The sequence below is a fragment of the Phocoena sinus genome, chromosome 15 (genome assembly GCF_008692025.1).
Source record: "Phocoena sinus isolate mPhoSin1 chromosome 15, mPhoSin1.pri, whole genome shotgun sequence".
Lineage (NCBI taxonomy): Eukaryota > Metazoa > Chordata > Mammalia > Artiodactyla > Phocoenidae > Phocoena > Phocoena sinus.
The window spans coordinates 1,363,995-1,431,652 of NC_045777.1; the positions used below are offsets into that span (position 1 = coordinate 1,363,995).

A 67,658-nucleotide genomic window follows, 5' to 3' on the forward strand; every position below is an offset into this window, starting at 1 on the left:
GGGTAACCCAGCCTCTGCGGGGATGCTCACCCCTGTGGTGGCCAGGCAGGACTTCGGGTCAGGGTGATGGCCGTGAGGGGACAAGCCCGGGGGCAGGCAGGGCTGCACATGCACCGCTCGTGCCGGGGCTCCAGGAGAAGCCCCCTCAGGTTCAAGGGGAGCAGCAGAGACCCCCTCCTCACGGGAGGAGGACCCCTGCCCCTGGGCCCGGGGAACGAATTCTGAGTTCCTGCTTCCTCTCTGGGCCCCTTCACAGGGTAGCCCAGGCACAAGCGATGACCCTCCATTTCCCACGAGAGGCCAGAGCCTGTGTGCCGGGTGCAGGTGCAAAAGGTGGACGGGCAGGCACAGCAGGGGGCCACCCATCTCCCTACCACTCGGAGCGGTGGCCCCGTCAGCTCACAGCCGCCCCTCCTCCAGAAAACGGCCCTGGGCGGGGGAGCCAGGACCTGCCTCACGACGTGTGCCTGGAGACGGACGATGCCCACCATGCAGGGGCAGCCACGGCCAGGGACAGATGGACAGGGGGCGGGGGGACCACCCCTTATCGGTGGTGGGACTGCCTCTGGGCTTTTCCTGCTCCGGAGGGCCCCCGACCCCCATGGGATCAGGCTGACGCTGGTCTCCGAGACCGGCCGAGACCACCTCCTTGCTTGGCGTCCCCTGTCCCATCCTGCGTCCCGCTGGCCCTTCTCCTGAGAGCCCTCCCAGGGGATCACCACACAGGGGTCTCATCTCAGGCTCTGCTTCCAGGAAACCTGACCTAACGGGTCCCAGGAGTTGGAATAAAGCCTGTGGGAACCAGGGCTGCATTCAGGACCAGGTGTCCCAGCACAGACTCCTCCTGACCTTGGGGCTCCAGCACCCCCGTTCTCTGCCAACTTCACGCACAAGTCATATTCGAGGCCCCCTGCACACAGGGTCCAGAGCTGAGGGCTGCTGAGCCCTCCCACCGGCCCAGGTCATGAGTCGAACTGTCGCCCCGAAATTTACTTTGAAATCCTAAGCCCCGTATTTCAGCATGTGACCTTATTTGGAAATTGGGTTTGGCCAGGTGGTCAGACGGCATCGTCCCCATCCCACAGTGAGGAGGCTGAGGCCCAGAGCCTGGAAGGCTCCCTCCCCCAGGCCCGGGTGGGTCGGCCACAGTTCCCAGGGCTCCGCCCACTCTGGTCAAGGGGGCCCAGGCTCTGCTCTGCGTCTGAGGGAATCAGCAGCAGCTCCCTGACCCTGGCTCCCAGGACTCACCCTGTTCGTTTCCGTCAGGCCGGTGATGCGAGCTGAGACGTCCCCGCCTCAAGTCCACTTGCCGCGTGTCTGCCTGCCGTCCAGGCTGGCGCTGTCCAGTACGACTGCTGCTAGAGTCACATGTATGGTTTCAGCGTGCTAGTGGCCACGTAAGAAAGGAAAGAGAAGGGGCACGATTCATCTCCGTAACACGCTGTAGCCCCGTGACCCAGTGCTTGGCACACGGTCACACGGAAAGCGCAAATACCATCTTCCACATCCTTGGGCTCCAGCTGGGCCTTTGTGATCCGTGTGTATTTCACACCGACCATGCAGCGCCACATGCGACTCTGGGCCACCGTGCTGGGCCGTGAGGTAGAGGCAGCTCCAGGGGGCTGGGCCCCTCACTCCTGTTTCCTGGCTCCACCCCCAAACCCAGGACAGAGTGAGCGCACAGCATGGACGCTTGGGCGTATTAGCTGAACAAATGAGTGACCCGTGGCTGAATGTACAGCCGCCCAAGTTGGCCTCGAGGCCGGGGTCTGCGCCTGCGTGGGAGGGGGGGCAGCCTGGCAGGGTGTGGCTTGGGGAGGGGGGCCTCACCTGGCTCCAAGGTGCAGACGGGACCCGACCTGGGCACAAGGAGCCAGGTGCGGGGGAGGGAGCTGGCCCTGCCCCCCTTTGCTGGAGGTGTGGGAGAGGAGGAGCAGAGGGGGAGCTGGGGCCCCTGGGTCCCCTCCATGACACTGGGGCGGGGAGGCAGGACCTGGTGGCGTGGCTCCATCCCAAACCCCGGCCAGCCAGGCTGCGTGGTTAGTTTCCTCCCCAAAGAGGAAGGCTGAGACAGGGTTTGCAGACAAGACCTCTGAGGACAGAAACCCCCGGTGCAGCCCCGCCAAAGTGCCCTTGTCAGTGACAGACGGGGTGGGTTTTCCACGCAGCCTCCTGGTGGACACCCCAGAGTGGTCCAGCCACCTGCGTGGGGTGGGGGTCGTGCCAGTCCTGCTGCCAGGCCGAGGTGTCTGCTGAGGCCCCCAGGGAAGGAAGGGCCTGACGGGGAGCCAGAGGCCAGGCGAGGGGAGACTCACATTTTCCGATGAGAGCTCTACAAGCAGGGCTGCCGGAGGCCCGGCTGATAAGAGGAAGGGGCCCCTTAATCCCCGCCTGCTCTGCCTCTTTGCACTGTGGTCAGTCACAGCCACGGGATGGGGACGCAGGGCCTGCCCAGGGAGGTCCGGGCCAGGAGCCAGTGTCGCATGTGCCCCCCCAGGGCCCTGGTCAGCTCCAGGCTCCGGAAACAGGCCATGGGTTCCTCACCCATTTCTCACCACCCACACGGGGCTGAGCAAGCCGGGTTGCAGAGAGGATGGGATGAGGGCTGCTTGAAGGGAGGAATGAACGGATGGAGGCGCTCGGGGCCCCAGGGGAGCACCTGCTCTGTCCAATGGAGCCAACAGGTCCTGCCATCCAGGCCCAGCGTGTGCCTCACCAGCGGGGCCAGCAACTGGACAGTGGTGAGCCCAGGCCACCAGCCCTGGTCCCACACATCCTGCAAACAGCCAGCAGCAAGCCTGGATGCACGACCCCCACCCCTACACGCGACACGTCATCAGGGAGGGCCCTGGATGCACGACCCCCACCCGTACACGCGACACGTCATCAGGGAGGGGCAGGCGCAGGCTGGTAAGGAGCAAGGACCCTGGCCACAGCACACGGGTCCTTCCCAGCTCTGCACACCCTGGCTGTGCGGCCTTGGGCGAGTCACTTAACCCCTCTGTGCCCCCGAGCAGCCCTGCTTGTTACTGCAGGCTTTCAGTGGGGGCTGGACAGAGCACAGGCAGGGGCTGGCCACGTGGGGACACCTCCTGGACAGTCCGCTTTGTGCAGAACACGAAGCTTCCAAATGAGGTGCTCGTCCAGCCGCCACCTCTCGGGTCCGTGTTCCCGGGGCTGACGCGTGGGCAACGTGCCGGAGGGGTAAGGTGGGAGAGGGTTGGTGGCGAGGGCCGATGAGTCCACGTGGCGGCCATGTCACCCACGCTGCCCGTTCACCTTCCCAGCAGCCCCATTCCATGCACGAGGGCACGGAGGCCCAAGGCTCGGGCTGACATGCCCGAGGCCGCCAGCACCGGGTGTGCCCCCGCCTCTCTGTCCCCTGGGCTCCAGGTAATGTGTGTGCACACGGCAGGCACATCTGGGAGGCCTGTGGGCGGTCTCACCCATGGCAGACTCTGGGGCACCGTGAAAAGGAGGGGAGCCTTGGGGAGGCCGGGCCCCTCTTAGCAGCCCAGCGCCGCCCCTCTGGCCCCTTCCAGCCAGGCTCTCGGACACATGGGGCCACCAGCCAGCCAGCAGAACTGGACACAGGGGCCAGTGATGAGCAGCAAGGGTCCTCCCCACAGCCACAGGAACAGCGGCCGCCGGAAGGCTGAAGAAAGGTCTGTTGACTGGAACATTCTCTCTGAAACTCCTGGGCCAGGCCGGGGTGTGTCACTGTCCTGAGGAATCACGAACCCCAGGTGTGAGGGTCCTGGACCCTGGAAATGGGCTGTGCTGGCTCCTCCCCTCCACCCTCACCCCGCCTGCCCCTTGGTTCACATGCCTCAAGGTCAAGGGGAGCAGCAGAGACCCCCGGGGGAGGAGGTCTCAGGTGCTAGGCCGTGTGTCTCGGGAAGGCCTGGCTGCCCCGGGCTAGGGTGGCCCGAGGATTCTGGGGCCCGAGGGAGGCAGTGGGGGTGAGACCTGGCCAGGCCGATAGGGGCATACGGTCTGTGCCCGAGGGAGCAAGACTCGGGGAGCCCCGGGCCGGGAAGTCAGCTTGGACCCTTGCTGGCAGAGGCTGACGTTTCCTCAGTTACTAGTTCAGTCAGAAATATTTACAAGTGCCCGTCATGTGCTGTGTTAGTGTCCTAGCAGCTGGAGCAAAGGACCAGCAACTGGGCAGCTGACAGCAACAAAAATTCACTCTCTCACAGCCTGCAGACCAGAAGCATGAAATCAGGGCCTCGGCAGGGCTACGCCCCCCTCCAGGGACTGCAGGGGAGGGTCATTCCCCACTCCCAGCTCCTGGTGCTGCGGGCAGTCCCTGCGTCCCCGGGCTTGTGGCCACATCACTCCAACCTCCACCTCGGTTGGCCCATGGCTTCTCCCTGTGTCTCTCGTGGACGTCTTCTTTTAAGGACACCAGTCATTGGATCAGGGCCACCCTTGTGACCTCACCTTGACGCCATCACATCTGCAAAGACCCTATTTCCAAAGGAGGTCACATGCACAGGTTCTGGGGGTCAGGACCCCAACATACGTCCTGGGGACACAGTTCACCCTCAACAGCTGCCAGTCCTGCTGGGTTCTGAGGGGGAGGCTGTGAGGGAGGCGGAACCCCTCCCCTCCTGGAGCCAATACTTGAGTGGGGGCAAGACCGACAAGGTGAGGAACAGCCGCTTGGCAGGTGCAAAGGCCCTGAGGCAGGCGCCCGGCTGGTGGGAGGAGAGAGGGGGGAGGGGGCAGGAGAGGAAAACAGAGGGTGAAAGGCCAGTGCCAGCCTCCCGGCTTCTCCTCCGAGTGAAGTGGGGGCTGAGGGGGTGGAGGCGGGGGTCTCAACCTTCCGTTACGGGGCCTCTGCTGTGGGGCTGGGCAAAGGCTGCAGCGAGGTGATCTGTGCACAGAGCAGGAGGCGGGGCGGCCCGTGAACCCCGCCCCCTGACCACGGGAACCGGACAGAGAAGGGATTTAAGCGCCACCCGTGGGAGGACCCAGCACAGTTCTCGCCACACACACAGCCGTGGGCTAGCGAAGCATGTCAAGGGCCACTGCAGGTGTGACTGGGACGCCCCACAGACCCACAAGTCACTGGGCCTTGGAGAGAGGGGTCCCCAAAGCTGAGGAGTGGTCAGGGCAGTGGCCTCCCTCATTTGTGGGTTCACCGCAGCCCTGGGCTACTTGGGCCTGGGGGGTGAGAGGGGTCCGTCCACGTCTCCCCAGGGCTCACGGGAAAGCAGGTGATACATCTGCCTCTGTTGTGTTGCCCAGTAAGGATGGGGGACCCCCCATGCACCTGTTCCCCCACAGCCCACACAGCCCAGCAGACTCCTGGGCTCTGAGCAGCTAGATGCGGCCGCCTCTGCAGGGGCCTCACTCTGGCCCAGGTCGTCTGGACCGCACTGACAGCCCCCCTCCAGCTCCCACCCCAGTGTGGTGCCAGTGGCAAATGACACCCAGGTGCCATGTAGGAAGACCCAGAGCAGGGTCCGGACGTCCGGAGCCCCACACAGACACAGCACGTCTTCCGAAGGACGTGGTGTACATGCTGGGGCAGCGGGCTGGCCTCCGCCAGTCAGCTCCCTGGCGCCAGCCACGGACCCCGAGGCCGGGCAGCTGGCGAGGCGCCCAGCAGCTCGCTGGCACTCACTGACCAGCACAGACTCCACCCCGACGGCCCTCCCTAGAAGGCACGGATGGCAGCAGTGGGTCCTAAGAAGCATCTCCAAGCCAAGAACCTGAGGGGGCCTGCGCAGCAGGAAGGGGCCCCGGACCCGCGACCACCCGGATCCCGCGCTCACTCGGAAGGCTCTGCCTTCAGAAGGACCAGGATGGGTTTCTCCAAGTCCTCTTGTCCTCTAAAGAGGAGGTCTTTTCTCCCGCCTTTGATCTTCCATAAAGCCCTGCGGCTTCTGCTTCGTGTCGGCCGTGACATTGACAATTGTTTATTAGTTCTAAAATAGCTGAAATTCATGTCAAACATTCCACATGTTAGAAAAATGTTTATGAAGTGTTATCATGGTTTATGTAACTGTGCGTGTTTGGGAAAGCAACATAGGATGTAAGGACCACACAGGCCTCGGGCCTCAGTCCCAGGCCATGTCTGCCTGGGCAAGGAAGGGTCCCACTCCGCTCCGGAGGCTCTCACTGCCTCTCAGGGTCAGGGAACCGTCCCCCGGTCCCCCGGCCACCCACCAGTGTTGGGGTCAAGGGAGGGCGGTGTCCACCACCTCCACCTCTAGGGCATTACTTAAGCCTCCAGGGGTCTCTCCCAACTGACTGGCCCCCAGCCCCAGTCTAGGGGTGAGGACACTGTCCTGTTTGTCTCCCCAGATTTTGAAGTGTCCACTTCTTTGCCACTGGGTGGACCTTTCTTTGGTGGCCGCTCCTGTCTGTGCTGGAACACAGGTGCCAGCACAGCCCACCTGGTTTGGGACTAGAAGTCTGGGCTTAGTCACGGGCAAGCTCTGAGTCTGCCGACCACTCAGCCCACAACCCTGGACAGCTCACTTCACATCTCTGAGCTTCAGTTGTCTTACCTTCAAATTGGGATCAATACCCACAAGAATGGCTAAAATTAAAAGGACTGACAGGGACTTCCCTGGTGTTCCAGTGGTTGAGACTCCATGCTCCCAACCCAGGGTGCACGGGCTCGATCCCTTGTCAGGGAACTAAGATCCCGCAGGCCGCACCGAGTGGCCAAAAAAAAAAGGACTGACTGACAACACTGTATGAGAAAGATTGGAGCAGCTGGACTCTCATACCTGCTGGCAGGAACGCAAACCGGGACGACCGCTGCTGACACAGGGTGGCTGTTTCTTACAGTTAACCGCGTGCCATACGACCCGATGTGTCACCCATCCACTCCGGGGTGTTTGTCCATAGAAAGGAGAACCTACGCTCACGCAAAGCCTGCACAAACAGAAGCTCCGTCACCAAACGTGCATCCACGGGGGGCAGACAAACAAGTGTGGCCCATCCACTCGAGGGAAGTCTGCTCAGCAAGAGGGGTGACCGCTGCGAAGGGGACGCGTCGGGTACGTCTCAAACGCGAGACTCCAACCGGAAGAGACTACCCGCGGTGTGGCTGCATTCGCCTCCGGTGGCAGAGTGCGGCCTGGCAACTTCGTCGGGAGGCAGGAGGGGGTGAGATTCCCCAGAAAGAGACCAGAGGCAGCCTGGCAGGCTGGGGAAAGCCCTGAACTGCGATCTGGGGGTCACGTGTTCATCAAAACTCATCAAACTGAACGTTTCGGGCTGTGTGATGCCTTCAAAAAACGCCTGCCAGGAGTTAACGCCCAAGAAGAGTAATTACTGTTCAACAAGACGTCCTTCGACTGGGAAGAAAATGTGTCTCCATCCCGAGCAAAATACCCGAAAGACGGATGACAGGAACCCAGATGCACACGCACGAGCGGCCACGGCAGCTCTCTTCACGGGGAGCAGCCCGTGTCCATCAAGGGTTGATGGACAAACTAGATGTGGTCCATCCATACAGTGGATTATCAGCCAGTCGTAAAAAGGAACGAAGCACCAACACCCGCTACCTCGTGGACAAACCTCAAACACGGGATGCTGAGTGAGCACGTCCAGACATGAGCCACGACGCACGGCAGGACCCCATTTACGTGAAACACCCAGAGCAGGCAGATCCATCAAGACAGAAAGCGGGCTTCCCTGGTGGCGCGGAGGTTCGGGGTCCGCCTGCCGATGCAGGGGACGCCGGTTCGTGCCCCGGTCCGGGAGGATCCCACATGCCGCGGAGCGGCTGGGCCCGTGAGCCATGGCCGCTGAGCCTGCGCGTCCGGAGCCTGTGCTCCGCAACGGGAGAGGCCACAGCAGTGAGGGGCCCGCGTACCGCAAAAACAAACAAACAAACAAACAAAGACAGAAAGCAGATAGGTAGTCACCAGGGGCTGACGAAGGAGAACGGGGGTGACTGCTTAATGGACACAGGGTCTCCTTTTGGAGAGATGAACACGTCTGGGGACTGGATAGAGGTGAAGGTTGCACAACGCTGTGAGTGTACTAAACGCCCTGAATTGTTTGCTTTAAAATGGTTAATTTGAGGTCACGGGAATTTCACCTTAATTTTAAGAATTCAGATAAAACCTGATTGGGACTTCCGTGGTGGCACAGTGGTTAAGAATCCGCTGGCCGATGCAGGGGACACGGGTTCAAGCCTTGGTCTGGGAAGATCCCACGTGCCACAGAGCAACTAAGCCCGTGCGCCACAACTACTGAGCCTGCGCTCTAGAACCGCGAGCCGCAACAACTGAGCCCACGTGCCACAACCACTGAAGCCCGCACACCTAGAGCCCGTGCTCCACAACAAGAGAAGCCACCGCAATGAGAAGCCCGCGCACCACAACGAAGAGTAGCCCCCAGCTCTCCACACCTAGAGAAAGCCTGTGCACAGCAATGAAGACCCAACACAGCCAAAAATAAATAAATTTATTAAAAAATAAACATAAAACGTGATCAAAGTTTAGAAGAGTCTAACCGCGGGTGTGCAGTGTTCCGGGTACACACGGCCACCGGAGCTCACACACCCCATCGACCAGCAAACCGCGGGGGGTGGAGGGGAGCAAAGGCACAGCCGGACAAGAGAAGCAATTCACCCGACAACCCATCACTTGACCTCGTGCACTCTCAGTGCCCACCTTGGGCAGCTCCCAGTGAACGAGAGCCCGTGCGAGGGCTGGGGAACGGCCACCCTGACTCCCCACCACCACGGTACCTTCAGGGGCCCCCTAATTTGCTCTTTTGTACAAGGTCATTCAAGCTGTTCAATCAATAAAATAAAGACTTAAATTCTGCACCCCAGAGAGTTTACCATCTGACAAGGAGCACGAGGTAGCCGCAAAAATCCCCTCCGGAAAGAGCTGGGGTCCAAGCAAGTCCTCAGAGCATCCCGGCCACACCAGAGCCGGGACCCGGGCTTGTCGGAGGCCCAGTTGCTGCTGCTGGGCCCCAGCCCTGAACATGCAGTGGCCCCCCCACCGCCGGGCCTGTGAATGTTTGGAAAACCCCTACACCCCTCGTCCTGTCACTGTGCCCTCCAGACCTCCAGAGGATGAGGCTCCTAGCCGCCCCAGAGGGGCTGCCGGGGGCTAGTGGCATGCATCGAAGGCACCTCGCCCCCAGGACCCTGAGACCAGCAGGGACAGAGACCTTGATCTCCGTTCCCATGTCCTCATTATTTAACATTTTTTTAAGGCCCTAACATTCTGACTTTTAATATTTTCAACTCTCGTTTCTCGTAAAACAACAATATTAGTATTTCTGTAAAGACACATGGCCCATTAATGTATCTTTATGATGTGTGCGGGATCCGTGGTGTGTGGGCCATGGCTTTCCAACCTCACACTCCAGCCCACGAGGCCTCATTACAGCATCTTTGTCGACACAGGCTCCCTCGCACGCTGCAGGAAGATGCAGTTTTATTACCCGCGAGGTGCCGGTGGACAGCCCAGCTCAGGGCTGCGATCACTCCCGTCACAGACACCTCCTCGTCCCCGCTCCTCTCCTGAAACCTCGGATCAAGTCATCCCGCCCTACAGCGACTTACAGTCCCCATTACGCGCTCCTATAAATTCCCGCAGCTCAAGGAAGCCAGGGCCGCTGTGCGCAGACACACAGTGTCCGGGAGCACTGCCATCGTGGTCCGGGCTGTTTATATCTGGGGACAAGTAAGCAGAAAAACAAGTTTTCAGCTTCCTGGAGGCCCAGAACTGCTGGCCTGGTTCCTCACGGGCGTCACAGCCCCGGTGACCAGGACACCATGTCCAGGGGCAGAACCGCCTTTGCTGCCAACCTTGTTCCCTAAGCCCGTGGCCACAAGGCTGAGGGGTCAGCGCCCTCCTCAGCTGCTGACCCCCAAAATGGCAACAAGCAAAGCAATCTCATGCACGTTTGGGAGGCCTCAGCGGGCCAGGCAGCGCCCAGGCTCCCCAACATGGGCGGTTCTCCCATCGAATGCCCACACCCGCCAGGAGGCAGACGCCCCAGAAGCCACAATTGTCCCCAAAAGGAAGCTGAGGTGGGTAACAGTCCAGGGCACCAGGTTTGGCCCCAGGCCCCTCTGCCCCCCTCCCCAGAGCCTCCACCCTGTGGCCAGCGAAGGCTGTTTCAGGAGGATGTGGGAGAGTCAGTGAAAATCCCAACCAAAATTCCAGAAAGTTATTTTGTGGATATTGACAAACTGATTCTAAAGTTCACACGGAGAAGAGGCAAGAGACCCAGAACGGTCAACACAATATTGAAGGAGAAGAACGAGGTCGGAGGACTGACTACCCGACTTCAAGACTTCCTGAAAAGCTACAGTAATGAAGACAGTGTGCTACTGGGGAAAGAAGAGACACATAGATCAATGGAACAGAACAGACAGCCCAGAAATAGACCCACACAAATGTCGTCAACTGATCTTGGACAAACGGCCAAAAGCAATACAATGGAGCGAAGACAGTCTCTTCAACAAATGGTGCTGGAACCACTGGACACCCATCCACAAGCAAAAGATGAATCTAGACACAGACTTACACCCTTCATGGGAATTAACTCGAAATGCATCATGGACCTAAATGTAAAGTGCAAAGTGTAAAACTCCAAGAAGATAACAGAGGAGAAAACCTAGATAACTTGGGTCTGGTGATGCTTTTTCACCTGAACTTCATTAACTTCATTAAAACTAAAAACATCTGTACTACAAAAGACGACTTCAAGAGAATGAGAAGACAAGCCACAGACTGGGAGAAAATATTTGCAAAAGACACATCTGATAAAGGACTGTTAATCAAAATATACAAAGAACTCTTAAAACTCAGTGAGGGGCTTCCCTGGTGGCGCAGTGGTTGAGAGTCCGCCTGCCGATGCAGGGGACGCGGGTTCGTGCCCCGGTCCGGGAAGATCCCACATGCCGCAGAGCGGCTGGGCCCGTGAGCCATGGCCGCTGAGCCTGCGCGTCCAGAGCCTGTGTTCTGCAACGGGAGAGGCCACAACAGTGAGAGGCCCGCGTACCGCAAAAAAAAAAAAAACTCAGTAAGAAAACAAACAACCCAACTGGAACTGGGCCAAAGACCTAAACAGGTATCTCAGCAAAGAAGATATACAGATGGCAAATAAGCACGTGAAAAGATGCTTCCCGTCATACGTCACCAGGGAAGTGCAAATTCAAACAATGAGATACCACTACGTCACTCTCAGAATGGCCAAAATCCAGAACACCGACAACACCAGATGCTGGTGAGCATGTGGAGCCACGGGAATGCTCATTCACGGCTGGTGGGGATGTGAAACGCTGCAGCCACTTTGGAAGACAGTTTGACAGTTTCTTACGAAACTAAACATACTCTTACCATATGATGCAGCAACTCTGCTCCTTGGTATTTATCCAAAGGAGCTGAAAACTCATGTCCACACAGAAACTTGCACACAGATGTTTAAAGCAGCTTTATTCACAACTGTCAAAACTTGGAAGCAACCAAGATGTCCTTCAGCAGGTGATGGATGAAAAAACTATGGTGCATCCAGACAGTGGAATATTATTCAGCACTAAAAAGAAATGAGTTATTAAGCCATGAAAAGACATGGAGGAACCTTAAATGCATTTAACGAAGTGAAAGAAGCCAATCTGAAAAGGCTACATACTGTGTGATTTCAATTCTATGACATTCTGGAAAAAAAATTATGTAGACAGTGAAAAGATCAGTGGTCGCCAGGGCTTGAGGAAAAGGGATGAAGAGATAAAGCACGGAGGATTTGGGGGGCAGTAAAAATACTCTGTATGATACTGTAGTGGTGGATGCAAATGTCCAAACCCATAGAATGTACGTCACCAAGAGTGATCCCTAATGTAAACTGTGGACCCTGGGTGGTGATGAGGTGTCAATGTAGGTTCATCGGTTGTAACAAATGCACCATCTGGTGGGGGGTGTGGATAATGGGGGAGGCTGTGAACGTGGGGGGCAGGGGGTATATTATGGGAAATCTCTATACCTCGCTCTCAATTTTTTTGTAAATTTAAATTTAAAAAAATAAAAGAAAATCTTTATATTAAAACAAACAAACAAAACACTATTCAGAGGTGAGCTATATAAGATACTGAGATTTTTTTTTCCCTTTTTGCACAATTTTTGAGCACTCTGGGGTTAATGGTTGTCTTTTTTTGTTTTTTTCTTTTCATTCTATATTCTTATCAGTACATAATTCCCAAACGGATCAGCCATTGTCTACATCTCATCTCAATCCAGCCGAAGCCTCTAGGAGACCTCCCGCCGGGCCACCCGGCTGCACCCCTGTCCCTGGCGACCCCGTGGGGACCCCTCTCGAAAGCCCAGCCCCGCACTCCCTTGGCTGACGCCCTGTTTGCTGCAACACAGACCCTGCAGCCTGCCTAGGGAGCCCGCCTCACCCATAAGAACTCGAGTCCACCTTAATGCCTGGCAACAAGCACCTAGGTAGATGCTTCCAGGCTTGAAGTCATGGTCTTGGGAACACAGACTTTGTTCCACCGCCCTCCAGCCTCCAGAGTCACTGAGGAGAATTCTGAAGGCCTGCTGCGTCCCGATCCCTGCCTAGGACCTCTCCTTCTTTTCTGGAAGCTTCCAGGATTGCCTCTTCACGCCAGGTGCGTGGGCCCCAAGATGCCCAGATGCGGGGCTTACCCATCGCACAGTTCTGGCCCCTCAAGGTCCTTTCCTTGTGGACACGTGCATCCTTCCGTTTGGGGAAATTTTCTTATATTATTCCTTCAACTGTGGACAAAATCTGCCAGGGTTGGAATCACTTTGGGATTGCCCTGTTCATACATCCGTTTAAGAAATGTGTGTGTATGATCCAGCAATCCCACTCCTGGGTATATATCTGGAGAACATTCTAATTTGAAAAGATACACACACCCCAGTGTTCACTGCAGCGCTATTTACAATAGCCAAGACATGGAAGCAACCTAATGTCCATCAACAGATGAATGGATAAAGAAGATGGGGCACATATATACAATGGAATATCGCTCAGACTTAAAAAAGAACGAAATAATGCCATTTGCAGCAACATGGATGGACCTGGAGACGATCATGCTAGGTGAAGTCAGTCAAAGACAAACATCACACGATATCACTTATATGTGGAATCTAAAAAAATGATACAAATGAACTTATTTACGAAACAGAAGCAGACTCACAGACATAGAAAACAAACTTATGGTTACCAAGGAGAAAAGAGGGGGAGAGATAAATTAGGAGTTTGGGATTAGCAGATATACACTACTATATATAAAATAGATAAACAACAAGTTCCTACTGTACAGCACAGGGAACTACATTCAATATCTCATAATAAACTATAATGGAAAAGAATCTTAAAAAAAAAAAAGAAATGTGTGTGGAGCACACACCACGTGCCCAGTGGTGGGACAAGGAGACGGCATTCTGAAGTTACCCGGACCATCAATAGGCCACTGAGACCTGCACCGTGTGAGCCTGTGAGAGAAGGGCCTGACCCAATCTGCAGTCCAGGAGGGCTGCCCTGAGGAGGTGGTGCTTGGGCCAAGACCTCAAGGATGCCCAGGCGTTGGCTAGACGGAGGGGGAGAGCTGGCCACAGAGGATTCCCATCAGGTGGGCATCAGTGGGCCCGTCCAGGAGGGATCAGACCTCAAGGCTCTGAGGGGGCTGCTGGCCGGCTGGGCTGAAGAAGCAGGAGTTTGACCCAGGGAGCCATTAGCAGCAGGCGGAGAAGAGGAAGGGTCCCACGGAGGGGACAGCCCATACCGCCGGCCCTGGGCTGTGTGCCTAAGCTACCCCATCCTTAGAACAATCTGGCGAGGCGAGTGGGGCCAGCCCCTCTGCAGACTAGCAAAGGGCTCCCTGCCCCGAGGGGCCTGCAGCAGATTCCACCCTGAGTCAGTACAACCCTGAGAGCAGGCACCTCCCTCCCCTCACACTTGTCCTGTCTTTATTTCAAATGTTTTTTGTTTTTTGTTTTTGTTTTAATTTTATTTATTTATTTATTTATGGCTGTGTTGGGTCTTCGTTTCTGTGCGAGGGCTTTCTCCGGTTGTGGCAAGTGGGGGCCACTCTTCATCGTGGTGCGCGGGCCTCTCACTATCGCGGCCTCTCCTGTTGCAGAGCACAGGCTCCAGACGCACAGGCTCAGTAACTGTGGCTCACGGGCCCAGTCGCTCCGCGGCATGTGGGATCCTCCCAGACCAGGGCTCGAACCCGTGTCCCCTGCACTGGCAGGCAGACTCTCAACCACTGTGCCACCAGGGAAGCCCCTCAAATGTTGATAATTTGTCCATCATGGGATTTCTTTCCTATGAATTTTGATCTTTTAAAATAGTGTATCAAAATATTATTGGCCATTTCTTTAAAACCTAAACATGTGACTGCTATACGAACCAGCCATTGCATCTTGGGCTTATATCCCAGAGCAATGAAAACTTGTGTTCAGGACTTCCCTGGTGGCACAGTGGTTAAGAATCCGCCTGCCGATGCAGGGGACACGGGTTTGATCCCTGGCCCCGGAAGATCCCACATGCCGTGGAGCAACTAAGCCCAGGCACCACAACTACTGAGCCTGCGCTCTAGAGCCCGCGAGCCACAACTACTGAGCCCGCGTGCCACAACTACTGAAGACTGCGCACCTAGAGCCCGTGCTCCACAACAAGAGAAGCCACCGCAGTGAGAAGCCCACGCACCTCAACAAAGAGTAGCCCCCGCTCGCTGCAACTAGAGAAAGCCCACGTGCAACAATGAAGACCCACTGCAGCCAAAAATAAATAAAGAAAGAAAAGAAAACTTGTGTTCACAGATACTTATGTGTGGTCACCCACACACGGCCCAGACGTCCTTCAAGGGGTAATAAATGGACACGTGCGGCCCGTCCACACTGCAGAGCTCCATCACGCAGTGGTAAAGAGGAAGAAGCCACTGCACAAGTGCCAGTGACTCGGGAGCACCTCAGGGCGTTATGCTGGGTGCAAAAGCTAGTCCCGGAAGGTCGCACATGGTATGATCCCATTTGTAGAGTATTTTTGGAATAACAGATTCTAGAAATGGAGAACACATTAGTGGCTGCCAGGGTTTAGGGACAGGGGCCGGAGGGAGGGGGTGTGTTTATAAAAGGACAAGCGTAAGGTCACAAAGGGTGCTGGGAATGTTCTCTGTCTCAGCTTTGGTGGTGGGTCCAGGAAACTACAGAGGAGATAAAACCATGTAGAATTTAAGACACACAGCAGTGCAGGTAACGTATCACCAATGAAGGCAGCCATGTCTTCCATGTAAAGGCACACAGGACCTCTCTGCATGTGACTCCACAAGCATCTTGATAAAAATTTCTTTAAAGCAAAACCCAGAAGTGTATGTTACGTCTCTTGTTTGCTGAGCTTCTGGTGTGCCTTAAGTTTTGCACCCTCTCCTCACCCAGATCCAGCCCTGGTGGGACCCTGTGACCACACAGACACCCCTCCTCTCCTCCCGACCCAGACCTATGCAGGCCCAGCCGGATCCTTCGCCAGGTCTCCTGCGCAGCCCGGCTCAGAGCCGGGGTGCAGCCCTTCAGCCTGGAGCATGTGGGAGTGGAGCCCACTCCACAAGCCCACTTCTCATCTTCCTGCAAGAATCAGTTGCACCCAGACTCGGGGAAGGTGGCCCTCCAGCCCTTTGCCGCAATTGAAAAATAAAACCAGTCTCAGAAATGGAAGCAACGTGAAAGTCTCTGAGCAGAAACGGCTAAATTCAGTGAGGTCACACAGGGAGGGACGCCCTGGAGCTGTTAGGATGGAATGAGGGGCATCGGGCTTCTAAGACTACTAGCCTGATCCTACAAACTGCCCGAGAGCTTTTGCTAAAACTAGATTCCCCGGTTTCACCTCTGACCTGCTGGCTCCGAGTCTCCATACCAGCCTGGACATCGATCCATCCGTCCATCCGTCTATCCATCCATCTAACTGTCCATCTACCTCTCTATCCGCCTGTCCATCCATCCGTCTATCCATCCATCTCTGTATCCATCTACCTCTCAATCCATCTATCCACAGATGCATCTATGTCTCCGTCATTCTGTCTACCTGTCTCCATCTGTCTGTCTACCATCTATCATCACTTGACCTTCCTTCCATGCACTACAATAGATACAGAAAAATTTGTTTTCAAAAAGGAGCCCAGATGACTCCGACATCAGGGTGTGCAAAACATGCTGCGCTAAAGACTGTGTGTGCTTCTCATTAGCTGTGCCAGAATGCACAGGCAAGTGGTTACACAGAGAAAGACCTGGCGAGAAACAGTCAGCCCAAGCAGAGGTTACCCTGGGAAGGGGACGAGAGGTGACAGTAAAAAGAGACTTTGGCCTTGTTTGGAGTGTTTTACTGCTTTGCAAGGTGGGTCATCCTTACAGTTCTTGTGTTATCAAAAGGAATTTTAAAAATAGGGTGCCAAGTGTTGAGGCCAAGCGGAGGGAGGGCTGGGGGTGCCTCACCCTCTCCCTCCCCCAAGAAATCCCAGGCCCCCTTCACCCTCCCAACTGCCCAGGCCAGGCCTACCGCCGGCCGCCCCTCCCCCAGCCAGGTCATCCAGAGCCTGTCTGCAGTGAGGGTGGGGACCGCAGCCCCAGACATCACAGAAGCCCCCCCACCACAGGGCCATACTAATAGGTGACCCATTTATCTGGGGGCCAGTGCCCCCCACCCGGCTCCCCACACCACCCTCCCACCCCATCCATCAATCCAGTAACCCAAACAGCAGGCAGAACAGGCCCGGCTTTTGAAGGTACATTTGCAAAAGCCTTTGAAGCCTTATCTCCGACCCCTCCCAGCACAGGGATAAAAGCGCAGGAGAACGCCTCACCTCTGGGCCAGCATTTTGCCTCCAGCTGTCTGCTGGGGAAGCTGGGCCAGGGGCCCGGGAGCCCTGGTTCGCAGCTCCAGCCCCCAGGTGTGAGAGGAGAGCTGTCTGGTGCAGAGTACCCCTGGGCTGGGTTCTGGGAGCTGCTCCTGACTTCCTGCTCCCCTGGCAGGGATGGCCCTACCTGCTCCAGCCTCGATCTGAAGCTGAAGACTGGGGTGCCACGGAGCAGCCCCCGAGCTCTGACACCTGAGCTCCGACACGGCGGCAGTCTCCTGGACAACATGCCCTCCGAGGGGCGGGTGACGCTGGTTAGAGCATCCCATTCCCCAGCTCTTAGCTCCCTAGGGCTTCAACTTTGAATGACTGCATGCACGATGTCAGGATACAATCCCACCTAATCCTCACATCCACCCTGCAAAGTGGGCATCTTTGTCTCTGGGTTACAGATGAGTAAACTGAGGCTCAGAGAGCACTTCCGGGCGCCCGATTCTGACAGCCAAAAGTCTCCTAAGCAGGAGGGAAGTGTCAGCATCAGGGTCACGACCATGTGTGCCCAGAGCCCAGGACAGAGCTCTGCAGATGGTGAGATGAAGAAAGGAGTGAATGAGTGAACAAACGACTGGGCAGTAGCTGGGTACCTGCCCCCACCCCCCAACCCTCTCCCCAAACCCTCCGCCCAGTCCGCCACTCCAGACCCTCCCCCAGACCCGCCCCCCCAGACCCTCCCCCAGACCCTCCCCCGAGACCGTCCCCCAGACCTCACCCCCGAGACTTCCCCCCAGACCCTCCCCCCAGATCTCCCCCCAGACCCTCCCCCTGACCTCACCCCCAGACCCGCCCCCAGTCCCCCACTCCAGACCCTCCCCCAGACCCTCCCCCTGACCTCACCCCCAGACCCGCCCCCCAGACCTCCCCCCAGACCCTCCCCCTGACCTCACCCCCAGACCCGCCCCCAGTCCCCCACTCCAGACCCTCCCCCAGACCCTCCCCCAAGACCTCACCCCCAGACCCTCCCCGCAGACGCCCCTCCTCAGGCTGGGCGGTGCCCCCAGCTGCCCTTGCTCTTCCTTCCCCCTTCTGCCGCCCGCGGCCCCAGAGGCAGAGAGGCTTTGCCTGTTGCTCCTGGAAGCTGCTGGCCTACCCAGTGGTGCCCGTGCCTGAGCCCTGGCCAGCTGCGGCTCTCCCGATGGCCCCTCAGACGCGGCACAGCGGGAGGGGTGCCCCAGACCTCACAGGGCGTTTTCCTGGACTTTCATGTCCAAAGAGCTGATCCAGCCTTCCCGGGCAGGGTCTTGGCGGCGGCCGGTCAAGTGAACAGGGAAACCGAGGCCTGAACCAGGGTCCCCCAAGCTGCCGGCCTTGGGAAGGGACCACATGACCCCTCCCTGACCTCATGGACCCCGCCACCCAACGGGCACTCTCCAGCCACTCAGCTTCGCCCGCCTGTTCCCACCCTACGTCTCCTTTCAGCCCTCTCCTCCCTCGGGTCTCAGCGGAAGCCTCCTGCACTGCATCAGATCTCGGGGCACCCTCACCCTGTCACAAACAGGTCTTTGCTTCCTTTTCCCCGCGGCACCGGCACCAGCTCCAGCTCACGTGACCAGGGCGATCATGTATCACCAGGGCCCACACTCAGTGGGGCTCTGGAAAGAGGCGCCTCCCTCCTGTCACAGCCTGCAGACAGCGGTGCTCTGTGAACAGCCAGACGGGACCTAAGGCTGCTGTGTCTTCCCAGCTCACCTGCCCCAGGCCGGCCCCACCGCTCCCCCCCACCCCCCGTGTGGCCTGTATTAACACAGGAACGAATGTCACGTGTTCAGTGCCCGCACACGTCTGGGGCGGAGGGGGTAAGCCTGAATGAAGCTGTGCCCCCTCCATCTCCCCTGCCCCCGGGGATCCCTGGTCCCTGCACATTGGCGGCAGCAAGGGCAGGAGGTGTCACCTGGGAGTGTAAGGCTGATGTGGCCGTTGGCCTGGCTGGACGGTGAAGCCTTATTATCTTCGGGGCTGGGTGTGGGGCAGGTGTAGGGCTGGGAGAACAGCCAGCCCACCTGCCCCGGCAGGGCTTCTCAGGGGGCACGCACTGGGGCCCTGTGTGTTCTCCCCCACGCCCGCAGACTCTGGGCCCTGACAGGTCCTCAGGTCAAGGCCGCTTCCCCAGAACCGCAAGGCCCGTGGCTGCAGTGCATGAGCTCCTGGTCTCCCAGGGGCAGCGGGGACCGTCGCAGACTCCTGGTTCAGCCCCATGCCCGCTGCCGCCTTCCCGGGCTCACAGGCTGCCGGGGCCTCTGCGGCTCCCTGTGGGCTACCCCCCGTCCGTGGTGGACACTGTCATCATCTCCATCTTCAAGGCTGGGGTGGGCCGCACGGGAAGGGGTGGGAGTGGATCCTGACTGCGCAGCCCAACCCTCCCCTGAGATTGAGGCTCCCCGAGCCCCCCACTATGTGGCCAGAAGAAGACAGACATGCTTCTTCCCCTCAGGGCTGCAGCATCCTGGGGGAGCAGGGCCTGTCACCTCTGACCTGCGGACAGGGTGCCTGGTGGTGGGTGCCAGTGTTGCCTTGGAGGCATGGGGGGCTCGTCCTGGCAAGGCATCCAGGAGGGGCTCACCTGGGCATCTGAGCCAGGCTGTAGCACTAGGAACCTTATCAACAAAAGAGCAACGTTTATGGCGCACCAACTGCATACCTGACCCGTGTGAGTGCTGGCTCTGACCAGGTCTCCATCTGGGGGTTCAGGCTAGGAGGGACTGAGCCCTGAAGGGGGGTATGGATACCCAGAGGGGACAGGTGGTCTGATGGGACCAGCAGAGCTTCCCAATGTCACAGCCAGACGCCTCCCAGACTCTCTTAGAAACAAGCACACCCACTGTCTCACCCACTTCAGAGGGTCTCAGACCCTCCACCCCTACCTTGCAGCCCATCATGGGCCCCAGGCCAGGAGCCCCCAGGCCAGACATGAACACACAGAGGCAGGGGGAGAGTTTGAGAAGGAAGCTTGTGGGGGGCTGTACGAGGCAGGGGGGTGCAGCCTGGGACCCCACCCAGGGGAGGCCCACCCTCCAGGGCCTGACTCCCCACGTGCACAGAGGGGCTGCATCGTGGTGGGAAGGCTGAGGTGCCGCTCTCAGACAAACCTGGGTTCAAGTCCTTCAGCAGGTGATGTCCTGGGCTGGGCACCTCACCTCCCTGGCCTCAGTTTCCCCCCGAGAAGAGAGAGCAAAGGTGCTGCTACAGGAAAGCCCTTGGCCTCTGGCCCACACTCAAGGACAGCTGTTGTGATTCCAGCTGGACGGGGGGAATAGGGGGCCCCGGCTGCAAAGCAGGAAGTGCAAACAGGTCGGCCAGAGGGAGGGGACAGGACCCCCTCAGGGATGTCAGGTCCAGCTGCTCGCTTCCCCAGGACAGGGTGGGAGCAGTGGCCTCTCCGCAGCCCAGCGGCCGCGCCAGAACCCAGACAAGGCCCGAAAGAAATCAGGGCACACAGCAAATGAGGCCAGAGCCCAAGGCCGGTGTCCTGCCCCAAGGCCAGGCTGGGGCTGGGGCTGACCAGCAGGCACAGCGTGGGCAATGGATGGTCACACCCGGCCCCCGGCCCTAGAGAGCATTTCAGCTTTTTAAAAACCAACTTTATTCTTACAAAACTAAACATGCTCTTACCGTACCATCTAGCAATCATGCTCCTTCACGCTTACCCAAAGGATTTGAAAATGATGTCCACACCAAAACCTGCACGTGGATGTTTATAACTGCTTTATTCATAACTGCCACAACCTGGCTGCAATCAAGATGTCCTTCAGCAGGTGAACGGATAAGTAAACTGTGATACGCCCAGACAGCGGAGTATTGAGTAATATTCAACTGAATAACACTGGAAAGAAATGAGCTATCAAGCCACGGAAAGACGTAGAGGAAATGTAAATGCATTTTACTAAGTGAAAGGAGCCGATGTGAAAAGGCTACAGGCTGCGTGATTCCACTCTATGTGGTTCTGGAAAAGGCAGAACTGTGGAGGCAGTAAAAAGAGCAGGGGTTGCCAGGGGTGAATGGGGAGGGAGGGATGAACGGGTGAAGCACAGAGGACCTTTAGGACAGTGAAACTACTCCGTAGGATACCGTAAAGCCGGATACATGCCATTATACATTTGTCCAAACCCGTAGAATGTACGTCACCAAGAGTGAGCCCTGATGTAAACTGTGGACCCTGAGCGGTGATGAGGTGTCCGTGTAGGTTCACCGGTTGTAACAAATGCACCATCTGGTGGGGGCTGTGGATAATGGGGGAGGCTGTGTATGTGTGTGTGTAGGGGGCATACGGAAAATCACTGTGTCTCCTTCTCATTTTGCTGTGAACCTAAACCTACTCTAAAAAATAAAGTGTATTCATTCTAAAAAAACTTTATTGGGGTATCATTTGCATAAAACATAAAACACACTTTTTAAGTGCAAGTTGATGAGTTTTGCCAAACAGGCACTCCCTTGTGATAAGCTCCACCACAATAAGGTAGAGAACTAGCCGTCAGAACTGGGAAGTTTCTGCTGCCCTCTGTGCACTCCGACCCTGGACCCTGGCAGCCTCCCACCGCCCCTGGCTGTTCCCTCCTGGGCTCTTGTCAGCGGAGTCAGGCGGCGTCCCCCTGCTGAGCAGCGCCCTGCCCCGGCGGCGGGATGCCTGACATTCACCGCATCGCTGGTGTGTCAGAGGTGTTCTCCTCCCAAGCCACGGTGCGGATGGCCCGAGGATCGCTCATCCACGCGCCCGTTGAGGCACAGTTATGGACACGGCGCTGTGAGCACCTCAGGTCCCTGGGTTGTGGGGTAGCTGTGAGCTTGTCTTTAGGAGACCAGAGCTTTTGCTCAACTACTAACATGGTCCGGGCGGAGCCCCTGCCCCAGCCACTGACCAACACGGTGAGCACCTCCTGGGGGGGTCCCTGGCCCAGGCGCCATCATGAAGCCGATGGCTTCATTTTCATGAGGCCGTGGCTCAGGGAGTTTGGGTAACTGGCCCAAGGTGGCCCAGCTCTCAAGGGGCAGAGTCAGGATTCAAACCTGGCTGAGGTGGGGGCAGGGGAACAGGGCTCAGTTAGGCTGACCCTGGCTGGCCTGAGGGTTGGCCCTGCCCCTGCCTCTGCCCTCCCCATGGGGACACCCAGACACACACACACGCAAAGCGACGCAGCCCACACTCACGTCCACAGCCCCTACCTTGCCCGTGGTGTAGCAGCCACATGACAGGAGCACACCAAACACATGAACGCACAAGCCAAGGGGTAAGCACACACATGCACACGGGCCCCACGGGCGCAAACACCCCTCAGCATGCGGACACCTCTCCCGAGGGCCCAGCCAGGAGGCATCGGCAAAGCTCCAGGGCCCAGCTGGAGCCTGCGGGGTGCCCGGCTGACCGCTGCTCCCCTGAGAGCCCGGGGCCGGCCAGCAGTGACCGGCAGAGGACTCACCAGGGAGCAGGAAGTACCTCTGGGACCTCACCAGGGCACTGGCCTGGAGCCTGGGTCCTCCCCCACTGAGCCCTGAGCACTCCCTGGGGTTCCCTCGGGCACCCTTGGGGGAGGGCTTCTGCGCAGAGCTGGAGTTGGGGGGGAGGGGAGCACAGGCTGGGGGCTGGCGGAGGGAGCAGGGGAGTGGGGGAGGGCTGTGGGCGAGCCGGGGAGGGGCGGTCAGCGGCTGCAGCCTTCGGAGCACCGGCTCCTGCTGCGCTCACCGCCCCACAGGGCACCCCAGGCTGCCCTGAGACCCAGAGGTGCCCGCCCGCCTGGGCCACCTGCCTGCTCTCCTCTGGGGTGGGAGTGTGGAGCGGGCAGTGCCCAGCAGGGGCCTCCAACCCGGCAGGGCCACTGCCAACCCCACTCCTGGATGTCCATCTACAGAGCTCTGATAGGGACAGGCCTGCCGTCATTATCCCCAGTTTACAGACAAGGAAACTGAGGCCAGAAAGGTCAGCCTGCGGGAGCCAGGGGGAGAGGCAGGAGGCACCGCTGCCGCCCGCCTCTGCCCCAAGGTGACGACTGCTCCCTCCTGCCCACCCTGCCTGCCCCCGCTGCCCTGCCCCTCGCGTCCGTGTCCAGGCCCTGGATTCTCCTTGCTGCCCGGCCCACTCCGGCCAGAGGCACGGGCCAGGCGGTAATTATGGGGGAACAATCCCATCTCTATGAGGGTTCAGACCCAACCCGTTTTGCCACTTTCTGTGTGACGGCAGAACCCGTTGGGCGGCTTTGGGCAGTCTCTGCCTCTTTTCTGCTCCGGGCTGGGGGAATCGAAAACCTGTCAGGCGGGTTTGGCCAAAATTATGTCTTGTTCTCAAGCAAGTTCACAGCGCTGGCTTCTATCTCTCGGCAGGACATTCCGGATCGGAGCAGAGGTCCATGGAGGTTGATGCGGACGGGGGGCCCTGTGAGTACCTTCAGCAGTCGGGGGCAAGGGAAGGGGGTGCATGAGCTGGGGTCACTGTCGGGGTGCCTGCCACGAAGGCGGAGGCCCAGCCCCTGCTTGCCGGGCAGGAGGTGGGCCCGGCAGCGGAGCTGGCCTAGGGGACACAGCCACCTACTCCGGGGCACCTGGTCCAGGGGACCGAGTGGGGGCAGGGACCTCAGTGGGCTTCCTGGGCAGAGGGGCTGGGTGAGCCAAGGCAGGGCCTGGCACTGCCCGTCGCCGGGTGAGGGTCTGGGGGCACCAGCAAGGGGCCGGTGGCCTGCCACTTCATCCGGGACCTGCCCCACTGCCTAGACCCTCCCGGGTCAGAAAGGGTGCAGCCGAGGAGTGAGGGGTGGTGCGTGGTGCAGCCAGCCCCAGCTCAGAGCCGGGCACGGTGGGACACTGGCTGCCCTCAGCCTGCTGTCCCCTGGGGGCCTCGGGTCCGGCTCAGCTGCCCCAGCCAGGCCTCTGGGAGGCAGCCCACGAAGGCACCGCAGCCGTGGGGCCGGCCCATCCTTTTTTTTTTTAAATATTTATTTACTTACTTACTTGGCTGCACCAGGACTTAGCTGTGGCATGAGAACTCTTCGTTGCAGCACGTGGGATCTAGTTCCCCGACCAGGGGTCAGACTTGGGCGTCCCACACTGGGAGCGCAGAGTCTTAACCACTGGACCGCCAGGGAAGTCCCCCGGCCCATCCTCGAGGAGTCGGGTTGCAGGGCCCGCTGTTACCTGAGCCACCCAGCCTGCCTTGCGCCTCTGCGTGTGTGCGCACACGTGCAGGCAGCAGTGCTGTGTGTGCAGCGGGGGAGGCGGCTGAGGGCGGCGCCCACGTGCTTGGCGTTTCTCGGGTGCGCGCACGCGTGTTGGGATACTGTGTCTCTATGTGTGGGTGTGGGCGTCACACGCGTGTGCACGTGCGTCATGGGTCTACGCGTCTGGCAGCGTCAGAAACCATCCCGGCAGTGGCACCTCTGTGGACTCAACCTGCCATCTGAACTTGCCCAGGAGGTCGCCAGGGGGATGCACTGGCCATGTCCCTTGCAAGCTGGTGACTGTGGACAGGTGACATCGCTCCGAGCTGCCGATTCCTCGTGTGGAAAGTGGGGACTGCCGGGGCCACCCTCTGGGCAACGTGAGCCCAGTGACACTGCGTGACACCCCTGCCGGGCGCCGGGACGTGGGGCTGGCAGGCGGGCCCCTGACCACCTGCGGTCGATGGGCACTGGATGCCCACCACGTCGATGAGACCCGGCAGCCCGAGGTGGTGGTGCAGACTCCCTCCAGCCTCCAGGAGCTGGGCCAGGACACCCCACCGTCTGTTTTGTGGCCCAAGACACTGAGGCACAGCCGGGACGGTGACTTGGCTAAAGTTGCCAGGGAAGGGGCTTCGCCCATCACCACTGAGGCCACACAGAGACACCAGAGCCTCTTACCTGCTTCGAACCTCAGTGCCTGAATCTGTAGAATGGGACAGTCAGAGCCTTCTCAGAAGGCCGGGCGAGCTCCAATCACACGTGTGGGCCGAGCCTGGGCACACAGCAGGTGCTCCATAAATGCTCGTGCCAAGAACATTCAAAGGGCTTGGACGGTGTGCCTGGCCCTGCATGGTCCCCTGGTGACAGGCAGGCTGAGTGTCCCTGGGATCACTCCGCTTCTTCAGAGGAGCTCTGGGACGTTGCAGGGCCCCTGCAGTAGACGCCACACAGCGCGTAGGGCCCCGGCCCAGTGCTTGGCTGACTGGACGCTCCGGAAACCGAGGCCCCCGCTATCGTTACTGCTGTGTCATTGTCCTTGTGTTATGGGAAGGTGGGTGGACAGATGAGTGGCAGAGAAGGAGTATAACCGGGGGCCGGGTGCTTCTGCACCCGAGGGACCTGCTGGAGAAGAGGCTCCAACCAGGGAAGGCGGCCAGGCAGTGAGGAGTCTGGGGCCCTGGCGGACCCAGGAGCAAAGCGAGAGCCTCACCGCCGCGGGCCAGGGCCACAGCTGGCGCTTCGGTGGCCTCCTCTGTGCAGGGGGTCCAGCGGGCACCTCCCCCAGACACGGCCACCAAGATCCAATGGACCCTGTGAGTGTCTGCTCGGTGAGCGAGTGTGCGCCATCACTGCTGGACTCTGAGACCTCTGCCCTGAACTCAGGGTCAGGGGCCGTTCTTGTCCTCCTGCCAAGGGCGTTTGTGGCAATGGCACTTGAACTTGTCCAAGGGAGAAGGGGCTCCTGTAAGCTGCACCTCTGGACTCCTGGGGCCGCCTGTGGGGGAGGTCCTGGTGGGGGCACTGCACGCGGTGGACGCAGGGTCTCCACCCGCAGTTAACTGAGCACCTGCCAGGGCTGAGGACACGCCACCCGGACATGTGTCACCTGGACACACGTTACTTGGTGGAGCCTAACAGCAACCTGATATGGGGGTGGAATTACCCCCCAGATGAGGAAACTGAGGCTCAGAGAGGTAAAGCACTTGTCCCGGTCACGCAGAGGGTGAAGGCAGGACAGGGGCCTGTGGGCTTGGAGGTCCTCTGCCTTGTGTGAGTGGCAGGTGGGCAGGGTCACTGGCGCCGCTGACCCCCGGCCCTTCCTTCCCACCTGCTCCTTCCGGGGCTCCTCCCAGCCTGAGCATCCCCAGTAGGGGGGGCTGGGATCCCTGCAGGACCCTGGGGAGCAGCTCTCAGGCCTCTGCCCCCAGGCCCACCCCCACCCCAGCCAGCAACTCAGGCCACCCTCCCCTGTACGCAGGCCCCCCGGCCCAGAGGCCCCCCTCATCCTAGCACCACTGCAGCCCCACCCCAGGCCTGGGGGAGAGCCCTCCTGCCTGGAGTTCCCTGAACCCCCAGCGCCCCACCCAGCAGCTCCGCACACCTGGCAAACACAACGCAGCCACCGGGGAGGGCTGGGCCCCCAAGCCCTGGCAGGAGACCCTGTGCACTTCTACAGCGGGGATTCTTCCTACTCACAGCCACCACATCCACCTCGGGTGGGGGCCCGCCTCCCTCCTCCTCCTGCCGCTTCCTTGGACCCTCCCTGCACCGAGGGTGAGGCTGGGACAGGGGCTGCCCCAGGAGACTGTCTACTTCACAGGCCAAACGCCCTTCTGTCACCTGCCTGCCCAGGGAAGTCACACCACCCCCACGGCACTGTCACCAGGGCCTGGATGGCCCTGGTCCTCCCTGGGAAATGCGGGGCTCCCAGCAGGATGTATCCCTTCCAGCTGTGCCCCCAGCCGCTTGCGCATCCTGCCCAGGACCCATGTCCATGCTGCTTCCCTGCCCACCATGCAGGAGGGTGTCTCCCGCTGCCCATCAGAGACCCCGAGAGGGGCAACCGGGCGGGGCCCTGGGTGGCTTGTGATGGTTTGGATACAGAGAGGAGCCAGGGTGTGGGGGACAGAGGGCACCCTGGGCCGTTACCAACAGGGCCTCCACACCACACTGAACGGTGCTGGTCTCTCACTCAGACTTGGTGTCCACAGAGCCTCTCCCAGCCCCAGGGGCACTGCAGGCTCCCTGGGGCGTCTCCTTTACGAGCATTGGCCCAGCCCACATGCGGCAGCAGGCAGCAGGTTCCGGCTCTGATGCGGAAGAACCACCGGACAGACGGGTCTGGGTGGAATTTCAGGCGCAGTGGCTCGGCCCCTCCCTGGCCAACCTCCCCCAGCCCGCAGGGAGCCCGAGCCCACGGCGGGAGGGGGGTGGGGGTGGGCCTCACAGTCTTATCTCCCAGAAGCCCCACCGCAAAATAAAGAAGTGCAGAGCCGGCAGAGCAGGGCCACCTGGAGCGCGTACCTGGTCCAAGGCAGTGAGGGCACATCTTCAGCGCCAGAGTGAATTCAAGCCCCGACCCCCGCTTCCCACTGGGTGGCCAGGGAGCATGACTTGATCTCTCTGGGCCTCAGTTTCCCCATCTGGAAAGTGGGCTCCTCGCAATGTCATCAGGGTTAGATGGGTTCAGGAAGCGGGGCCGGGGTTATCAGGTACACCCCGCTCGAGCCCCGGTCTCCCCCAGCCTCTGCAGTTCAGCATCTTTTCCCCTAACCTGCCAGGACGTCCCTCTGGCTCCCGGCCTCGAGGAGGGGGACCCTCCCAAGCCTCCCTTGTTCCCAGAGCCCTCACCCACCCGACACAGAGCTGTCATGCGACGCCCCCACTCCCCTGGCGCCAGGCAGGTCTACAGTGAGTTTGGGGAGCCCCACCTTCGTGCCGCTCACCCCCCCCAGCACACCCCATTTGGCCCTTCCCGCCAGCTCCCGTGGCCAGCACAGGACGCGGGACTGTGCTCTGTCCTCTTGCTGGTCCCAGCCTCGAGGCTTCCCCGGTACTCTGACCTTGACCCGGGGTTCGAGGACCCAGTTGAAAGCCAGGCTCCACTGTCCAGTCTCCCCTCAGGCAGCTCACCCTGGCCCCTGGCTCCTCGTGGGATCACAGGGCCTGCTCACCTCAGTTACTGATCCCACCGCCCCAGGGTGCCCGCCACCCCAACTTCTGAGAGCCCAGAGCAGTTGTGATGGGCTGTGAGTGTGATGGGCTGTGAGTGATTCCCACAGCGGGCACCCCGACTCCGCGGTGGGGGAACCGTAATGGCACGGGACGTCACCGCTCCTGCCACCGCAGGACACTCGCCAGCAGGCATTTGAGGGTCTCCAGTTTGGGGGCAAACTTTGAAATGCAAGCGAGACCACGCCCCTCCTTCAGTGTGCCCTGGGGGGAATCAGGCATGGCCTCCCGCAGGGAGCTTTGAGCAGAGGTCCCCAGGGCTTGTGCAGAGACTGCCTCCTGGGGAGAGGCCTGGAAGCTGGGGTGGCCAATGCAGAGCCGGCAGTGCACCAGCAGTGGGGTGGTGGCTTGGGCCAGGCGGGCGCCATGAAAGAAAGAAAGGTGAGGTTCTGGGGCAGGTTCCGGGAGTCTACAGAAGGCAAACCGAGAACCGCTGCTGACAGATCAGGGTAGGGAGCCGGCAGATGAGTCGGGGGTGCCAGGACGCCAGACGCTCACTTTCAGGGTCCGCTGACCCCCAGGGCTCCTCAAGCTAAGTTCAAGGAGGGAACAGAGGGGCCGCTGATGGCGGGGGTCTTTGCTGGTGGCATCTGCGCTGATCTGGCTCTGTGAGCTGTGCGTCTGACTCCCAGCTCTGTGACAGATGGTGACACAGAGCTGGACAGTGGCGGCCAATGGTGGCCTCGGTACCTACCACCATAGGTCTGCCACAAGGACTGAGGGGCTCTCGCCTGGTGGAGGGTGGCGCCTGGCACCATGGTGAGGAAGCTGTCGCTGGGCTGAGCCCCGGCCTCACACCCAGCTCCAAGGAGCTGGACCCCATGGGACCCTGCAGGATACTCACCAGTGCCCCCTAGACAGGCACCGTGGCCACCGCCCGAAGGAAGAGCGCGCGGCTCAGAGGGGCCAGGGCTCACGGTGGTCACACTGTCCAGCTCCCAGCTTAGGCTCGTAACCCCACACTCTTAATTTTTAGCAAACACTTCATGGAGGTGAAACACAGGCAGGAAAAAGGGCCCAAGCCACAAGGGGCGGCTGGGCAGAGTTCCACCTATGCACAGTCACCAGCTCCTGCAGGGGAAACAACGAGCCGGCCCCCAAAGCCCCCGCCATGGCCCCACGGGGCCATCCATGCCACTGCGGGCACCTGGACCCCACCAAGTGGGCTCTCCCATCGGATGAACGCGCCCTGGCTGACCGATCCGCTGGCTGCGGGGAGGCATGGGCATCTCCGTTCTGGGGCCTCGTCAACACGCGTCACAGGCACCGTCGTGGCCCCAGCACCAAGCGGGAGCTGGCGTCTTCAGGCATCTGCTTTGCTGTGAGGACTGGATTAGGGAGTTGAGATTAAGCGAGAATGTCCCATCCCTCTATGTGCCCCTCAGGTATGGACATGGCCCAGTGGGTGGTCACAAGACAGGACCCCCACACGCCCTGGGACCGGCACCCACCTCCTCTCCAGGCTACTGCTGGACCCTACATCCCACAGGCCCTTCCTGAGCTAATGTGACCGTCTCCGCACTTTCTGCTCCATAGGCTGGAAATGGAGGGGCAGTAGAGCCCAAGGGGCCACCCCTACACCTGGAGCACAGAGGGGCCTGGGCCAGGGCCAGGGCCACAGGAAGCCATGGAGAGCTTCATGGAGTCGCTAAACCGGCTGAAGGACGTCCATGAGAATGAGATCACGGGTGAGCGTCTCGGGATGGACAAACCCTCACCCGGACAGCAGTCTAAGGGCCAAAGCCAGGCCGGGGGGCTCCTACACATCGCCTCCAAATCTCGCCAAACCTGGGGACCTTGCCTTCCAGGCCCAGAAGGGGAGTCCTGACCCAGAGCCCAGAGCTGCAAGCGGTCAGGAGCCCAGCCTCAGACCAGCCCCTCCGATCGCAGCCCTGGAGGGGTGGTCCCTGAATGGTCAGCTAGCATCAGAGCAAAAATCAAAAGCCAGCCTGGTCACAGACCCCGAGAAGCTCTGGCCAAGACCGGCCCCTTTCCCAAGGTGGGGACCTCAGTGTCCTCCAAAAGCGAGGTCACCTACTTCCCTACTAGCAATGGGATCTCAAGGCTCCAGAGGCCTGTCTAGAGCTTTCCAGGGCGCTGAGCTGAAATCCCTCTGCTCCCCTCCAGGACACCCAGGCTGAGGTCTGCCCAGTCCGATTTTCCCGCCGGCAACAGGGCTGCAGCCACACCACTCCCTTCACTCCAGTGCCCGGGCCACACCCTCCCGAGACCTTTGTGAGAGCGCTCACACCCTGAAGCCCGAGAGGGCCTGGGTCACCTCCCCCAGAGACCCAGAGGGGCAGGGACTGCTTGGGCTAGCCTAGGGCCCAAGCCAGACCACAGTGAGGTGGGGAAGAGGGGGTCTGCTGGGGTCTCCCCCAAGGGCCCATTTTATTTCAACTCTGGCAGCACCCAAAAAACATTCCTCCTGGGACTTGGCCAGGTAGCTGGTCACTCCCAGCATCAGGGTCCCTCCCCATCTCCAGACAGACACCAGAGCCAGAGACCCCAGGGAGGGGAGAGGCTGGGCCCGGACCGGGACCCAGGCAGCCAGGAGAGGGGGCGGAAGCTGTCAGCAGGTGCAGACTGGGAGCCCGCCCAGGGGGCGACCTCAGGGAGTCAGTGAGGGGACCCAGGCGGCAGGCGTCTGGAGAGGGCCCTGCCAGACAACCGGGGACAGGAAACGCCCCAGCTCTGCTGCAGGGGTGGCAGCACGGCCGGGCCTGACCCTCTGCTCCTTTCCTCGCTCCTCCAGGCCTGCAGAACAAGCTTCTGGAACTGAACTCAGAGAGGTGCCGGTGAGTGAGGACAGGCCCTGGGCCAGCAGATGGGAAGGGGAGCGGCTCCCCAGCAGCCCCAGGGCCCTGGAACTACCACCAGCTGTGATGCAGAAGCAGACACTGAGGCTCGGCTTGGGGGCTGGGGGAGTCTCTGGTCCAAGTGAACAGGGACCCTCCAGGGGGCTGGGCAAGCCGCGTCCATGCAGGGCGCCTCCAGGACCAATCATTGTCAACAGGAGGACTCGTCGTGAGTCTAGGAGACCCGCGGGCCGGCTCCCCAGGTCCCCATTGCACAGATGAGGCTGCAGGTGGCACCATGGATGAGACAGGGTCCCCAGGGAGGCCGCGAACGCTCTCGCTTGGGCGTGCTGGCATTGCCCTTGCGAGGCCCCACTTCTCAAGGCAGTCCCAGGCCAGGGAGAGGCTGGCGGGGCAGCGCGGGGCCCCAGCAGAGCAACATGCGCACCGCGGCCCGTCCCCCCCCTCCCCCCGCAGGGACGCCCGGAGGGCGGAGGAGCTCTGTGCCAAGAACCGTCAGCTCCGGGAGCAGCAGAGGGCGCTGAAGGAGAACCTGCGGGCGCTGGAGAACAGGTGGGGCACCTAGCACCACGCTCACGATGGGGGCAGGGCGCACAGGGAAGCTGAGGAGGGCTCTGCGGAGAACGAGTTTGGGAAGCTCCGGCATAAACTAAACCACCGCAGGACGTCTCAGAGCCTTAAGTAAATTGCATTTTCAAGGTTCCTTCCCAAACTCAACGGCACATGGAGCGCTTAGCCCCCGGGGTAGGGGTGAGGCGGGGCTTCCACGGAACACACTTTGGGAAAGGCAGGGCTCGTCCAGGGAGGGGGGCGGTGCGGGTCCCAGGCTCCCTGCTCAGAGCGGCCTCTCGCCTCCTCACCCCCGCAGGCTGCGGGCCGGCCTGTGCGACCGCTGCATGGTCACCCAGGAGCTGGCCAGGAAGAAGCAGCAGGAGTTCGAGAGCTCCCTGCTCCACAGCCTGCAGCATGTCTTCCTACTCTGTGAGCCCGGTCCCGGAGTCCCTCCCGTGGGGGCCGGCGATCCCCCAGGGCCCGCCCAGCCCGATGAGGGGTCTCGGGGAAAGGGGAAGAGGCGATCTGGCCCACGCCATAGGTGGGGCGGGATACCCACACCCCAACTCACAGACAAATGGTGCAAAGCCCCCCGCTGGCGCCCACATGCCCCCCACTGGTCAGTTACCCAGGCAGGGGGCGTCCCTGCCCTCTCGGGGCCTCAGCTCCCACCTTCCCATGATGAGAAGGGTCCTGCAGAGCCATGAGGTCTCATAGGGTCTGCCGATGAGGACACGCCCCTTCCTCTCGGCGCGAGGGTGGGGTGGGGGTGTCCCTGGGGGCTGGGGCCAGCACAGGAGGGGCTCCTGGGGGCTGTGGGGCCCCACCCCGCCCTGCTTCCCCTCCCCCAGTCCCTCCTAATCGTCGCCTTCTGCAGCGGCCGAGCTGACCCGGCTGCAGGAGGAAAACGACGCCTTGAAGGAGGAGGTGAAGCAGCTCCGGGGCCCAGGGTGAGTGGGGGGAGGCACCAGGGTCCAGCAACCCTCACCCCGCACACCTCAGCCACAGCAGGCGCCCAGCACGTCCTCGGGCCCCAGGCACGCGGCGCAGAGGGGAGGGGCTCCCGCAGGCCAGCTCCCCAGAGCAGATGCGACCTCCCCTGGTCTGCAAGCATAGGTCCTAGAAGCGGAGCTGGGCCCCAGCACCCACGGCAGCTCTGATGCCTGGGCTCCACGGGGACATCGGTGTGAGCCGACGATGGCGGTCTTTCCTGGTCACCTGGGTCCCCAGGAGGGCGTCCTGGCCTTTCTGATCGCCTCTGGGACACTGCCCTCCCTTACCCACCCTGTTCTTGCCTCCCCTCTCGAGACAGGGCCAAGCCCCAGTTCAGGGAGGGTGCCCCAGGACCCCTGTCACCCCTGCTGTTCCCCTCCCTGGGCACCCGGAAGGCCGTCACTGAGAAGCCACTGGAAGGCCATGAGGAGGTGGAGGACGGCCACGCAGGTGCGGGTCCATGGGGAGGAGGGGCTGCTGGGGGGCAGGGGAGGCCAGGAGACTGGAGCCCCAGGACCGGGGAGCCCTCTGCGCTGAGCTGGCCCCTCTGAGCACCTCGCAACCATCCCACCCTCTGCTTCTCCTCCCACAGAAAGGCCGGTGGGGTACGGGACGTCTCCAGTAGCCAAAATCTCCCCAGGTGCCAACCTGCCTGAGCCCCGGGCCCCGGACATGGTGAGGGAGAGGGACTCAGAGCCCACTCCTTCCTCTCCCCGGGCAGCCCGAGGCAGGAGGCTGGCAGCCGCCAGCCGCCAGCCCTGCTATGTGCCACGCACATGGCCCGTGCCAAGCAGGGACCCCTGAGCTCCTTGTGACATGGGTGGAGGCAAGGCTCAGAGCGGGTGGGTGACCTGCCCAGGGTCGCACAGAGAAAAGGGCAGAGGGCAGCAGCCAACCACCCCCAGGCTGACCCATCTACCCCGTGCAGAGCCCCCAGCACATCTCCAACCAGCTACACGGGACCATCGCCGTGGTGCGGCCAGGGTCCCGGGCCTGCTCCGCCAACCGGGGCTCCGTCAACGGGACGTCCCCACTGCCGCCCCCCAGGAGCAGCCCCCCAAGCCCGTCTGGAGAGCACAGCCTCCCTCTGGACAGGTGAGGCCCAGCCCACCGCCGCCACCGGGAGCAGCCTCAGTCGGGTACCCAGTCTCCTACTCTGGTCCCACCTTTGGGGAAGGGGCCAGTAGCCCAGGGGAGTCCCTCCCATTATCCCTCTAGGAACCCCACCCTTCCCTGGCTTGGCCTTCCCAGCTACCCTGCCCATAGCAAAGTTCCCACGTGGCCATCTCCTGAATGGCCAGGGTGGGACAGGGGGACATGGGGGTTGGAGATGGGGACCGAGAGCTCCCGCAGAAGAGCCCACGCAAAGGCTCTCACCATGGTCTGAGACCACTCTCAGCGTCTGAGAGGAGACTGGGGGCGGGGCTGCAGCGGGCCCACGGGTGGGCTGGGTGCTCCAGGGGACCGGGCAGGCAGCCGATGCCCAGAAGAGGGAGAGGCCTTGGTGGCCAGGTCCCTCCTCAGAGCCCCCAGGCCCCAGGTCAACTCTGCCCAGGGGGCCCGGGCGTTCCCCTCCTAGCTACCCACCGTGTGACCGGGGCACTCACCTCGCCTCCCCGGGCCCCCGGTCCTCCCTGTGAAACGGGGGTGACCGTGGGCCATGGTCAGCAGGCTCCTCCTCGCCCACAGCTTCCTGCAGGCCTCTCTGCCCTCTGCCAAGCCCTGTGAGTCCCCAGAGAGCTCCCTCCAGGCTGACCGCCTCTGCCACCTGAACCGCCACCTGGCCCTGCCCCGTGGGAGCCCTCACAGCGGCCCCCAGGCCCCCGCCACAGCCCCCAGAGGCCCCCAGCCCCCGGGCCTCAAGGCCGGGGAGGCAGAGGCCTGGGAGGAGCCCGTGGGTCTGCTAGGCCTGCCAGGCGCCCTGGCGGGCGTGCGGGACCCGCGGCTGGAGGGAGCGCTGCACCTGTTCCTGGCCCAGCAGCTGTGGGCGCGGGGGCGGGCGGGCGGTGCCGGGCTGAGGGGCCCACCAGTGCCGGGGAAGGCGCCACCCTCCCCGCCAGCCGGCCCCCACTCCGAGGGTCCCGGGGGCGGGGCGGCCTCGGCAGCCCTGCCCAGAGGGCAGCACCCACAGCCCGCAGGCCCAGGCAGTCCCGGGGCAAAGGAGGCCTCGGCCACACAGGACTATGTCCCAGACAAGCCCCTGGACCTCTCGGAGTGGGGCCGGGGCCGGGACGGCGCCCCCAAGCCTGCCGGCCAGCCAGGATCACTCAGCCCCCCAGGTGCCCACACGCCCAGCCCCAAGCCACCCCAGGGAGTGGAGCCCTCTGCACAGTCTGGGGTCCAGGGGCTCGGCGACTGCACCAAGGGGGCCGAAGAGGCAGAGGTGGAAGAGCCTCCACCTTCCACGGTAAAGGGACCAAGCCCTGTTCCTGGCCTCCACGCGCCCCGCCCAGAGCACCCAGCGGCCCTGGGCTGCTCTCCTCCCTCTGTTCCACCAGCTGGTTCCCAGGGGGAGAGCCTGGCCGCCTGAGTCACACCACATGGGAGACGGCTGACCCTCCAGCCCCAGCCAGGGTCCCGCAGGCTGCGCCCAGAGCCGGGCGAGGGCAGGGAAGTTGCCTCATGTGAACTCAAGTCACTTACTTGCTTCCCCCCAGGAACCCTCACATTCTCTCCCAGGCCCCAGCCTGCCCCTTCCAAGTGGGCCAGGACATGAGGACAGAGGGGGGCCAGAACTGCCTCCCTGCCCGCAAAGGCCTGATGGAGATGGCCACCCGGGTGAGGGTGAGTACTGGTGTCTCGAGAACGCAGGAAGTGGTGCCGCAGTGGGGCGGGAGGTGCGGTGGTCAGCATCAGCTGGGGGCCCCGATCCCAGGACCTGGCTCGGCACCCGGGGCCTGACCAACCAAACCCTGGGTCTCGGACTTGCTTCCCCCCACCTACAGGCCCAGAAAGCAGTTGGGGGCTCAGGGAGGGCATGTTTCTGACCACAGGCAATGAAAGGAGAGCATCTTAACAATTAGGGCTTCCGGGCAGGTAGGGAGTTCACCGTCACCCAGCAACCAAGCCAGGGGACACTCCAGCTGGTGAGGTCATTGTACGGGTGCTGGAGACACTGGGCCTGGATTCAACCCCAAGGCAGGTTCCTCGGTCCCTCTGTGCCTCAGTTTCCTCATCTGAAGTGTTGTTGCCACTGGTCCTAGTACGGCAGGTTAGAGGCCTGTGCTTCCGCTAGACTCCCAGGCCACCAGCCCGGCCTGACCCACACCCTGCGTCCTGCAGAGCTCGGCAAAGCCCAAGGACAGCGGCCGGAGTCAGATGAGCTAGACAAGCCAGACACCTCGGACAGCGAGGTGGGTGCCCGGCCACACAGCGGGGTGGGGTGGGGGCACCAGGGCTGCCCCAGGCTTCGGGGAGGGTCCTCAGCACGACCACACCCCCACCCCATCAGGTGGGCCTGAGCACCGAGGCGGGGGCCACGCAGCGCTTGCCAGCCGAGGGACCCAGGGGTTTCTGCGCCACGGAGCATGGGCGGGGCCCACAGAAGAGGAAGCGGGCCTCAGACCAGTGGAGCAAAGGTGGGCGGCCAGGGCTGGGCAGGGCGGCCACAGCACTGATGCCCCCACCCCACCTTTCTGGCTACTTGGAGCCCAGCAGCCAGCCCTGGAGCCTCTCCCGGAGCAGCCCTGTGACAGAGACCCGGGTCAGGCCTGCGTGAACCCTGACTGCACTTCTCCTCGCGGGCTGGCCCTTTCACCCCCAGCCTGCTTCCCTCTGGAAAGGGGGCGATACCAGGGCTATCGTGAGATTCCAGGGACACAGCTGAGGACGGTCGTATCGTCTTCATTGTCACAGGGGAGGAGGGGCATCCTGGGCCATGAGCAGCCCCCAGGCCTGGTGGTCCTGAACCCCTCCCCCTGTCCCAGTCCCACGGGATGGGGTGGGCACTCCCGGACCCTCTTGTGTGTTTGTTCCCTCTGGGGGTTCGGGGGCCGCTCACGTGCTCGCCAAGGGTGGTACCTGTGGGCTTCCCCCACCCCCCGCTCCAGCCTCGGGTATCAGGACATCCTCCCACTTCCTGCTCCGGCCACAGTGGCAGCTCAGGCCAGGCCTCCGGGCGCCCACGAGAGCCTTAGAACGCCTGAGCTAGCTGATACTGCATGCCGCCTGGTGTTTGTCCAAGCAGGCCTGCGTCGCAGGCTGGGCTGTGGCCGCCACAATGCGCCATTGTTGCCGGGAAGGTGACCGCAGCCTGTGTTTGCCGGGTGAGCGGTGGAGGAGGCCAGCACGCCTGTGTGATCTCGTGGCACATCCCACTGGGCATTTTTGGAAGCTGTCCTGGTGGGCACGGTCCGAAGGGGTGCACCGTGTCCACCCCCACCCTCCACACTGAGTCAAGCCCACTCCCACCCTCACCCACCCACCCGGGCCAGGGCAGGGCCTCCCCAGCAGGCACTCACGCCCCCCAACACCCACAGGGCTGATCAGTGAGGACAGGACCCTTGCCCAGCTTGTGCCACATGGCTCAGCGCCAGGGGCAGCGCCCTTGTATCTTGTGTGCATGGAGCAGTTCAAGACAGCGTCCAGTCGTTACTGCCTTTGGGCCTCATGACCCAGCCCAGTGATGAATCATCACTGTTTCACAGATGGGGAAACTGAGGCTCAGAGATGGGGTAACTTGCCCAGGGTTACGGAGCTGGTACATGGGGTCAGGATTCCAACCTGATCTGTCTGACCTAGAACCTAGAGTTGGTTCTGCATCAGAGACGGGCCTGAAGCCCAGCATCTCGGCAGGTCCCACCTGTAAGGGTCTCAAGGACCAGATGCCCGTTCCCTGTGGCCGCAGAGGCAGGCCCATGGAAGCACCTAGCCCATGTCTTGGGGATTCTGAGAGAATTTCCCCGTGAGCTCGGCTTATCCAGAATGTCCCAGACCCTCTGCAAGGTGGCAAGGGAGGCATTGGGGCCAGGCTGATTCTAGGATCACACCTGGGGAGAGGGTCTGTGCTTCCACCAAATTCCCAAGGCTCACCCTCCAATCGGGCCACCCTGCCCTGGTGTCCGTTGCTGTTGCAAACAAGTGTGGGCTCTTGAGTTCCCAGAAACTGCCCACGAGGCCCTGGGTGAGAGCCCAGTGTTGCTGCAAAAGAGGACACACAAGGCCACTATCTCGGTCCACTTCCCACAGCCTCGAAGAAGCCGTCCTGAGGAATAAGGAACCTAGGGGAGCCAGGAGCCCGAGGGACCCCAAGGACGGCAGCCACTCACCCAGCACCAGCAGCTGGGAAGAGAGCCAGGGGCACCCCAGCCTGCCCAGCCGTGCTCCCCACCCGACTGCCCGCGGCCAGGACAGCCCACGCCGCCAGCCAGCAGACGGCCCCGGCAGCAGCGTAGCGGACTGGGCCCTGGCCCACATCCAAAGGGGTTGGGAAGGCCAAGAAGGCTGGTCTTCTGAACCCCTCCATCTCAGAAATGGTCTTGCACGCCACCCTCAGCCCAGCATCTGCTCCCTTGCAGGGAGTAGGGGCCTGGGAGGCCAGGGCGGCTCAAGCTCCAGCCCCGCCCCGCCCCCACCCCTGCTGTGCACAAGCAGCCCTTCCTGGACAGTGCCCCCTCCTCCCACCAACTCCACTAGCATCCTGGACCCAAGGGGCTGCGAGCCTGGCCGCCCATTCCTGACGGGGCATGGAGCTCTGAGCAGTGGTCTCGGGCGCCCCCTCGTGGAGTCCCACAAACGGGTGCTGGGCAGTGAAGGCGCAGGAAGGCTGACGGCAGCACCCGGAAGCGGGGGTGGGGGATGGAGGGGGCGCCGGTCCCAGGGCACCCGGAGAATAAAGTGTAATGAAGGATGGCGTGTGCAGCTGGCAGGGTCGGGGGTCATCTGGGCTTCCACCTGCCTGGGCAGGTGACGCAAGAGGCTCTTGAATGTGCCCAGGGATGGGAAGTCACTCCCTTTCTGAAGGGCAGGATCAAAACCAGCCCCATCTGCAGAGCATTACAGGGACCAGGGCAGCCTCTGGGGAGGGCTGTGGGAACACAACAGGGGATGTCCGCCAGGCCCCACACAGAGCCCCTCCACACTCTGGGTCCCTGGTCCACTGGCCTGTGAGCCATCTGCACCGCCACAGGGCACACAGGGCAGCTCACCCAGGCTTCCACCCGACACAGAACCTGGAAGAAGACCACGCCCACTCCCCCCGCCCCCACCGTGTCCCTGCGGCACCACCGAAATTTAACGTAATGCCAATTGGCCCAGGAGAAAAGTCTACAGGGCCCAGCTCCATTATCGGGCAGCAGACAGCATGGTTTTGGAGCTGAGGGCCAATAACCAAATAACAGCCCTCCATCGCTTCATCCTCCCACCGCCCCTTTTCATTTTCCTCATCTGACATCCGCTTAACTATTACCTACCAGTTTGGCAGCCCGCCCCCGCCCCAACCTGCCAGGGTCCTCCTACTGGTAACAGCTGGCCAGCAGGGCCAGGCCCTGGGGCCCTGATCCACGATGATGATACTGGCCTCCCGTTCGCTAGGAGGCGCTCTGCAGGCCAGGGCTGTGTCTGCCCCTCCCCCAACGCCTGCACGGAGAGAAATGCGTGTGCCGTGTATGGTTCCACGGAGGAGCATTCACAGCTGCGTGGACAAACCACACGGCAAGTGCCGGTCTCCAACCGCCGGGAAGCCCCAGCGCTGGTGACAGCCCCGGGCTGAGCCCACTCAACCCTGACCATACCCTGAGGTGGAAATCAGCGTCCCCCACCTGAAGGATAAGTAAGCCCACAGGCTCACAGCTGGACAGAGCAGGCCAGTGGCACAGAGGTGGCTGCAGGACCCTGCCCCCCAAGACACAGGTGGGCTCCTGGGGGCTCCAGAAGGCAGCACCTGAGCATGAAGCCACCAACTCTGAAGTTGGGGGTCCCGGTACAGAAGAGGAAACGGACCTGGCACCCCCCCCCCCCCAGACTCAAGGTCGCTTTGCTGCTGACGGCCGTGCAGGACTCTGTCTGGGGCTGAAGGCCCAGCACCGCCCGCCTGCCTGCCACCCCAGGCAGGTGCCTTCTCCCCTCGGACTCGCGGTGTCGTCTTCAGTCACTGGGGGAGGTCAGGGGGCACCGCTGGCCATTCCTGGGGCTCCCGGCGGGTGGTACAGCTCCAGCGCCCGCACGTCAGACCCCCGCCCCCGCAAAGACACACACCCCAAGAGGGGAAGTGCGCTGGAGCCTAAAGACGAGGCTTTAAGAACGCTGACCACGAACGCCACAGCCCAGCAAGTGGAACAGAGCACTGGCGCCCCGGGGCCGCGACTTCCGAGTCAGGGACTCGAACCCGCGGCACCTCCACCGCTCGCCCAGAGCCAGGCCTCGCGGCTTCTCCCGGCTCCCCCTTGGCCTCATCGGAACCCGCTCTAGGACCCAAGGGAGCCGCTCCCCCCGCCCCGCGCTGGCCAATGGGCGGGCGTGACGGCGATGTATTTGCATACGGGTGCGCCCCGGCCAATGGGCGGCGGGCGAGGGCGCATGCGCGAGCTGGAGGGCGGTGGCGGGCGGGCGGCGGGCTCAGTCGGAGGATGGCCGCGGCTGCGGCGGGTGGTTCTTCGGGCCAGTCCCCCGGCCCCGCTGCCCGGGCCGCGCCGCAGGCGCTGCGGCGGCGAGGGGATTCGCGGCGCCGCCAGGCCGCGCTCTTCTTTCTCAACAACATCTCCCTGGACGGGCGGCCCCCGAGCCTGGGCCCGGGCGGCGAGAAGCCCCCGCCGCCGCCGCCGCCCACCGAGGCCCGCGAGCCGCCCGCGCCGCCGCCGCCACCGCCGCCGCCGCCGCCCGCGCCCCCCGCCGGCCTGCCCCTGCCCGGACCCGCGGGCCGGGCCTCGGCGCCCCAGGGCCTGCTCAGCCCCGCGCCCGCGCCCGCCGGCTTGGGCCTCGGCCTGAGCCTGGGTTTGGACGGGCAGCGCCAGAGGTGAGTGTGGCCCGGGTCACCTGGGGCCTGGGGGGCGGCGGGGTGGCCTGGGGCTGGGTCACCGCGGAGGTCGGGGTCACCTGGCGGAGTCACCCAGGGCTCAGGGTTGGAGGCAGTGGAGTCGCCCGGGCAAGGAGTTGAGGTGGCCTGGGGGCCTGACAGCCCGGGACACAGGGTCGGGGTGACCTGGGGGCCATCAGCACAGTGAGCAGGGTGGCAGGTGGCCCTGGGCTGGCTCAGCTCATAGGGTTGAGGTGACCTACAGAAGATCAGGGTAGGCTCGTGCCACAGGGTTTGAGTGACCTGTCAGCGTAGGACTTGGAGACCGGGAGGTGACCCTGATCCCCTGTGAGCCCCAGACACCAGTTGGGGTGTCCTGGGCCCTGTCAGTGAGGGACAGAGGGTTGGGGTGTCCTGCGCCTTGCCAGCCCCAGAAGGGAGTCTTGACTGGGCCCCACCATCCTAAGATGTCAGAGTCGAGAGTCATCTGCAAGCTGTCAACTCCCTGGACACGGATGTTAGGGTCTCCTCGGGCCCCGTGAGTCCCCAGACTTAAGGGTCATGGTCCCCTTAATTCTGCCACCCCTGAACACGGGGTCAGGGTCCTCTCAATCTTGTCAGTCCCCTGAACATGAGTCTGGGGTTCCCTCAGCCCTTATCAGCCCCCAGACACAGAGCCCTGTCAGCTCCAGACACACCCCCTCCCCAGCCCACTGTTACCAGTCCTGCTGACACAGGGACTCACAAACACCCCCTCTGGGTTCCCCTTCGTTCTCTAAACTGGGTGACCCCCTCCATGTGGGCCAGGGATCTTCCCTGTACTGTGACATCTAGCCCCAGAGTCTCCCACACCAGGCCAGACCTCCCAGCCCCCCATCCCACAGCTACTGGTCACGGGAGGCCCCCCATTACCCCTGCCTCCTTTGTCCACTCTGAGCTCAGGGCCCCTGGGCCTGTCACATCTCAGGTCGCAGGCACTTCCCCTGCCCTGATTTCATTTCTAGGAACGCCTCAGCCCATCTCAGGGCCACCCCCACCCCTGAGCTCTGCCCCTCTAGTCTGTGCCCCTGCCCCAAAGCCTGCTTTCCTCAGCCGGCAGACTCTCCAACGGAGTGGTCCTGTCTCCTGGCAAACATCAGCCCGAGGACAGTCCTCCCTTCACACCAGGTCCCATTCGAGTCACTCCGACACGCCAGGGCAGAGTGGCAGGGACGTCCGCTGTGTGAGGCCTCGAGGGTCCCGCTCACCTACAGCCAGGCCTGCGCTGTGCCCTCCTCTCCCGGTCCCGCAGCCCTGTGTGTGGTGCTGGGCAGGCCGTGTGTCATTCAGCAAACAGTTCAGGCGCCCTGGTTGGGGGCCAGGCCCTCCCTGTGAACCCGACAGGCCAGCAGCCTGGCCCACGAAGCTGTTCGAATGGGAGGATGCAATGAAGCGCCTGTAACCAGGAGCCCTGCCTGGCGATGGGGCTTGATGGCGCTTGCGCTGCTTCTGAAGAGTTTGTGCAGGGGCCCAAGCTCTGGAGGACACAGAACAGGCTGAGATGTGGCACAAGTCAGGTGCCCTTCGGTGTTCCCGCTGCACCCTCCACGGTCCCTGTGTCCCTCCTCCCCTGGCCTGGCCTGTGCAAGGAGCCCTCTCCTGCCCCTCCCTCCCACTTGGCCTTCAAATCCCCGTTCAGATGTCGCAGGGCCGCACCTGCCCACCCAGACTCTGTCCCTCCTCGGTTTCTGCTGCCGAGCACAGGGCCCAGCCCTTGGGTCTGAGAGTCACTGACCCTCCCCTGACAGATGGCAGGCTCCTAGGGTGGGCACTGTCCGTTTCTCTCTGTGCTCCCTGGGCCCAGAGGCAGGGCCGCAGGTAGTCGCTGCTGAGTAGCAAAGGGGGCTGCCAGCTATAGGCTGTGGACTTCAAGGGTAAGTTGTTCTGGGGAATGGAGAGAATCCTGAGGGTCTTTTCTCAAAGTCTGTGTCGTGAGTGTGGTGGTCTGACCCAGGCTTTGGGGACAGACCTGGTTGGAATTCCAGCTCCACCTCTCAGGAGCTCTGTGACTCAGAGCAGGTGGCACCGCCTCTCTGAGCCTCGGTTTGCTTCTCTGTGAGATGGGTTTGTGTTAGGCACTACCTGCCGGAGGGGCTGTTGTGAGGTCTGCTGGGTGGCCAGGGCTCAGCGAGGGTGGCGGTGGCCGGGCCCGGGGAGTGAGGACTTGTGTTACGTCCCGGTTGCCCAGGGTGTGCTCACAGCTCAGCCCACGGTGGGGCGTTTGTGTTTCGTGCTCGGGGCACAGTCTGGTGCGGCTGTTGCTGCCGAGCCAGTGAGTGACTCACCAGGATCCTTACCTTCCTCCCTAGAGCTTTGCTTTCATTTCGACACCACGGTCACCTAGCGCTTACCCAGTTTCTGGGCTTCTCCGGATGGGTCAGACACAGGCTTGCAGGTCCTCTTCCTGCCCCACCAGACCGCTGCGCCCTCCTCTGTCATGTCGGCCCTCCTCTCTCCAGGGGGGGCTTGGAGGCTTCAGGCAGCAGCAGGGTTTCCTCTCACAGTCCTGGAAGTTACAGCCTGAGTCGGGACGTGGGCAGGGCCTTGCTCCTGGGAGGGCTCGGGGGTAAGGTTCCCCCAGATGTCCTGGGCTTGTGGCCACAACCCTGCAGTCTCTGACTCCGTCCTCACACAGCTTCTCCTTGGTGTCTCTGTCTTCACCTGGCGTCTCTCTCTGCTTGTAAGGACACCCTGACCCAGCTGGTCATCGGGTCAGGGCCCAGCCTAACGGCTTCACCTTAACTTGGTCACACCTGTGAAGACCCTATTGCAGCTGTGCTCGTAGTCACAGGTGACGGGGTGAGGACTTCGCATATTTTGGGGACATTGTTCAACCCCCAGCAGTCGTCATTAGTCGTTAGTCCAGGGCACTAACACGGGGGAAGGTGAGCCGGGGGCGTGGCCGGGTTAGCTGGGAGCAGAAACCCTTGCGATTCTGAAGCGCTTGCTCAGGGTTGGCTCCGAGGAAGGGCCTGGGATTTGAGCTGCCGTCTTAGCCAGGAGCCGCCTAGCGCTCTGGAGGCTGCCGAGCGTCTGTCCAAATTAATGCGATTTCGGTGGAGTGTCTGGCAGTCTGTTCACATCACTGATTTGGGGGTTTCTTGCTCTCCAGCTGGAAAACGGCTGGAGGTGGTCACCGAGGTTGGAGCCTAGAGGGGGTCCAGAGGCCTTGCTGAGATGGAGGCCGGCCCAGGACCACATGTGGGTCCTGTCACCCGGGGAAGCTGGCAGGGACTTGGTGAGACAGGGTACCTAGGGCGACCCACTCACTCAACAAGGATGCACGACGGCCTGTGATATGCCAGGCCCCGTGCTCAGGCCCGGGTGAAGTGGTGGGCCGGCCGGACAGGACCCCTGCCCGCACTCTCCTGGCAGGGGAGGGTTCAGTGTCGTCGTGCTGGCCCCCGTCAGCAGCCTGCGTGTTCTCAGACCGGCTGAGCCCACGCACAGCAGCCCCTGCACGTGGCCCCTGGCTCGGACTGAGTGGCCTCCCAACTAGGCAGGAGCCCTTCTCTTCTCAGCTGGGCCGTTTTTTCAGTTACAAAGTGAAGGAGTTTATCAGACAGTGGAAACAACGTCTAAAAAGTGGCGATTTCTCTTCCTGCCTGTCTCGGGGAAGGCGAGTATGGGTCACCGGTTTGTAAAGGGGCAGCTGTGAAAGTGAGCCAGTGGGGTGGTCGCCTGTGCCATCTTGACAGCCTCCCCTGTGCCCCCGACCCCATCTTCCCTACAGAGTCCAGCGCAGGCGGCCTCGGGCCAGTCGCCGCCATGTGGGGGACACCATCCCGTGTGCCTTGGACGGCTTAGCCGCGAGGGCCTCCTGGCTCCCTGGGACTTGCATTTGCCCAGACGTCGGGGAATGGGAGAGTGTTAGCTGAGGTGGCAGGAGCCCAGACTTTGTTCTTTGTAGTTTGTTTGTAGCACTTTTTAAACAGAGGAGTAGCGGGCGTACAGGGAGAGGCGCGCACATCCTGACCACCGACCAGCAGGACCCGGGGCGCGGCACCGCCTGTCCCCGCTCAGGTCCTCAGCCAGGCCCTGCACACACCGCTTCCAGGGGCCTGCTCCCAATGGGGTCCACGGCGGGATTGCTCCCAGTGGGGGTCGTTTTGGGTAGAGCTGCTGGAACGTTCCTGTCGTGCCTACAGGCCCGGGCCGGCATGTGGTCAGCATTGGGATTCTGAGCCGTTTCCAGAGCGGCGAGTGCTTAGGGGTGTCGTCCTCCCAGGGCCACGTGGGAGACCGTGGAGGTCCCGCCTCGGGACTCCTGAGAGGCTGCCTCCTTGGTCGACCGGCCAGCAGTGGGTTTGGAAAGGGCGCCGCCTACGGAAGGGGCCGGGCGCCAGTCCCCGTCCTGGGACGAGTGAGCCCGCGGCTGCCTGGCGGCCCCCGGAGGGTCCCCATCCCAGCGGGGCTCTCAGCCTCCCTCGGGCCGCGGGGCCAGCTCCTCTGGGGTGGGAGGTGGGTAGTGGGGGGCTCGAAAGCAACAGCCCCTCACTTGGCCAGCCTGGTCTGTGCTCAGAATTCAGGGTACCCTCGTCAGCGTCGTCCCTGTCTCTGGACCCAAACCCAAATAGCATCACGCGGACACAGGCCGAGTTCAGGAAAGGAGCCCTGAGAGCACGGAGCAGCCTTGATTCCAGCTCCCCCAGCGCGGTCAGGAGGGCGGCACGGGGGCAGGTGGCAGAATCCAGGGGCAGAGGCAGCGCCGGGGGGCAGGGCGCAGCTCCCAGCCCCTAACTCCCGCCAGCTCTGTGCCTCAGTTTTACCACCTGTGCGCTGAGGGCTGTGAGGATGGAGTTTACGTATAAAATGCTTACAGAGAAGAAAATGTAGAAGAAACCCACAAAGACAGAGATGCACGAAACCAGCTGGGGTCAGGTGTTGACGCTCAGTGGGATGAGAGCGGTCTCCTGGAGCGCGCTGGGCCAGAGCTCAGGCAGCCCGGGAGCGTGGGTGCTGACTGTGCCCCCGGGCTGGCCCCCAAGGGCCCATGGCTGCCTCCGTGGAGACTGCCGCTGGCCTCTGGGCCCTGTAAGCGAGGTCCCAGGCGTGCAGGAGCCATCGGGCCTCACCTGGGAAATTACCTGAGGAAGCAAGCCTGAGAAAGCCACGCGGGACTGCTGCCCGGGACCTCTGAGCCCAGCCCCGCGGGGCAGGACACGCACACCTGTCTGGGGCGTTCCCGTCTCCACCAGGCCGGCTTCGCTTCCCGGCACGGGTCCTGCACGTCCACCTGCAGTGGGGCGCCCTCTCAGGGCAGGGCCTGCCTCATCGCCCACCGTGGGGCCGGTGCTCACCAGCCCCTACCCCAGGCCTCCTTGGTTGCTGGGTGTCTGCCTGACGTGCCCCTCCTGCTGCCCCCTACCCACCTAGCCTGACCCGGGAGAGATGTCCTGACCGTGCCAGGCGTCGTCTGGACGCCAGGGGTCCTGCCACGGGGAGGGTCCCGTGAGATGCTGCAAGAAAGGCGGCATCAGGGCAGGCTGCAGCTTCCGGGAGCGGCTCAGCAGCGAGGCTCAGCCTCTTAGGAAATGGCTGCTGTTGACACTTGGGCCTGGGCACCTGCCCAGCCCAGGCTGAGTGTGAGACCCGTGTTCCTCCATCTCGTAAACCACGGTGACCTGAGCCCCAGGAGGGGTGGGGCAGCAGAGCCCGGCTTCTTGGCTTTGTCCTGAGCGGTCCCTGCTGGTGGCCTTGGTGGCAAGAACCTGGGTGTGTGACCTTGACCTGAGGGTGCAGCCTGCGCAGGGTTTCTGGGCCCAGTGCCAGGTGGGAGGCTGCCTTCCCGAGCTCCCTGTGTGCTGGGTGCTGGTAAGGCCCCCTCCTGGGATGGTTTTAAACCAGACCAAACACCCGGTTTGTCTCTGGGACAACCCCAGCACGGTGAGCACCTCAGAGGGCTGGGGGCAGCCCCCTGGGGTCAGCACCTCATCGGGCAGCCGGTCTTTGGTTCCCTTTTGTGGTCACCGGCACACACTCCTCCCTGACCACCCAGCACGTCTGGGGGTCTCTGGCCTTCAGCCTCAGCCCTGACCTAAGGCCATTTGTGTCCCCTCCCAAGGAGTCACTGAGGCCATCTCCCCAGCCCAGGGGGCCTCCTGACCACGCAGCCACACGTCTGGGTTCAGACTCCCCTCTGTGTGGGTCTAATAGAAGCGCTTTCCTCCCTGTCCCTGGGCAGGGCTTTGCTCTGGGAAGAGTTCTGGCCGCCAGGCCTGGACGATGCTGAGGCGGGGCTGCGGGTTGTTGCGTTTCTGGCTCCTTTATGCTCCCAGGGGTGAGCTGAGAGGCAGGAGGCAAGGGCGGGGGAGCACCGCAAGCTCAGCACACCCACTGGCCCACTGTGCTTCCGGCGACAGGCCCAAGCAGACACCTCCCTGACGTGCATACCAGGACTGCTGCTGCCCTGGGGAGGGGGAGGGCCACGCGTGAACTGAGCCTCAAGTCAAGGGGGACGTAGCCACGGGAAGATCTGGAGAAAGAAGGTTCCAGACCGAGGGAACAGCCCCTGCCAGGGCCCTGAGCCCGGGGGCGGGGGCTGGTGCAGGGAAGGCGGCCCAGCCGAGGGGGAGAGGCTTCTAGGTGTCCTGGGCCGGGGCAGCGCTACACGCTGAGGTGGGCGGGAGAGGGTCGGCAGGACGTGTGTTTGTCACGGTGGCAGAGCCACCGCGGGACCCTGTCCAGCCCCACCATGCCCCCTTCCCGGGACCCCTGGCTGAGCTCTGAGAGGCGGTGGGTAGACCAGGGCCCGGCCAGCCATCCCTCCCGGTGCCATGTCCCCCTCAGGTTTTTCTGGCCTTGGGTGGCCCTGCCCAACACTCAGACGTCACCGCAGACCTGCTTCTGGCCCATGGCCTGGGGGCCCCATCGGGGCCTGAGAAGCAGGCTGGGCCTCTGGGAGGAGGGCGCATGAGGCAGCCTCTGGACAGTACCCTGAGGCCCTGCCGTGTCCTCTTTACAGAAGGCGCATAGGCTCCCAGCGCTGCTCGCTCGAGTTTCTGGAAGACACGGTGGGATGTGCCTCGGTCCAAAGGTAAGGAGCCCCGCCTGCTGCATGCACCCCCGTCCTTTCTCCTGGGGCCAGAGGGGCTCCCAGGAGGGGAGGAGTGACCTCCTTTTCACCTGCAGAACCAAACATACATCTGGATCCCCAAGACACAAAGGCCTGAAGAAGACACACTTCATCAAGAATATGAGGCAGTACGACACCAAGAACAGCAGGTGTCAGCGTGTGCCAGCCCAGCCCCAGCCCCGTGGCTGCCCACCGGGTCCTCCCTCGTGCCTGCTGGGATCCGGGGTCCTGCCCTTGTCAGCAACCATTCCTTCCTTCAGCACGCTAAGGAATTGCTCGCCCACACGGCCCAGCCCATGTCCCTTCGGAAGTGGACCCTCTCCCCATCCCACCCTCTTCCCTCCGTATTCACCAAACGCTGGGGTCCTCAGCACGTCTGGGCAAGGAGCCACCCGGCCACCGCAGCCTTGAGTAGAAGTCTAAAACACAGGGATGCTGGAAACACAGTGGGAACAGGCAGAGTGGTGGGCTGTGTCTGGGGGAGAAGGGAACACAGAGGGCATCTGGCTTCCCTGAACAGGGCTGCAGAGTGATAGCCAGTGCCCAGCACAGCCCTCCAAGGCCCTACATCTGTAGAAGCCCCGTCCCTCATGCCCCGTGTCCCTCACGCTCTGCCCTCCTGGCCTTGAGGCCATCGTCCTGACCCAAAGCGTCTCCAGACCGTTCCCCTTCCTGCTGGAGGCCGTGCCCAGGCACCTACCAGGCAGCTCTGGTCGGGCAGTGCTGCGTCTTCCCTGCAGTGACTGTAGCTCGGACAGTCCTGGAACCCCAGCGTGGTCCCCAGCATGACGGGCTTGGCCCAGGAGCAGGCCCCCGGCAGACTGAGCGCCGGGCTAGCTTTAGTGGACCCTTGGTGCCCAGGGTCCCAGCCAGGGAAGGGGGTCTTCCACCGTCGTCCTCCCTGCTGAATTGGGGCCGGGCTGGGCAGAGCCATGTCCAGAGGAAGGAAAGGCCATCCTCCCTGCTGTGCGCCCCACGCAGCGGCCCCTCTCGGGCCACTTTGTCTCGGAACATGGAACTGGTCGCTTTCTGATGCCGTGAGGCTCCTGCCCTGCTGGGATGCCCGAGGATGGGCTTCCCCGACCAGCAGACACCAGCCCCGATCTGCCTCTGGTGTCTCTCGTATGAACCGCCATCCCGGGCGTCCCCCGATGCCTGGGGCAGTTCCCATCTGAGTCTAGGCAGGAAGGGAAACGCCTGCCGCCCTGCCCTGACCCCGTCCTTCCCACAGGATCGTGCTCATCTGCGCCAAGCGGTCCCTGTGTGCGGCCTTCTCGGTCCTGCCCTATGGAGAAGGCCTGCGTGTCAGGTGAGCTGCTGGTCCCCACCGGCCGGGGGCTCCTCACCGTCTCAGCCTCACACGGGGCCAGCAGACCAGCTTCTGCCGAAGCTGCTTGAGAGCTCGAAGGCCGTTTGGGTCCTGGTCCTCGGGGAGGGGCGCGTCCGCACCGTTATCCCGTTTGAGCTGCTAAACGTCGGTGCCTGGGATGTTCCTCCTGGCAGGATACTGCTGTGTATCCCATGACCAGTCCAGGCAGCTGTGCCCAACGTATAGCCCCAGGAAGAGGGAGATGGCTGTCAGGGTGGGGGCGCAGCGGGACCTGCGTGCCCGAGGGTGTGGCTGCAGGTGGAGGGCGCACCCCTGAGAAGTGACTTGAGGTGAAGCCGAGGCCGGCCCACCACCAGGGAGATTGAACAGGAAGGGCCTGGGACCAGGAAGGAGCTGAGACAGAGATGGCTCTCATAGCGGGAGTCCTCGTGACCCCTGCTGAGGCTGCTACAGGGCCTCGAGGGTGTGGAGGTGGGGCGCTGTGGGCCCCTGGGGCTCAGCTCCCGCCTGCGCAAGGTCGGGGGCAGGGCCAGCAGTTCTGTCCCGTCCCGTGTGTTGCAGTGACCTGAGGGTGGACAGCCAGAAGCAGAGGCATCCGTCCGGCGGCGTTTCCGTGTCTTCCGAGATGGTTTTCCAGTTGGAAGGCGTCGAGCTGGGGGCGGATGGAAAGGTAGGAGCAGACACCCAAACAGGCCGGTCGCCTTGTGGGGGCCTGGTGACGATGGGAGGTCGGGGCCCCCGAGGCAGGGAGGAGCTCCGGCTGCAGATCCCAGATGAGGGGCGGGGCGTTCTGGAACCTGCAAGCGGGGAGCAGCGTCAGCCCTGGGCGGCGGGAGCTGCAGCGGTCAGGAGGGACCTGGCTGGACCTCTGGTCCTGGACGGGGCGGCGGGGCTAAGCCCGATGCACTGCCTGCCAGGTTGTGTCTTACGCCAAGTTCCTGTACCCCACCAACGCCCTGGTCACGCTCAAGCCGGACAGCCACGGCCCGCCACCTCAGCCCCGGCCCAGTGCCCCCCGCGCTCTGCTGGGGCCCAGATGCAAACCCATCCCGCCCAGGGCAGCGCCAGCTGGCTCGGAACTAGGTAGCCCAAGGGCCCTGACCGGGAGCAGGGCAGGTGGCCCGGTGCATCCCATCCAAGCCCACAGTCCTCAGCCCAAGCCTGGGGAGCGGGTCCGCCGCAGCCTCTTAGGAGGGGGGCCCCCAGAGCGCACGCCCTGTGCTGCCCCTGAGCCCAGCCGCAGAGAACCTGCACCCACCAATGGCTCTGGGTGGGGGCCCCTCCTCATCAGGACGTCCTCCCCGACCCCGGCCCCCGAGGAGGGGGACCACACTTGGAGCCCCTGACCCCGCTCTCGTCCCACGATGACGCCCTCAGCACAGCTGCTGCCTGGCACTAGGCTGGGGTTGGCCAAGCCACTCACCAGGGCTTGTGGTGGGTCAGGGCTGCCCTCTGCTCGCAGGGGCCGACACGGGGGATGCCCTGGAGTACAACCCCGACCTCCTGGATGACCCTCAGTGGCCCTGCGGCAAGCACAAGCGCGTCCTCATCTTCGCGTCCTACATGGTAGGGGCGCCGCCCAGGGCTGGGCTGTGGGCCGGCACCAGGGGCGGGGGCAGCTATGCGCCCTGGGCCCAGCCTCACCCACGTCTTGGCACTGTTCTCGCGGGCCTGGGGCCTCACGGTTGCAGGCCCAGGTGGCGTGCAGACGCCCCTGGGGCTGCATGGGGACAGTCCTTATCTGTCGCAGACCACAGTGATAGAGTACGTGAAGCCTTCCGACCTCAAGAAGGACATGAACGAGACCTTCCGGGAGAAGTTCCCGCACATCAAGCTGACGCTGAGCAAAATCAGGAGGTGAGGAGGGCCGAGGGGGCATCCTCAAGCCTGCTGCCCAACAGGGCCTTTTGCACGCTGCCGCCAGGCCGGGTCTACATAGATTCCTGAGCTTGAGAAAGGGACGCGCCCCTCCTCAGCCCCTTTCCGCCATCCAGCCAGGCCAGTGCCAGCAGCTCCCCTGCTGCCTCCTTGGTCAGGTGCCCTCGGTGCTTCTCATACCTGCCCACACCTGCAGGGCTCCTCCTCACTGGTGCCCACAGCCCCTGAGCCGGGCCCTGTGACCGTCCCCACTTGATAGATGACGAGGTTGAGGCCCCACAGCTAGAGGTCCAGACTCTGCCTCAGCACGGCCGCACCTCAGGGCCTTTGCACTGACCTTCCCTCCCCACACGGCCCCCTCACTGCCACAGGAGCACGGGAATCTGTCCTCCGGGGGGTCCCCTTGAGGACAGTTGGGTGCCGCGGGCCCAGCCGAGGGCCAAGTGGAGACCAAGACCAGCCTGCTGCCCGCCCACCAAGACGTGGGCCCTAGCGCCGGGCCACAGCCTCTGGGAGGAAATGGCGCTTTTCTGGTGGCCCAAAGGCACACCCCTCCAGCAGGGATGTGGGCGCTTCCTGACCCCAAAGCCCTTGGCTCCCGTGTAAACCCGCAGTTTGAAACGCGAGATGTGGAACCTGTCTGAGGAGTGCGGTCTGGAGCCCGTGACGGTGTCCATGGCCTATGTGTACTTCGAGAAGCTGGTCCTGCAGGGCAAGGTCAACAAGCAGAACCGCAAGCTGTGCGCGGGCGCCTGCGTGCTGCTGGCCGCCAAGATCAGCAGCGACCTCCGCAAGAACGACGTGAAGCAGCTCATCGATGTGAGTATGCACGTCCCTATCCCCCCCGCTCCCGGCTGCGGGAGGCGGGACCACCCCCCACGCCCAGACCCAGCCACCTGGCCGGGAACCGGAGGAGGGGCCGCAGCTCAACCCCTCTCTCTTCTTCAACACAGAAGTTAGAAGAAAAGTTTCGGTTCAACAGACGGGATCTGATTGGGTTTGAGTTCACGGTGCTTGTGGCCCTGGAACTTGCTCTCTACCTTCCCGAGAACCAGGTGTTACCTCATTACCGACGCCTCACGCAGCAGTTCTAGCGTGGCCCGGCCCCTGTGGGCGCTCCTGGCACGTCGTGGGCCGGCGGGTGCATTTCCAGGCACTGGGTGTGGACGCGCGGCCCTCGCCAGCTGGTGCCACCGCTCCCCCACGCCCTGGCTTCCCTGGAGGGACATGGCTTCCATTCCAAAGCACACCACACCACAGCGGTATTTCGGAGAGCCCTGCTGTGTTACTCCGTGAACAAAATGTGGGGCTTTGTTGTTTCTTTTTTTCCTGTGCCTGGTCTGGTACCAGGACTTAATGCGCCGTGGTGGATCCTGACTTCACGGCTTTTCTCCTCTTCGCATCACCCAGCCTTCTGCTACCATCGTAGCCACTGCACTAGTGTCTCGTGGAGATCTGGGTCTCCAGACCTCACTGCACGCGCTGGATTGCCAGCGTTAACCTGTTGGGCATTCATCTCAGCTGTTCGGGGTTTTCGGACGTGGAGAGCGCACTGTGGAATCCCCACTCCCCCCCTCGGCCCGGCTCCTTCCCAGCCCAGCACAGCCCCCTTGGGGGGTGTGCACCCACCTACCCACATCCACACACACAGCTCTGGCGTCAGCCTAAGCCAAGGATAGCAGACCCCTGGTTGGTTTTAGTCTCATTTTTTTACTCTCAGACTTCTGTTCTTCCAAGGTCACATCACTGTGAAGTCCCGACGCCCTGTTGGGGGTCACACACCCCAGCAGGCCTCTGGGCACAGAACTAGCCCACCCCACGCAAGGATCCGTTTCACCGGGAAGACCCCCCCTTGCCCACGACACTGGGGACCTTCAGGATGACTGGATTGCTGGCTCTTGATCTTCCTACGCAATGTTGTGGAGAAACCGTGTTTACTGTCGTGTAGGATTTGGTTCTTTGGGTCTTTTTTCCTGAGGGAACAGAAACTGGTTAAACGGCGTGTGCTGAAGTTGTGACTTGAACCACACCTGAGCCTCCAGCGGGGAGGAGACTGACCTTCACAGCCCTGCCTCCCCGCAAGGGTCGGGCCAGCGTTCTTCCTCCCGGCAGGAAGTGGGAGCCGCCTGGGCCGGAGGAGCCGCCACACCAAGCCAACCCCAAAGGCCGGTCGTTGTCCTGGGCAGGTGTGTGCCCGGCACGCCAGCTTCTCTACGCTACACGTGGCCCGGTTCATCCACTTGCTGCCCCACCAGAAACACTGAAGACCGTGGGCTGGAGCTTCTCCTTCACGGGTCAGCTGCTCTCAGAAAGGACCGTGTTGGCTGGGCCATTAAGCTGCTTCCCTACTGCTGTCCCATAAGCCTGTCACTGGAGGGGCTCCGGGACAGTCCCAGCCTGCATCCTACGCGTGTGCACTGGTGCTTTTGCAGAACAGAGGCCAGCCCTCATCAGAGCGCTCAACCACCAGCAACTTGAGACCCCAGCAGGGGTGCAGGACGGCGGCTCCCGCCCTGTTGGCTGCTGTTCCTGCTTCCTCAGTCAGTCGCTTGGGCTAAGGGAGGAGAGGGGGACAACTGCAGAATGGAGCGTGAAGCCCGAGTCTGTATTCTGACCTTATTTATTGAGGAGTGCCTCTTCCCCATCTTCCCCATCTTCCCCAAGATGGCTCCCAAACCTGACGTGCACCAAGGAGGGCTTGAAGGATGAAGCTGCTAGGCCCCAGGCAACTCTTCTGCAAGGTGACCTGTCCAGCCAACACAGCGTCTCAAGGACACTCCTGTTACAAGCACTGCAGGGGGCCGACTTACAAAATGTATGTCCTGGTTTACAATTCAGCCTTGAGGAACACATCTTCCTGGAAATGTCTATACAGATGTTAGAATGGCTGATACAGTAACTTTACCTGTTCATGTAGTGAGAATGTCATTCACCAAACCCGTCTGTAACCTTCCCTTTAGTGCATTGCGTCCTTTTTAATGTCAGCAGCTGCCACTGTGTGGTACTCAAATGAAGCCAGTATTTAAGGCATTAAACTCCAGCCTAAAATGTCACCGCCTAGAACCAGCCCAGACATCTGTATCCAAGGGCCTGGGGCCACGCCCTCAGTGCCTAGGAGGCGCTGTGGACTTAAATGAGCGCTTAAGTGGCCACGCGACCTCACTGTCTAGTCAAGTGTCATGGATCTGTTTGCAAAAAGTAATGTATTTGTGCTTTAAGTAAAATTTGGTTTTGCAACGTATCATAGGCTGCCCTTCAGCCAGCCGGCCCCTTCCAATCACAGCAAAACGCCAGCCCAGACCCTCCAGAGCACAGAGGAGCCCTCCCTCTCCCCCCCCACCCAAAGCACAGAAGTGAAACAACAGATAGGTTTTCACTCTTTATTTATAACACACGTTCCACATCCAGGATCCTCTCCAGTCAGAAGTTCCTGGAACAAAAGAAGAACTTTAAAACCTGGTCTCCAAAGACATCCTGGGCCTCTGTGCCCAAACCCCAGTCCTCTTACTTTGAGACAATGCCGTCAGCCTTGGCCAGTCGGAGAATGGAGTCATCTGACTCGCCCTAGGGGAGAACGCACATTGGGACCAGGCGCCCTGCTGGCCAGAGGTCCAGCCACACTGCCGTCCAAACCGACCAAGGGTAGACACGCTAACATCAGGCAGACCCCTGACGGTACAGGGGTCCGACCCCTGGGGCTGGAAGGAGCTGTGATAACTGGGAAGCTCCAAGGTCGTGGCCTGCCTGTCTTCTCAGAGTGGGCCCCGAGCACCCTTTTCCACCCCCAGGAAGGGGCTGGCAGCCAGCCCAGTCCAGTGCGGCACGCTGCAGTCTCTTCTGCCAACGAACCTGCTCAGGGTGGGAGCAGGGAGGGAGATGCCACTCCGGCTCAAAGGCCCGCTGAGCGAGGCCGGGGAACACTCACCATCCTGCGAATGGCCCCGCAGATGGCGTAGGTTTTAAACTGGCCGTTGAACCTGCCTGTCACCTTGTCAACCTATGAATCGAGAATGAGGGTCACAGAGGTGCACCCAAACGCCTTCGGGTCTAAACCTGGGGTTTGGGAATCGACGTGAGGCCCGCCCAGACCTCGCCCCTCCCCAGGGGACAAGCCGTCCCGCCGCCCGGCTCACCTCGGCCACGTTCATCTGGATGGACGCGTGGTCCTTGGCGCCTATGATGCGGTTGCTGGCAGAGCTGCGGGGGGAGCGCAGTGAGCGGCGACGGGGCTTGGCGAGCGAGGGGCAGGGAGAGGGCTCGGCGGCCGGTAGCGGCGGCGGGGGATGCAGGGACCGGGGCGGAGGATGCTCACCATTTCCGCGGCACGTACAGGTCCACGAACTCGCCGGCGTCGTTCTGCATGTTGAGGGAGCGTCTGTGGAGCCCCCCGCAGCGCCGTGAGGACGGGCCGTGTCCGCGCGCTCCGGTCCGTCCCCGCCCCGCACCGACCCGGGCTCCGGGCCGCCACCCCGCCCAGGCCCCGACCCACGCACGCGAGTCCGTCCCCGCCCCGCCCCGCCCCAGGCCCCCGCGCCGCCACCCAGCCCGGGGCCCGGCTCCGACCCCGACCGCGGCCGCGAGACCTACCTGGTGGCACCACAACGAGCGCGAGTGCAGAGAGGAAGGGCCTTCTCCCCCGGCAGTGCTATTAGCGGGTGGGGCGGGGCCTTGGCGAGTACTTCCGGGTCCCGCACGCCCCCGCGACTCTACGCAGAGAGCAAGGCCGGCCGCTCTGACGCACTTCTGCTTCCGGCGGGTGAGAGCCTCCTGACGTCTGGCGACCGCAAGGGGGCCGAGGCCGCGCCTCGAGGTCGAGTCGCCGTGCTGGGCGGGTGGCCGGCGCGGACTCGCGAGGGCGTCCGCGGGCGGGTCCCCGCAGCGGTGGGCTGCGCCCAGGGCAGGCGCTTCCCGTCGCCGGGACCGCCCGGTGCCCGCGGCCGCTCAGTCAGGACCTGCGGACCCGGGGGGCGAGGGCGGGGGCCGGGGGCGCTGGAACGGGCCGCGCTCGTCAGCACGTGAGAGCTGCGGACCGGAGCGCTTACCCCGGAGACAAGCCGGGCATCACGAACGTGGACGCAGGAGGGGCGCCGTTGGTTCTAAGAGTGGGGAGAGCCCCTGGGGTCTTGAGGGAGGAGCGGCAGGGCTGGGGTGGGGGGCGCCCTCCCAGGCCGTGGAAGACAACCCCTCGGGAAACCAGTGCCTGAGCGGGGAAGGAGCTCGGCCAAGCCTCGTGGCAGAACCAGGTCGAGACCCCCCCAGCCCTTCCCTCACCCTGCACCATCCGGTCCCTGCCCAGGGCCCCTCCCCCCACATCACGCCCACTCCATCCTCCACGGAGCAGTCTCTCCTGGTGCTAAGGGTCCGTTAAGGAAGAAAATAGAAAAACTCCAGCCTGCAGAGCTGACTTCCCAGGCTCCCCCGCCCTGCGTTCCTGGGGGCGTGCCCTGCAGCCTCGACTAAAACATCCTCCTGGGCTTCATTTCGCGGAGGAGAGGGAAGGCCCCTCGTGGGTGGACTCCAGACCCTGCGCACTTGGCCTCCGCCTGCTGCCCGGGCTGAGCCTGGCCGTGGAGTCTCCGAAGTCCAAATGCCCCTTTGCTTGACACGCCCTCCCCATCCTCCCAGTCTGGGCTCCCAGCTCACTTCTCAGGGCTGTGTCTGCTCACCCTGTGGTGACTTGCAAATGCTCCCCATCAGCTTGGCCACACGGTGCCCCATTTGAGTCACTGCCAACTTCAGTGCGGCTCTGGGAGGGTTTAACATCTGGGCCTGGTGGGGGCTGAGGCCACCAGTTCCTTCGTACCCGGAAACCAGTGTTCGTGCGGGCAGTGTGCTGTTGCTTCCTCTGGGCGCCAGCAGCTGGGCATCAGGAGTGAGTCACCAAGGCCAGCGCCCTGTAGGAAGGTCACACTCCATGTTCATGCCAGCCGTGAGAGGTGTGTGCTTTTTCCAGGACCCCCAGCACGTGCACAGACATTACGTGTTTATGTTTCTGGTTGTGATACCGACCAGGGTTCTTGGCCTTCCCTAATCAGTAGAAATTGATAAGAAGCCAGACAAGAAATTCAGGCAAGTCTTTATCGGGGCTCCTGCTGCAGCAGGGGGGAGCGGAAACAAGTAACAGGTTCCCTTGCTAGCTCCCCAGGGGAGTCGAGCTGGTTTCTTATATGGGGTGAGGATAGGGGCAGGTCCAGGGCTCGGGCCAGAGGGGTGGCTTAGGTGGTCTGCCCACCCCTTAGGTGGTGGGGTGTGCAGGGTGCATGCGCAGGACCCTGCTTTTGCTCCATGTACCCTGTTCTTGCTCCCAGCTCTTTAAAAGTGGCAGCTGGGTTTTTGGTCTTTTTGTATCTTTCTGTCCATAGTTTGCCTCCAGTGTGCATGTATGTTGCTATTTTTCATCCCATACAGTTTTTTTGTACAATGTTGTGTAGCTCAAGGAGACATTTGTCCAGGTGCAAGCCCTGCAGCAAAGGGTCCCAGGTGCCAGTCTGTCTCATTTGGGCGCCTGCACAGCTGGCCTGCCTGCCTGTGTCAGTGTGTGGGTCAACCCAGCTAGGCCTGGTCATCAAGAGATTGTCTCTGGGGCTTCCCTGGTGGCGCAGTGGTTGGGAGTCGCCTGCCAGTGCAGGGGATGCGGGTTCGTGCCCCGGTCCGGGAGGATCCCGCATGTCGTGGAGCGGCTGGGCCCGTGAGCCATGGCCGCTGGGCCTGCACGTCCGGAGCCTGTGCACCGTGGCACGGGGTCCGCAACAGTGAGAGGCCTGCGTACCGCAAAAAAAAAAAAAAAAACATTGTCTCTGTAGCTGAGAGGCAGGAGACGGAGACAGCTAGAGCCCCGGAGCACCAAAAAGGTGATGAGGACCGTTTAAGAAGGAAATGACTGTCTTTTCAACAAGTGTGCTGGGAAAACTGGGTCTCCACATGCAAAAGAATGAAGCTGGACCCTTACCTCACACCAATTGCAAAAATTAACTCAAAATGGATCAAGTACATGAACACAATACGTAAAACTGTAAAACTCTTAGAAGAAAACATAGGACACAACCTTCATGATATTGGGTTTGGCAATGATTTCTTGCATATGAGACCAAAGGCACGGGCAGCAGCAACAACAACCAAAAAAACTGGACTTCATGAAAAACTAAATTTGTGCATCAAAAGGACACCATTGGGGGGCTTCCCTGGTGGCGCAGTGGTTGAGAGTCTGCCTGCCAATGCAGGGGACGCGGGTTCGAGCCCTGGTCCGGGAAGATCCCACATGCCATGGAGCAGCTAAGCCCATGAGCAGCAACTACTGAGCCCGCGTGCCACAACTACTGAAGCCCGTGTGCCTAGAGCCCACGCTCCTCAACAAGAGAAGCCACCACAGTGAGAATCCCACACACCACAACAAAGAGTAGACCCCGCTCGCCACAGTTAGAGAAAGGCCTGTGCACAGCAACAAAGACCCAATGCAGCCAAAAATAAATAAATTCATTAAAAAAAAAAAGAGAGAGACACCATCAGGACTTCCCTGGCGGTCTAGTGGTTAAGACTCTGCACTTCCAATGCAGGGGGTACAGGTTTGGGGAACTAAGGTCCCACGTGCCTCGTGGCATGGCCCCCCAAAATTTTTTTAAATAAAATTTTCTTAAAAAGACACCATCAACAGAGTAAAAAGGCAACCCAAAGATGGGAGAAAATACTTGCAAATCATACATCTGATAAGGGATTAATATTAAGAATATAGAGAGAACTCCTAAAACTAATCAACAACAACAACCGAATTCAAAAATGGGCAAAGGGTCCCTGGTGGCGCAGTGGTTGAGAGTCCGCCTGCCGATGCTGCCGATGCAGGGGACGCGGGTTCGTGCCCCGGTCTGGGAAGATCCCACATGCCGCAGAGTGGCTGGGCCCGTGAGCCATGGCCACTGAGCCTGGGCGTCCGGAGCCTGTGCTCCGCAACAGGAGAGGCCGCGGCAGTGAGAGGCTGGCATACCGCAAAAAAAAAAAAAATGGGCAAAGGACTCCGAAAGACATTTCAGCAGAGAAGATATACAAATGGCCAATAGGAACATTTAAACATGTGCAGCATCCACTAATCATCAGGGAAATGCCAGTCAAAACTACAACGAGGGGCTTCCCTGGTGGCGCAGTGGTTGAGCGTCCGCCTGCCGATGCAGGGGACGCGGGTTCGTGCCCCGGTCCGGGAGGATCCCACATGCCGCGGAGCGGCTGGGCCCGTGGGCCGTGGCCGCTGAGCCTGCGCGTCCGGGGCCTGTGCTCCGCGGCGGGAGGGGCCACAACAGTGAGAGGCCCGTGTACCGCAAAAAAAAAAAAAAAAAAAAAAAAAAAAAAAAAAAAACTACAACGAGGTACCACTCACACCCACTATAAAAAATAATATATTATTAAAAGTATTATAAAAATAAGTGTCAAAAAAAAAAAAATAAGTGTCGACAAGGATATAGAGAAACTGGAACCTTTGTGCATTGTTGGTAGGAATGTAAAATAGTACAGCTGCTCAAAAACTGAAGAACTACCATGTGATCCAGCAATTCCACTTCTGGGTCATTTGCCCAAAAGAATGGAAAGCAGTGTCTTGAAGAGATATTTGCACACCCATATTCACAGCAGCATTTCTCACAAGAGCCAAGAGGTGGAAGTAACCCAAGTGTCTATGGGTGGATGAACACATAAGCAAAATGTGGGCTGTGCACAGAGTGGAACATTATTCATCCTTAAGGAAAGAGATTGTGACACGGGTGCAGACGGACCTCGAAGCTGTTCTGCGGGTTAAAATAAGCCAGTCACAGAAAGACAAATACTGTGTAATTCCACTTATACGAGGTACCTAGGGGAGTCAAATTTAGATGGAGAGTAGAACGGTGGGAGCCAGGGGCTGGAAGATGGGAATGGGGTATTCGTGTCTAATGGGTATAGAGTTCCATTTTACAAGATGAGAAAGTTCTGGAGATGGATGGTGGTGACAGCTGGACAACATCATGTATGTGTTTAATACCGCTGAACTGCACACTTAAAAATGATCAAGGTGGGGCTGCCCCGGTGGCGCAGTGGTTGAGAGTCCGCCTGCCGATGCAGGGGACGAGGGTTCGTGCCCCGGTCCGGGAGGATCTCACGTGCCGCGGAGTGGCTGGGCCCGTGAGCCATGGCCGCTGGGCCTGCGCGTCCAGAGCCTGTGCTCCGCAACGGGAGAGGCCACAGCAGTGAGAGGCCCACGTACTGCAAAAAAAAACCCAAACATTTAAGACTATAGGTCACGCACGCACGCACACACATGGGCACACACACAAGACATCACAGTCTCATCTTCCCTGAGGTGGGATCCCAAGGCCAAGATGTTCAAAAGGAAGCCCTGTGACCCCACCCTCAGGCCCGTGAAATCTGGATAAGCCCACCCCACCTTTAAGAAACCCTGCTGTCTGAAGTCTCAGGTCCCACAGACAGAGGAGCCAGTGGTCCCTGAAGGGAGCCTACGTGGGCCTTCCATCAGCAGGGCCTCCTGGCATCTGAAGTGGCCGAGGGCAGCTACTCAGGCTGGAGGCCACCAGAGGTCAGAAACCTGGGGAGAGGTGTCGCCACATCCCACTTGTACTCTCCCCAGCAGCCACTACGGGGCGCCCAAGAGCTGCACCTGACCCTGCAGGCAGCCCTGCGAGGGGCCCAAGGGCAGAGGCTCACCTGTCCACTCTCTGCCCACTTTCCTGCCGGCTGAAGGGGGCTGGCCACCTCCCTCAGGCCCCTGGCCCCTCGCCCCTTGCCCGAGGGGTGACTTGTTTACTGAGCTTCCTGTGGGGTCTCCAGGTTGGAAAAGGGCCAGAGGCTGGGTGGGATGAAGGGATTGGGGATGGGAGGACCTGGCACTTGAAGACACTGTCCTGAGCCCTTTTTGCAGCTCCCAGGGCAGCTCCCAGGGGCTCAGAGAAGCGGCTCTTCAGCAGGATGGTCCCCATCAGGATCCCCGAGCACTTCCAGGTCTACAGAGCATACACCTGTTACTGCCCGCTGCACCCCCAAGTGCTCTAGATCGCCCTGGCTTCCAGTTCCCATCAGTATGGCAGGCTGACTTTGCACCCTCCCTCTGCCTCGTAGCTGTATGACAGGTAGCTTAGCTGTCTCCTCCTCCTCCTGGCTTTAAAGTAGGGACAGCGGTAAGAGCACCACCCTGGTGGGTTAACACATAGGCGGTGCTCAGAGTGGATGTGGCATTCAGGAGGCCCTCAGCATCCCCATCGTCACGATCAATATCACTGCCACCTTCTTCATCACCGCTATCACCATCATTATTATGCTGTGACCCCAGGTCCCACCGCTATAGATTTGAACGCTGGGCTGACGACTCCAGAAGCTGCACTGTCACCACCCCAGTGTCACACGGGTCCTCACTCAGGCCGCCCAGCTGGGTGACAGCGGCTAGTGGTGTTGGATGGTGTCCGTGTGCAGCATCCGCTGCCCATTCCCCGGCACCATCCTGGGGGCCCACCTCACAGACAGGTAAGCGAGGCTCTCAGCCTTCCTGGGGTGCCTCCCTCCTCCTCCCAGAGTGGCTGCTTCTGGGCCGGGTGGGGCCAGGTCAGCCTGAAATGTATTGTGTGTAGAAGGGAGCCAGCCCCAAAACCAGGAAACCCTCCTTCCGGGCCTGGGCGCGGGCCAGAGTGAGCTGCAGCTCAGGGCCAAGGGGACAGGCTTCTCTCTGTGCAGACCCGGCCAGGAGCTGTGATCGCTGGCCCTTCCTGCCTGCCCTCTTCTCTCAGGAGAAGGCCCAGCTCACGACAGAGTTCCTGCCTCAGAGGGGCTCCCAGGGGCCGAGGAGCATGCAGGCTCCCACCCAGCAGGTCCCGGTGCCACCGCCCCCAGCCGTGATTCCAGACCATCCTCTGGCCTCAGGGAGACAGGCAGATGCCGGCCCTCTCCAGTCTCCGTGAGGCTCAAGGGAGGTCACAGCCAGTGTGCAGCCCCAGCACGTGGGCCCAGCCTCGGTGATCTGGGTTGTGGGGCCTTGGGCATCGTTACTCACAGGCTGTCAGAGCCTGGGGGAGCCTGAGAGTGTCTGGCCAGTGTCACGTTCTCTTCTGTTTTACTTTCTTTTGTCATTCTATTCTATTTATTTTACCACATAAGATTTTTTCATTGAGGTATAACCTACACGTGGTAGGGAACACAAATCCTGAGCTTCCACCCTCTGGGTTTTTTGTTTTTGTTTCTTACGGTTCGCGGGCCTCTCACCGTTGTGGCCTCTCCCGTTGCGGAGCACAGGCTCCAGATGCGCAGGCTCAGCGGCCATGGCTCACGGGCCCAGCCGCTCCGCGGCACGTGGGATCCTCCCGGACCGGGGCACGAACCCGCGTCCCCTGCATCGGCAGGCGGACTCTCAACCCCTGCACCACCAGGGAAGCCCCTGTTTTTGTTTTTGTTTTCCCGCTGGGTTTTTACATCCATGTTCCCCCAGGCAGTCAGGCCGTGCTGCTGACTGCGCTGTCATTGGGTCAGGTCTGGGTGGCTCCTGGGAGGCCCTCGCGGGCCCATTCCCCGGTTACAGGCTAAGGCGCTCTGGAGGCGGAGTGGGGGGCCGGGCCGGGCTCCCGGACCCCGGCTGACACCCAGCGGAGAGGACTCTGAGGTCAGAGACACCCAAGAACGTCCATCTTCTGGCCCCATCCCTCCAGTGGGGCCGGGCTACAAGGACTGAGCCAACGACAGGAGGCACTTCCGCCCCAGGCACGCACACAGCGTCCAGCTGGCTCATCCTAGTGGACATGCTGCGGGCCCATCATGCTGGCCACAGGCCACGACGTTCCAGCCAAGCCGGTGGTTTCAGGTTCAAAGCAAGCAGGCTGCAGAGAGCAGGCAGCAAGGCCCACCTTTACCCCCCGGGCCAGGCCTGCCGGGGGCGGACACCGGGGTCTGGCTCCAGGCTGACCTCTGTCCTGGGCCCCGCCATCCTGAAGGGGCAGCACGGTGATTAAGGCAAAGACCTGGGAACTGGGCAGGCCTGTTTTCTAGTGCCGAACCCCCGGCCCCGGCCCCTCTCCTTTTTTTTTTTTTTTAAAGATCTTTTGATGTGGACCATTTTTAAAGTATTTATTGAATTTGTTACAATATTGCTTCTGTTTTATGTTTTGGTTTTTGGCCATTAGACATGTGGGATCTTAGCTCCCTGACCAGGGATCGAACCTGCACCCCTTGCATTGGAAGGTGAAATCTTAACCACTGGACTGCCAGGGAAGTCCCCCCTCTCCTTTCTCAGCCTCAGTTGCCCCATCAGAAAGTCGAAGCTGTTCTCCCTCCCCCATGGGTGGAGGTGAGTGTTCAACAGGACCGGGCAGCTGGGGGCCTTGTACACCTGCAGGTGGGCACACACCTCGGGAGGGAAAGACCACTCTTCCACCCACCCCTTTACTGCTGTTCTCTTCAGTGGAAACGGGTACTGCAGTCTATCTGTCTGTCTGTCTGGGAGGTGACCTTGGACCGGCTCTTCCTGCCCTGGGAGGAACCCGCAGCATGTACAGTGCAGGAAACTGAGGCCAAGGGAGAGGAAGTGGCTCCCCCAGATGCACGGAGTCAGGATGCAGGGCAGGGCTTGAACCCAGCCTCGGGCTCTGGGCCTGGAGGGGTGGGACGCAACGCAGCCAGGATGGGCCCTTGTGCCGACGGAGAGGACCCCCACCTGCCTCGACCCCTGCCCCAAGCTGAGCCCTAAGGAGGGTTAATGGTGGGCTTTCAGGCATGGAGCACTCAGAAATGGCGGTTTGGAGGTCCTTCACCTCCCTGCTCTGCCCCGGGGACACCCAGCAGGGGGCCTGGGTGGACAGGGCTGCTTGTGGGGCCCAGCCCAGCCTCTGAGCACCAGGCAGCCGAGCATGTCAGCTGCTGCAGAAACATGCCCAAGGACAGAGGTTTGCTGGGCCTAGAAAGCCCAGGTGGAGAGTGACGGAATCCAGATTCCTGCCCCGCGTGAGCGGGCGCAGCCCGGGCTTGTCCGGCACAGCCCGGCCCCACAGCTCCTCTGGGCTCTGGGCAGCTTCTCCACTACCCGCCCAGCTCCACAGGCGCTCTGGGACTCTGAAGCCCCGGGATGTCCCGCAGGGCCCAGCCAGGAGGCGCCGCTCCCCCCCCCCCCCCACCTGCTGTGACCTCGAGCGGGTGGCCGTGGGGGCCGGGACGCTGTCCTGGGCCCCCGGGCAGGCACGGGCCCTGCAGCGTTCAGGACGGGTGACCCGTGTCCTCGGGGAGCTCCTGGCCTGGGGAAGAGGACAATTAACGTCTCATCTCAGGAAGGTCTGGGGCAGTGGGTCTCATCCCAGGACAGTCCCCCCCAGGACATACTGACTGTCTGGCTGACTGCCATGCATGGGGGAGGGGAGGGTGCTACTGGCCGCTAGTGGGTAGAGCCCAGGGATGCTGCTGAACACCCCATGGTGCCCAGGAGGGCCCTGCAGGGAGGCATCCGGCCCAGGATGCCAATGGGGCATGGTCTAGGGCTCTGAAGGGCAACGGCCCAAATCGTAGGTCAGGTGGTCAGGGAAGGCCTCTCTGAGGAAGGGATGCTGTCATGCAGGGACCAGCCCTGGGAGGTGCCACCCCTTCACACTGGTCACCCCAGAGCCCCTGCAGCCTGCGGAGAGGAGGCCCAGAGGCTCGCTCTGCAGTGGGGGCGGGGAGAGGCAGGCCGAGGATTCCAGAAGGTGGAGGGAGGCCTGTTACCACCCCACCCCCAGGCTCCCTGCTCCCCGTAGCCTCAGCCACATTCCTCCCCCTGGGTGGGCAGGGGATGGGGGCTCGGTGCATTCCGGTGGAGATACAGGAGGCCCTGAGGGCGGCCTGTGCCAGCCTCCTGTAGGGCCCAGACGGCCTCCTGGCAGGCTCTCGGCTTCCCGGGGCTGGGGCCTCGCTGAGGATGCCTGGGGTCAGCTGTTGCTACAGAGCATGTGGGCACATGTCCAGCCAGGAGCAAGCCCTCGGGATGAGGACTGAGCACCTTGCAGATAAGGTCAGGACTGACCAACCCGGCAGCCTCCTGACCCCTGACCAGCAGGCTGGGTCGCACAGTGCCTCGGGGTCACAGCGCTGGTGACAGGCAGCGTCCACATAGCCCCTCTGATCCCCAGTCTCCCGTCTGTAAAATGGGCTTTTGTGAGCATCAGATCAGGGGCCCGCCCAGAGCCAGCGCAGGGCACCAGAAATGGCAGCTCCCTAAAGCCCCACTGGGTGTGTGGCACAGAGACATGGTGGTGCTGAGGGACTGGGGCCAAAGCCAGGCAGGAGAACACGATCAGCCCCATCGGCTCAGGGGCCCAGAGAGGTTGCGCCTCTGACCTGAGATTGCGCAGCAAGCCCTGGATGGAGCACGGAGGCAACAGGAGACCGGGCTCCCAGGGAGGGGGTGACTCTCAACTCCCAGGCTTCACCTCCCTCACTACCACCCCCGGGGGGGAACCAGCCACTGTGCTCTCAGGAGACCCTACCACTGCGGAGCCCAGCACGAGCCTTCCAACTCTCCCGTGTTTACATTCCTCTAGGAAATATCTCCCCAGGAGAGCTGAGGACCAATGTTTTGTAAATGTTGAAACTTGAGGCAAACAGAGGCCTGGAGCTGAGCCCACCCACCGTCCCTACCTCTCCACACCGGCAGGGGGAGCCCCCAGCGGGGGTCCTGGAGGGGACCGCCAGAACGGAGCCCTGGGCGGGCGGGACGGGGCCCAACCGGTGGTCCCTCCGCGGCCCCACCTTTCCGTACTCTCAAGCCCTCCTTTTATGAAGTTGGGGTGACAGGAGACGGAGGTGGTTGGGTGTCACTTGCATCTGAAGTGCTGGTGGCCTTGCGGGAGCCCCAGTACTTGGCGGGTTTCGCGGTCAGGCCCCGAGGCACGAGCCTGCAGGCTGAGCTGCGTGTGACCCAGGGCCCCGTGGACGCTCGGGGGAGACAGGGTGAGTCAGTCTCCCGTTTAGAGTTGAGTGTCTTGGGCTCCCCGCAGCCCTAAACATGGGCCTGCGCCTCCCCGGCGCTCACGGGAAGCACGGGACGAGCTGGCTGTGTGATGGGAGCGGTCCGGCACCCAGAGGCAGCCCTGCCTCGGCCATCTCCACCTGCCGTCACCCGCTCCCGCCTCCGCTGCGCTCTGCCCGCTCAGCGAGCCTTGTGGCCCAGGCACACCCCGAACTGCCGGCTCCCGGTTCCCGCGGCTTCTTCAAAGAGTCCGCCTGCCAGGCTCAGAGTTGCGGCGGGTGTGGAGCAGCTCACTCCCGCTCGTCCACTGATGGGCATCTGGGCTGCTTCCGCCTTTGGGCTGCTATGGGAAGCGCCGCCACAGACGTTGTGCACAGGATCGCTGTGGATGCACCCCCAGAAGTGGGGGTGTGGACCCCCGGGGGGGACGCCGCGTTTCCCCTCAGGAAGGTCCACAGGCGCATCGTCTGCATCCCCGCCGGCAGCGGCAGCGTAGGGGACCCGACTTCCTTCATCCTGGCCCGCACTTGTTTCTGATGTTTTCACTGCGCTGTGGCCCTCAGGCCGCACGAGAGAAGCAGGGCCCTGGGCGCTGAGCCCTCTCCCTGTCGGCCGGCCCTCCCCCACCCGGGGCCTCCAGGCCAGTGTGAAGGCCATGGGGCACAGGTGTCCCAGCATCCAGCCACAACTGCCCAGCACCTGTTCGGCACGGGGCTCAGGACATAAGATAAATAATAAGATAATGAAATGAAATAAATAAAAATATTAAATAGTCGTTGAATGAAGGAAGGAAGAATGTACGCCCGGAGCTGGGCTCTGTAGGGTGGCCCAGAGCTGGGTGGGAGAAGATTCCTGGTGGAAGGTATGGGTCGTGCAAAGGTCCTGTGATGCGAGGGGGCACTTAGACTTTGTAAGGAGGCCAGTGAGGCTGGAACGCTGGGGGCAACAAGGGGGCGAGAGGCAGCTTGACGGTCTTGGAAGCTGCAGGGGCGGGGGGGGGGGGGGGGGGGGCGGGGGCACTGGAGAGTCTCCAGCAGAGGCACACAGGGCTTTTGCCTCTGAAAAGCCACCTGAGGTGACGGAGAGAGGAGGGACCCCTTGTCACAGCTGGGGGCCCCAGAGTGGGTGGCTCTCAACCCCCGGGCAGCGTCCAGGCCAGGGCTCCCCAGGGCCCCAGCTCACCCCCTCCCGCTCGGCGCTGGGGAAGATGTCGCAGGCTCCTGCCAGCCCAGGGACTGTGCCAGTCTGGACCACAGAGGACGGACAGGGCAGGTGCTGCCCCAGGCCTCCTGCTCCAACCCGGCCCTGGTGGCCTGGCAGCCCTTGCCCTTCTACTGCATCCCCTTGGAGCACATCCTGGACAGACAGACAGCTGTCAACCCCTCACCCTGTTGCCTCACCCTTCCTGGGCCACAGCACCACCCGAGCCTCAGTTTCCCCGAGAGCCTGCCGGTAATATGCGCACACGTGGCAAGGGCCAGGGGCCCCCACGCTGTCCTCGGGCCTTTGGCTCGGGGGAGGCACAGAGGGTCATCTGGGCCCACCCCGCCTCCTCTGCTCACCTGAACAGCCGGGTGACAAGAGTCCCTGCCCTCCCATGCTGGCCTGAGGAGTGGCTGCACCCAGCGCCATGTGGGCCCTTGGCCCCCTCTGCCCGTGGCCTGGGGCCTCCCCGGGCCGCAGCCCCGACGTGCAGGCAGTGGACTGTGGTGCCCCCCTGGACGACGTAGACTCCACCTCCACTTGCCGTGTCCCAGGGCCGTGTGGCAGCTCAGGAGCCCAGGAGAGCTGTGTCATCCCCAGCCGGCCCACTCCCCAGCCCAGCCTGCAAGGGCCACTGGGACCCTGCGGCCAGAGCTTCCCAGGTGGGCAGACAGGCCTGGCAGGCAGGCAGTGGCTCTGCCACCACTGCTGCTGCAAATCCTTCTCCAAAGGCCCCAGGAGACACGGAGGAGGGGTGCCCTAGGGCTGCCCCGAGTAGCGGAGCTCAGCAGATCTAGGGCAGCAGATGGCAGGAAGAGAGACAGAGATACTGAGAGACCCAGACAGACAGACAGAGGTAGGGAGACAGAGGGACAGAGCCAGAGAGAGGGTAGCCAGAGAATGAGAAGCCCAGAGGAGAGAGTCAGAGAGAGAAAGGTAGGGGCGCTGGAGGGAGAGGAAGAGGGCTGGGGAGCGGGGTCAAGGCGGGGGGCTGAGTCCCAGCGGGGCCCGGGTGTGGCATGGGGACCCCGGTGCTACTCTGGGTGGCGGGGGGCCGCCCGGGAGGAGGAGGCCATTTGCTGAGGGCCAGTGGCCTGGCTGGTCAAGGGCAGAGC

The 67,658-nt window shown here is 61.9% G+C and overlaps 3 protein-coding genes across 5 annotated transcripts; 2 read left to right on the forward strand and 1 right to left on the reverse strand.

Moving 5' to 3' along the window:
• Positions 1 to 23,161: 23,161 nt before the first annotated feature.
• Positions 23,162 to 37,916, forward strand: RBBP8NL (RBBP8 N-terminal like). The gene is made up of 14 exons (XM_032606044.1): positions 23,162 to 23,245; positions 29,293 to 29,444; positions 30,512 to 30,554; positions 31,032 to 31,127; positions 31,444 to 31,556; positions 32,005 to 32,077; positions 32,440 to 32,570; positions 32,713 to 32,795; positions 33,049 to 33,215; positions 33,810 to 34,527; positions 34,778 to 34,904; positions 35,403 to 35,473; positions 35,572 to 35,698; positions 37,308 to 37,916. Exons 2-14 carry the CDS (start codon positions 29,384 to 29,386, stop codon positions 37,325 to 37,327), a joined length of 1,830 nt encoding a protein of 609 aa, XP_032461935.1. The 5' UTR covers positions 23,162 to 23,245; positions 29,293 to 29,383; the 3' UTR covers positions 37,328 to 37,916.
• A 1,757-nt stretch (positions 37,917 to 39,673) lies between these two features.
• CABLES2 (Cdk5 and Abl enzyme substrate 2) lies at positions 39,674 to 53,634 on the forward strand. 3 transcript variants are annotated; one of them, XM_032606876.1, is made up of 10 exons: positions 39,674 to 40,071; positions 47,075 to 47,146; positions 47,242 to 47,334; positions 48,417 to 48,494; positions 49,077 to 49,185; positions 49,433 to 49,598; positions 49,978 to 50,081; positions 50,266 to 50,372; positions 51,008 to 51,212; positions 51,347 to 53,634. In XM_032606876.1, the coding sequence occupies exons 1-10, from the start codon at positions 39,686 to 39,688 to the stop codon at positions 51,485 to 51,487; spliced, it is 1,461 nt and encodes a 486-aa protein (XP_032462767.1). In that variant the 5' UTR covers positions 39,674 to 39,685; the 3' UTR covers positions 51,488 to 53,634. The 3 variants fall into 3 exon arrangements, with proteins under 3 accessions (XP_032462767.1, XP_032462768.1, XP_032462769.1); XM_032606877.1 differs by having other exon boundaries at positions 52,131 to 53,634; XM_032606878.1 differs by lacking the exon at positions 49,433 to 49,598 and having other exon boundaries at positions 49,959 to 50,081.
• A 125-nt stretch (positions 53,635 to 53,759) lies between these two features.
• On the reverse strand, positions 53,760 to 55,568 carry RPS21 (ribosomal protein S21). Its single transcript, XM_032607221.1, has 6 exons — positions 54,981 to 55,568; positions 54,706 to 54,768; positions 54,527 to 54,590; positions 54,319 to 54,390; positions 53,902 to 53,957; positions 53,760 to 53,823 (listed from the first exon to the last, which is right to left on the reverse strand). Exons 2-6 carry the CDS (start codon positions 54,753 to 54,755, stop codon positions 53,814 to 53,816), a joined length of 252 nt encoding a protein of 83 aa, XP_032463112.1. The 5' UTR covers positions 54,756 to 54,768; positions 54,981 to 55,568; the 3' UTR covers positions 53,760 to 53,813.
• Between the last annotated feature and the right edge of the window lie 12,090 nt (positions 55,569 to 67,658).

Coding starts and splice junctions, on each gene's coding strand:
- RBBP8NL (XM_032606044.1), top strand. CDS start 29,384: ATGGAGAGCTTCATGGAGTCGCTAAACCGGCTGAAGGACGTCCATGAG. Junction 31,557..32,004: donor GCAGCATGTCTTCCTACTCT/GTGAGCCCGGTC, acceptor CGCCTTCTGCAG/CGGCCGAGCTGACCCGGCTG. Junction 34,528..34,777: donor AAGAGCCTCCACCTTCCACG/GTAAAGGGACCA, acceptor GCTTCCCCCCAG/GAACCCTCACATTCTCTCCC.
- RPS21 (XM_032607221.1), bottom strand. CDS start 54,755: ATGCAGAACGACGCCGGCGAGTTCGTGGACCTGTACGTGCCGCGGAAA. Junction 54,391..54,526: donor TCCAGATGAACGTGGCCGAG/GTGAGCCGGGCG, acceptor CTCGATTCATAG/GTTGACAAGGTGACAGGCAG. Junction 53,958..54,318: donor GCGGGGCCATTCGCAGGATG/GTGAGTGTTCCC, acceptor GTTCTCCCCTAG/GGCGAGTCAGATGACTCCAT.
- CABLES2 (XM_032606876.1), top strand. CDS start 39,686: ATGGCCGCGGCTGCGGCGGGTGGTTCTTCGGGCCAGTCCCCCGGCCCC. Junction 40,072..47,074: donor TTGGACGGGCAGCGCCAGAG/GTGAGTGTGGCC, acceptor TCCTCTTTACAG/AAGGCGCATAGGCTCCCAGC. Junction 49,599..49,977: donor GCCAGCTGGCTCGGAACTAG/GTAGCCCAAGGG, acceptor CTCTGCTCGCAG/GGGCCGACACGGGGGATGCC.